Raw genomic sequence first — 72,089 nt, forward strand, 5'->3', positions numbered from 1 at the left:
AACACATCATCCTAAAACATATAACGACATACCTGGAACGGGAACACATCTTATCACCATTACAGCACGGATTTCGAAGGGGGTTGTCCACAACTACGCAGCTAATTGAATTAGTGCATGATTCATCCTCCGGTATCGATAATCAAAGACAAATAGACCTATTACTATTAGATTTTTCGAAAGCATTTGACTGCGTATCCCATCGTAAACTAATAATGAAGCTGGAATCTGCATTAGGAAATAGCCCCATAGTTACTTGGATCACAGACTATTTAACAAACAGATCACAATACGTCTCGCTTAGCCTGGAAAACTCGAACTTAGTGCCTGTAACATCCGGAGTACCACAAGGTTGCGTATTAGCCCCTGTCTTGTTCCTCATTTATATTAATGACTTACCATCAAATATTTGTTCTAACATCAGGCTCTTTGCCAACGATTGCATAATATACCGCGAGATCAGTTCAGCCGCAGACAATGTAGCTCTGAACGACGACCTTGAAACAGTAAATAAATGGTGTAATGATTGGCAAATGAACCTAAACGTAAAAAAATCTGCCGCGTTATCAATAACCAGGAAAATACAAAAATCAGCATCTCAGTATGTCATTAATAATATCCCACTCCCCCAAGTCGTAGAACACAAATACCTCGGTGTAATCATATCCCATGACCTTAGATGGAACTCCCATATAACTCGCATTACATCCAAGGCTCTAAAAAGACTCTTCTTCTTGAGAAGGCGCCTTAAACTAGCCCCATCAGAGACAAAACTATTAGCCCATAATACCCTTGTAAGGCCAATTCTTGAATGCTCTAATATTGTCTGGTTCCCTCTACTAAACAACATGTAAGTAAACTAGAACAAGTACAAAGGAAGGCAATCAGATCCATTTTTAATAAATATAGCCAAACTGACTCACCAACTGACCTACTCCAGAAAGCTGGTATGCTTACATTGCAGAAGAGAGCCAAACTAGCACGTCTTAGATTCATGCACCAGTTGCTCAATAATCAGCTGCATATTGACACTTCTACATATTTATCCTTTACAGATACCAGGCCCACACGCCATAAGCACTCTCATACTTTAAACGAGTACACTTTCCGGACCGACTGCTTTAAACACTCATTCTTCCCGCTAACCATACGCGAATGGAATACCCTTGACCCAACCATCACAAGCTGCTCATCATTAAATAACTTTGTAGCCCTCGTCGAACACCAACTGGGTACGGAATAAATGCTTTACGCACCTTTGCATATGTACCCGCCTTCCAGTCAGGCACAGATCGTGTTCATTGTGTGCGCATTTCTACATGTTCTTCCGTTGCATTACCTTACATTTTTGCCTTTCATTTTTAAAATATTGATTCATTGGCTTCCAGTGTCTGTTCTCTGTTCCTTGATTACTGTTGTCTGTTCCGTCCATTTGAAAGTTTATACATTTTTACTTCTATTCTTGAGTTCTTGTTAAACATCTTACCCTCACAACGCTGAGTGTTTACCTTTGTGTTATGCTTGCTTGCCTTATTGTGCTTATTTATTAGACTGTTCAACTTATGCCCTTCCTGTTATACATATGGGATTGACAGTATGTACCAATAAAATAAAACAATAAAAAAATGCACCTTGGTTTCGGTAACTGTTGGCTTCCTGCACACACACACACACACACACACATATGTGTGTGTATATATGTGTGTGTGTGTGTGTGTGTGTGTGTGTGTATATATATATATATATATATATATATATATATATATATATATATATATATATATATATATAAGCTTGGTTTATGGTTTGGTTTAACGTCCAAGAGTGACTCAGGCTATGAGGGACGCCGTAGTGGAGGGCTCCGGAAATTTCGACCACCTGGGGTTCTTTAACGTGCACTGACATCGCACACTACACGGGCCTCTAGAATTTCGCCTCCATCGAAATTCGACCACCGCGATCGGGATTGAACATGCGTCTTTCGGGCCAGCAGGCGAGCGCCATAACCACTCAGCCACCGTGGCAGCTTATATATATAAATATATATATAGCATAGAGGGGAAGAAACATGAGGGGCTCTCGATTTATATGACAGAAGCCAACAGCCACAGAAACCAGGAGCATAGGGGATTTTGTTTTTATTATTATTCTTATTTATGGTTTGATAAATTGATATTATTAGTGACTATTTTATCACTTGAAGATAACTGATTAGATGAAGATAACTGATTAGAAAAGCAGAAAAAACAACCAGATGCCAACAGTGGGAACCAAAACCACAGATGCTGGTGAACACTCTCAAGGTTAGGTCAAAACGTAAAAAATTTAAATGCCCCCAAAGCAAAACATCAAACATCCGTCCCTGTAGCTCAGTTGGTAGAGCACTGGATGCATAATTCGGAGGTCGTTGGTTAGTTTCCCATCGGCAGCATGTGGTTGTTTGTCGTTCTACTTTTCTAATCAGTTATCTATAAGTGATAAAATAGTCACTACTAATAACCATTAATTAATGCCACAAATAATAATTAAAACAAAATCCCCTATGCTCCTTGCTTTCTGTGGCTGTTGCCTTCTGTCTCTTGACAGCCCTTGGCAGCCTAGTCAGGCATTCCACCCCCAGATAAGGGAAAGAGGGTAGCATGAGCATGCATTTTATAGTCTGATTAAAATCAGACTGGCACATGTGTCCATGCCCAAAGAAATAGCTGCAAAGGTGCAGGCAGCACAAGCATAACTGAGCATGAGCAGCAAAGAATAAGGATGCGAGGCATGTGGAGGACTGCACCATGAACGACATAAAACAGTGGAGACAATGTTTTTTATTTGCAAAGAAACTTATCACTGTTCTTTATTAGAATCGATCTATGCAAGAGTTTTAATGGTTGCTGAAAGAATGAAAGATTTAGTTTCCTCCAAAGCAAGCACTAAAACTAATGCAAGTTGGTCAAATGATTTAGGGAAATCTCCCAAGCTGGAGTAGATTTGTAATGAGAGTGAATTAAGTAATTAGCATCCAGCCAATCGCAGCCTTAACGTTACAAAGAAAAGCTATGCAGCTTCCACAGAAACCTCTTGGTTAAATAAAATTTGTTGGCAGAGCGACCGCTGAAGTAATGCAGTGGTCCCGGGTTTGAATCCCGGACCATGACTAATTATTCTTAGACTATAGGATTTCGTGGAAGCTCCACAGCTTTCCTTTGTAGCCATACGGCTCCGCTTGGGTGGATGTCAAGGAGTAATTACTCCTTTATTACCACAAGTTGGTGTGCGACTGTTAAAGCAATTCCATCAGATAGAATAGCCTTGCTATGAAGAACACCACTGAGTGCGGAAGAGAGCAAAAGAAATTCCGTTGTCGATGCAAGGCACAATGATGTCTGTGGATGCTTGAAGTATAATAATGAAAAAAAAGGATCCATAGCTTTGTGAAGAAGCAGGCTAAGCAAAGAGCTGAACTGCTTTTCAGTTTTAATGCACAATATGTCAAGTGAATTGTACAAATAGCCAGAATGTATTCAACGTTTTATAATGGCAAATGCAGTAAATACTCATGTGCACTAAGCAATTTCATACAATTGACCTAAATTAGGAGCTTGACAATACACTAAAGATTACAATGCTGTTTTTTCTCTGCAGTACAGATTATTTTCTATTTAAATAAGCACAGATCAATTCAGCTTATGTGAATAGATAAGCATTTTTAAGTAACACCAATACAACAAAGATAGCTGGCTCAAAGTGAAATGGTCACAAACAGTTGATTTCCTGACAACCAAAAGAGATTGAAAATGGTGTTGACCTAATAGCCCACACATATAATTTCATTATATCCAGCAAAGACAGTGCTCTAAGGAATCGTGAGGCAAATGCTGGTGAACTTCTTTCGTTAGTGTTTGTTCCAAACATTCCAAACACTGAACTCATGATCCCTGCAAAATATTACAAAACATCTCATTCTGAGGCTGAACACCTATTTGTCCCCACTGGTTCCTGCCACTAACACTGCTTGAATAAACACACAAAAATTGTGACAGGAGCAGATATTCCTGTAGTGTCAATTACAGGGGCAGTGATATAAATAAGCGAATTTAAAATGAGGATCACTTAATATAGCCCACTCAGACCGCAAGATTAAAAAGAAGTGTTGTGCACACTTTGACTCCCCCAAATTTCTTCACTGAGCCAGGCTGACAACTGGAATGAGCCATAAATATTGGGTATCAAGTTTTTCAAGGTCTCCTTTCAACAGGTAGTGATGCCACCCATGTATGCCATGATTTTATATACTCTCAAGCAAGTATACGAGCTCAGCAGGCTCGCAATCCTTGTTCAAGAAATACTTAGTCCGAATTTTAGTGTGTTCTCTAAAGGCACAACAAATGTTATCTGACAAGTCCGTCAAAATGAACACAAACTAAGATATGTAGTTAAATACAGATTAGCCACCAACATCTTCCATAGGGTATTCAGCTAAAACTTCGTTAGCTTGAACACGGGACAGTAGCTAGCAAAACATATTGATAAGGGGTATCATGGAGCACTGCTATTTTTGTGCACTGCATCCTTGTGGTGTTTCAAACCTTCCCTCTGGCAGAATGTCTTTTGGCACAAATCACATTGCAAGGGCTTTTCACCCTTATGGGTTCTAACATGCCTCGCAAGGGCTGAACTATGTGGAAAGACCATGGGGCACAGCTGGCACTGAAACGGCTTTTCACCCATGTGGGTCCGGATGTGTGCCACCAGGTGACTGCTCGATGAAAAGCTGCTACCACAATGGTCACATTGATAAGGACGTTCACCAGTGTGAGTGCGCAGGTGCGCTACCAGGGTAGCCTTTTGTGCAAAGCTGCTACCACACATGTCACAATGATAAGGACGTTCACCAGTGTGAGTGCGCAGGTGTGCTACCAGGGTACCCTTTTGTGTAAAGCTGCTACCGCACTGGTCGCAATGATAAGGGCGTTCACCAGTGTGAGTGTGTAAGTGGCGTTCCAGGTTGAATTTGACAGAAAAGTTCCTTCCGCAGTGCTCACAGTGGTACAGACGTTTGCCGGTATGGACTTGGAGGTGCATCACTAGCTGGGATCTGTGTATGAATCCCTTGCTGCAGTGGGTGCATGCATGCAGGTTCTTTCCTGCGGGTTTGTCCTGGCGGTTCCCTATGCCAGAAGGAGTAGATTCCATGCAATGGCTGAGATGGGAAGAATCTTGGCCAGGAGATGCACCGTGTCCGGTCTGCATGACCACAGAACCTGCGTTTTAAAGGCAGAATACTTTCAGTAAAATACAAGAACAGTCCACAGTTCACTTGGAGCTAAAGATACGAGATGAATGTGCAGGACACTCATCAAAAGCTATGGATGTTTACCAAAAGTTTTAATCAGCAGGTTAGCATTAAGAATTACAGCCTGTAGCAAGACATCCCTACAGTTAATTCTGCATGCAGTTGAAGGGAACAGTTAGGCTGCTGCACACATCATCATTGCCAATAATATATGTCAGCCATTGTAATTCACGAAAATTCACCGCCTTTCACACTTGAAATTGCATTACTGGCATCATGACAGTGTTTCAAGCCCATCCAGATGACCTTAAAAGGGCAAAGATGCCTAACTTCTAGATGGGCACTTTCTTGCTTGTAATGATGCATAAGGCATTGTTATACATGAATTACCACCTGGTGTTCTCTGATGACCACTAAATAATCTATAAAAGTATTTCATTTATTGGCTTAATAGCTGAATCAGCACTCTGGCGTCAAATAGTGGTTATAGATCACGTGAGGTATGAAAAAACTAATATAATTTCGTTTCCATTCGTTTCCATTCTGGCTCTTGAAAAAGGCTGGGTTCAGCCTTATAATTAAAATGATAAAGCAGTGAATATATTGCCATTTTTCCATGCCTCACATGACACAAAACCACACTTTGACATCACAGCCATCGTTCGGCTATTGAAATGAAACATCGTGAGAGAAAAATATAATCATAAATGATTTAGCAGTCTTAGGTGTATACCCCATGGCAATTCATGCGTAGTAGTGCCTTCCACATCATTGTATAGAATAAAAATGCCACCAAAATTAGGTGTCTATACTCCTTTAATAACTAAACGAGTGGCAGTCAGCTATGCTGAGCACGTCGCTATTTTTTACCTTTGTTCGCTCCTTAGACAGTGTCTATGAAGAGGCCAAGGGTAAAGGCTAAAATTTTGATGAGACCATGGCCACTGCACAAGTCTTCACATCAGAGAACAGAATTCACAAGGGTGAAAGTTCGGTCAGTAGTTCAAATATCATACAAAATACCTTCCAGAATATCGAAGCCAAATATCACCATAGTTCGCTGAAATAAATATTCCGTATCCTTCATAGTGATCTTTCAAAGTCAACCTTCAAGAAGAACTTGAGTAGAAAATCTGCAGAACTTAATCTGGAAAGTTTTTGCACATAAAGTACACTATGTGTGCAGTCCCTGATGAATTAATCTGGCAAGTTTTGCACATAAGGTACACTATGTGTGCAGTCCCTGATGAAAGCCTGCATGTGAAAGTCAGATTATATCCACTGACACAAAAGTCAACACACGCCACTGTCATTTTGTGCTACATAAATGAGAATGCAAATATGAAATACAATCTTGTATAGTAGCTGTGCGAGGTTGTGCAAATTCAGTAGGGTGAGCTCATAAAAAAGTGAGACCCAAAGCAAACATTCCTGACTTCCTGTTCTATGTGCACAGAACTATACTTATTCTCATAAAAACTGATGATTGCCTAAATATTCATGCATATTGGATTCAAGTGAATAGCCACTTCACTGACCTGTTTGCTTGCACAATTACTGGCTTCATGGGAAGGACAGTACAAGCCTGCCTTATCAGGCTATGAACTCATAAGTGTCAGTTATGCAATTAATGACACTACACACTGGCACAGCACCATCATGAATTGAAATCCATACATAATGAAAACAGATGTTCAGAACAGCAATCAGTATTTTGAGAAAACTAAAAAGAGTTCCTACATCACAGTAAGCCTCCTACAGCCAAGTATCGCGTTATTAAACACGCCGCAAAACAGAATGAAAGATGTCAGAGTGAGGATAAATGCACACAGCAACAAATACTGTTTTCAATGCAGTGCAGTAATGTTATGTGCATGAGGAAAGAAGGTCAGTCATCTCTGATCAACCACAAGCAATTTTAGTGTACTCTCCAGGTGCGCCAAAAAAATTTTTTTAAACCAGCGAACAGTTACAAATATAACATGTAGAATTCACCACATGATACTGACAGCACAGGTTTTGCATAGCTGCAGTATTTACAAAGCCCCAGCCATCAAACAAAGCAGGAGTGAAAAGTTATGAAGTCAGATAGAATGACATAGGCAAAAATTAGAAGATTTATGGCTGTACAGCACAATAATCAGGACAATAATTGATGTCTCGAACACAGATGTACCAAAAGGGTAATTATTTCAACTCATACAATTCACCTTTGATACTTCTGCTTTGAGTGAAAAAGAGAAAAGGGAACAATATGGCACAAACATAATATGACATAAATGAAAGAATCAAATTGCAGGTTTAAGAGAACAACCATACATTGTCCATTGTAACTGCATTTTGAACTCTGATATATGGTGTGACACATTTTGTTTCCCAATGGCGATCAAGTGATCTTGCTTTGAAACACGCAATAGGGTCTGATTCACCAAATTTAGCCTCTAAAATAAAGCTGCTATATTCTGCTATTTGTATTTTTAATTCAGCATAAATATTTGGAACCAATGAGCTTCCTTTACCAAACAGTGAGCTCCAGCTCCTTAGTTTTTTTCTATCCTCCAAGTCACAAAGTCAATTGACAAAGTGACATGGAACGTCCTACTGACACCGGCACAGACTTTCTTGCATCAATGTGCAACATTTCCCGAAAGTTATGACTGCCCTGAAACACGCCAAATTGACCCATTCTCCTCTGGAATGCCTTCCCCCGACCATTCAGACAACTCACCTCCCCTTCCCTCATTCTCGTGGAGTGCTTGGCTTGCCTTGGATCACTGCAAGACCAACTGGTCCTCGTGTGCCAGGCCTACTCCCTTCTTGGCACTTGATACTGAGTGACCAAATAATGTGATTCTAACACTATTGCTACTACTAAGTGCACATGACAAGAGTACACAGGTCGGAGAGTCTACTTGACCGCTGTGCGCATGAGGTGCTCTGTATGTCCCACAGCTGACATGAGAACCTCACTGAGAGCTCAATGAAAACTGTTCAACCAATGAGCACCATGACTCTAGAGCCAAAAATAAAAAAGAACCTGTTAACCCCAGCACCACAAATAGCTGAAGAGACCCCTATGCAGCCATCTATTATTCCCGTTATTCCCTCTTTTCCAAAACTCATTGTCATTCCTGTGGAAAGAACTATATTGCTTACGAAATAAGTGCAATAAGCAAGATTTCTGCTTTCATGGTGATGCGTATTTTTCTTCTTATTCAGATCCCTGTGCTTCAGACAATTACATCAAAACCATTTCGATTCCATTTTGACCATAGACACAAGGCGCTGAGATCACTGCACATGCAATCTTCTAGGCTATGAGCATGAGCAATGGAGTCATGGAAGCTTGGCAGGCATGGTATGGAACGTTTCTTCTGCTGGAACCTGGTATGCATTGGCTTCTCAATAATGGCCTGCAAAATAATGAAGAACAAAATTGAGTCGCTACAAAAAAAGAAATCCTGCAAGCAGCGGTGCCCGTCTACTTTCATATAAATGACAACGCACAAATCACAAGTGAGAATTCACAAAAACCACATCTGACTCCACATGCTGTCATTTTCTTAATCTGCAAGCACCAAATGCAAAAGGATCTGAACAAGAAAAAAGAAGTGCACCTGGCATCTTGCAGTAAAATATGAGAACAAACTTTCAAACTGATGTTTTCTAACATGTTAAAATGAAATGTCAACTGTGGTATCTTTAGCACAGCTGGTCAGGATAGTTTTCTTGGCACGGCCAGATGGATTCTCACGCACCTAAATTCGCACATACAAATAAATGAAGGTAAGTTCCTGCACAAGTTCGCAGCACTCGGTTACTTTCAAAGGTTCTTTCTCAGGCATGCACTCTTTGTCCTCGTAATACTGGTCCTCAAGCCTGCACTTTGACACACAGCACAGAAGCCCAAGCGGGAGACTCCAAAGTGACAACTTTGTTTATATGCTTTGTGTACTGCGCACGTATATTGCTTGAAAGGCACCACATTCTGTTTATGGCCTGAGTGAGCAATAACCGATACTACTACTGGGTATGTGAATATAGCCTTTCAACAGTAAGACACCCAGAACGTAAGGGCGGGAAGCAGCTTGAAAGGTTCATTCTTGGCAGATTTTAGTCCCTGGCATACGTTGATCTGGAAAGTCAATTAGAGCAAAGACAAAAAAGTAAGAAAAAACTAAACTGCCATTAGCGGAAGTGCCCATGTGTCCTGAACATTTAACAATCATAAATTACCATCTAGGTGTTGATTATAAGAGCAAATTAGTTCACTTCAACAGCCATGGGTAATAATGGTTATCTATAGAGCAGCAGTGCTTATAAGTTAGAGATATGCAGTGGGTACAATGGAATGATTTTTTTACTGGAGAGGGGATACATTTTATCATAGTGTGAAAAAGGCCGCAGGTGACATGGAGGACTTCCATGCTTGAAAGCCTGTTAAAATGCTGCTACCAAGCTCCATAAGCCGCCAGAGTGGACATAAAATTGCGTGGCACATAACGCAGCATTGCCTTTTCGTGCCCGTCAAACTGAACCTGCCCGATTGTATTGAACGCTGCAGCAAACTCACTCCATCATTGGGTGTGTGGTTAAGATCCCAAGAAAAGGCATACATTTGAGAATAAATGAATGTAGAGTTTGTTTAGCCAGCACCTAACAAGATCATTGGGCCGAAATTCTTCACGGACACGTAACTGATTAAGTACTCAGGAGAATATAGAAACAATTTGCTTTTCTTAGCCATGCATTTTAGCAACTCATGTTTACTGCAGGATCACCAGATTATGTCAGCTGAAAAAATTTGTCTGGTATATTTAGATGACGTCGTTGTCTTCGCCTCGAACTTTCAAGAGCATCTCAAAAGACTTCGAACAGTACAAGACGCAATCAAGTCGTCTGGCCTAACCTTGAAAGCAGAGAAATGCCACTTTGCTTACGAAGAGCTGCTGTTTCTAGGCCACATCGTTAGCAAGGAAGGAGTACGCCCAGACCTGCAGAAAACAGCTGCTATTGAACAGTTTCCACCGCCGGCCGATAAGAAAGCAGTGCGCAGATTTCTCGGACTGTGCGCATACTACCGACGATTTGTGAAAAACTTTTCGTGCATCGCCGAGCCCCTGATCCAACTGACGAAGGCAGACGTACCGTTTAAATGGGAAGCGCCGCAAGCAGAAGCCTTCAAGGAACTTCAGCGTCGATTACATTCCCCACCGATCCTTGCGCATTTTGATGAAAACGCCGATACAGAAGTTCATACCAACGCAAGCAGCGTGGGACTAGGCGCCGTCCTCTTTCAAAAAAGCGACAGGCTGGAGAAAGTCATCGCATACGCTAGCCGTTCCCTTTCCAAGGCCGAGGCTAACTATTCGACAACTGAGAAGGAGTGCCTTGCCATCATCTGGGCTACGTCAAAATTCCGCCCCTACCTCTACGGACGGCCGTTCAAGGTGGTCAGCGACCACCACGCGCTTTGCTGGCTTGCCAATTTGAAGGACCCCTCTGGCCGACTCGCTCGATGGAGTCTGCGTCTCCAGGAGTTTGACGTCACTGTCGTTTACAAGTCCGGACGCAAGCACTCTGACGCCGATTGCCTCTCACGAGCCCCTGTAGATGCACCGCCGCCGGACGACGATGAGGATGCCTTCCTGGCACCCATCAGCCCTAGCTCTTTTGCTCAGCAGCAACGCTCGGACCCCCGACCTAAAAGGCCTCATCGAGTACCTGGAAGGCAAGGTTTCTTCACCCCTCGCTTCATTCAAGCGAGGACTGTCTTCCTTCTGTGTGCAGAATGAGGTCCTTGTGAAGAACTTTACAGCGAGCAAAACAGCCTATCTCCTTGTTGTACCTACTTGTCTCCGCGAAGAAGTTCTACAGGCTTCACACGACGAGCCGACAGCTGGACATCTCGGGTTTACTCGCACCCGCCGCCGCATTCAAGACAAGTATTACTGGCCCCGACTGTCTGCCGATGTCGCACACTATGTGAAAACCTGCCGAGGTTGTCAGCGACGAAAGACTCCTCCCACACGACCAGCAGGATTTCTGAGCCCCATTGAACCTCCCTCAAGGCCCTTTCAGCAGATTGGCAAGGACTTGCTTGGCCCTTTTCCAACGTCAACATCTGGAAATAAGTGGATCATCATAGCGACCGACTACCTGACCCGCTATGCCGAGGCGAAAGCCCTACCGAACGAAACAGCAGCAGAAGTCGCCAAATTTTTCGTGGAGTGCATTCTTCTTCGACACGGCGCCCCCGATGTGCTCATCACGGACAGAGGAACAGCATTCACGGCGGAACTAATGCAAGCCATCCTGCGCTACAGCCAAACCAGCCACCGGAGGACAACTGCATACCATCCGCAGACCAACGGACTGACCGAGCGCCTTAACAAAACCATTGCCGATATGCTCGCTATGTATGTCGATGCCGAACAGAAAACCTGGGATGTCATCCTGCCTTACGTCGTCTTCGCCTACAACACCGCAGTGCAGGAGACCACCCAGATGACGCCTTTTAGGCTCGTCCATGGCAGGGAGGCCACGACCACGCTAGTGCCATGCTGCCCAACGTTACAGAAGAAGAGAACGTCGACGTTGCCGCCTACCTTCAACGCGCAGGAGAAGCTCGAAGACTTGCCCGATTATGGATCAAAGATCAGCAGCGCTCCGATGCCAGACGCTAAAACCTACGAAGACGCAATGCGGAATACAAGCGAGGAGACCAAGTCTGGGTGTGGACGCCCATTCGCCGCCGTGGATTGAGTGAAAAGCTTTTGCGCCGCTATTTCGGCCCGTACAAGGTTCTTCGTCGGCTGGGTGAACTAGATTATGAAGTTATCCATGACGCAATGACTGCATCCGCGTACGACCAGAAGTTGTCCATGTAGTCCGCCTGAAGCCGTATTATGCGCGCCAAAGGCCGCTGCGTTTCCATGCTCTATTTTCGCAAGATCCGTTTTTTTTTTCCTCACTAGTCGCATTATTTGTTTTAATGCATCGGGTCAATGCTTCTTTGAGAGGGGAGTAATGCCGCGAATATTTGCAGTGTGTTCGTTTTTCAAATCTGCCGCCACATCACCTTATCGCTTCGTTTGCTACGCAAGACGCGACTAGATTTATCTCGATTGATCGCAGCCAGGCAGAGCTGATTCTACGTTGTTCCAGAATGTTCTAGTAGCTTTGCGCTCTTTATCTTGAAAGTTCGCTATCAGCTTTAAATTGAGCACGGCCGACAGCGGCTGGCATTCTGTTCGACGACTGCCGAGCAAGCTTGTCACTTCGCCGCCGCCGAGTGATTCAGTCCATTTTGGGTGCAAGTCAGCCCAATAAACAGTTCCTTTAGAAGACCCTTTCATCCGTCTTCATCGCTGCTTCGACTGCCGTCACCACTACGTGACAATATGCTTTGTGTACTGAGCACGTATATTGCTTGAAAGGCACCACATTCTGTTTATGGCCTGAGTGAGCAATAACCGATACTACTACTGGGTATGTGAATTTAGCCTTTCAACAGTAAGACACCCAGAACGTAAGGGCGGGAAGCAGCTTGAAAGGTTCATTCTTGGCAGATTTTAGTCCCTGGCATACGTTGATCTGGAAAGTCAATTAGAGCAAAGACAAAAAAGTAAGAAAAAACCAAACTGCCATTAGCGGAAGTGCCCATGTGTCCTGAACATTTAACAATCATAAATTACCATCTAGGTGTTGATTATAAGAGCAAATTAGTTCACTTCAACAGCAATGGGTAATAATGGTTATCTGTGGAGCAGCAGTGCTTATAAGTTAGAGATAGGCATTGGGTACAATGGAATGATTTTCTTACTGGAGAGGGGATACATTTTATCATAGTGTGAAAAAGGCCACAGGTGACAGGGAGGACTTCCATGCTTGAAAGCCTGTTAAAATGCCGCTACCAAGCTCCATAAGCCGCCAGAGTGGACATAAAATTGTGTGGCACATAACGCAGCATTGCCTTTTCGTGCCCGTCAAACTAAACCTGCCCGATTGTATTGAATGCTGCAGCAACCTCACTCCATCATTGGGTGTGTGGTTAAGATCCCAAGAAAAGGCATACATTTGAGAATAAATGAATGTAGAGTCTGTTTTGCTAGCACCTAAGAAGATAATTGGGCCGAAATTCTTCGAGGACACGTAACTGATTAAGTACTCAGGAGAATATAGGAACAATTTGCTTTTCTTAGCCATGTTTTTAGCAACTCCTGTTTACTGGAGGATCAGTAGATTATGTCAGCTGGAAAAAAAACGCAATCAATTCATGTTAACAGAGCCAATCGTAAAAGCAATGAACAGAACTCAAATCCTACCAAAGACAGTAACCGTAACTACGAAGTGGTCCGCAGCAGTATATAGGCACTGCCAAATCTAGACCTCTTGTTTTCTTGTCACAAATTACCCAGAAAGATTCTCATGTGCTTAACTGATAACATAGTCATCATAAATTCAGAGCATAAGACACACAGCTTGAAAGGATATAAGCCTGAGGATATTATCTGCGTAGTTTGGCAGAAGTTGTCCATGCAGGTTGTTCCTCTAACATGAAGCAGGCCGTCTCCGGCTAATATGTTTGATTTGCCTGCAAGATAACAAACAGAAAAGCAGAATGTGCAGAAGGAAAAGCGTCAGTTACACAAAGCAGGGTTTAAACAGCAGCCACTTGTGCATGGGTAAGGCTGAGAATATTTAGTGTGATCAAGAGGCACCATGGCTTCTTAATGTCTCAGCAGCAGCCATCAAAATCCAAGAATACATTTAATCATGCGATAAACCCACGACAGCAGAGAGACGACTCCCTTACATATGAGACCCGTGGAGCGATGCATCTAGAGAACGCTGATGTGAGTTTAGGCGCAGACACCTGGCAAAGGTAAAACTAGGATCCAGCACATCAAGGAAGTACCACAAGCCAGCAGAGTGCAACCTAAATTGCATATCATACATGCTGCAGCTGTTGCCTATTTTATCAGCACAACATGCATTATGCATTTCAAAGCAAAGCTATCATTGTGGATGTCATCTCTGTGACAAATTCAGGACAGTCGATAATATGCAGTCATAGCATAATATGCAGCTCATACCCCAGCAGCAAAGTACCATTAACTGCACATGTTATATACAAAAGTGCTCTCATGACTAAAAGCCTACAAGCTGGAAAAAAAATTTCACTGTATTGCTACTGGACAAAAAACTGGAGCAGACACTTTAGGCCCGCCTTAAGGGTAGGATGCAAGAGGGTTAATGAGTTAAAAAGCATATATGTTGACTTGGTCATTCTTTAGCTTACACTCAGCGTAGTAAGGCTAAATGCGGATGAAGTGCTCTACCACTTTAATTTTAACTTTTCCGGTGTTCTTTGCAGGTAGCTATTTGGATAGCTATAACAAGTTATTATATGAGGAATTGGGCATTCTCAAATTTACATTCATAGATCCCTAGAAGTCCTCGCACTACTCCTGGTGCAATGGCAGAGCTATTAAGCAAGGTGTCACTGCCCTGCTATGGCAAGTGCTGCCATCGGCGCGACTTGGTTTGCATGGGTATCTTAACGCGCGTCCTCTTGCAAACCTGTCATTGTCGGCAGGTTGCTAGCTGCATGTGCGTGCATGTACATACACACGCACACACACAAACTGGGCAGCTTCCCCACAACCCAATGGGTGGTTGGTGGGAAACCAGTGAGCAGTCTGGCACAAAGCAGGTTTCACAACAAAACAGACAGACAAGCACACAACGGCTAAATGCGGGGAATGCCCATTATAAGTGCTAACTTATAACAGACACAAGCATTGTTCAATATGACAGGTAGCACCGCATTTTAAAGTAGATCATTTAGTACAATCAAAGGATATCATGCATGTTTCAATTATGGCTCGCGGATATTAGGACCGGAAAAGAAATTTTAGAGTTGGATGTCATGCGAGCATGCAGAGGAGGATGACCTCCATATACAAAAAAATGCCTAGTGATATGCAGTAACTAGCAGCTGTTTCACCAGCTTTCGATGCAAGCTGCTGGCTACAGCCATCGGGATATGCCTCACCAGCTTCCACAAGTCACCATAGTACAGCGTGAACTGTTTTCAGACATACCGCTACAGATTTCATAAAAGATCACACTTTTCACAGCAACTCGAAAGAACTAACTGTTGCATTTCCGTTGCAATTAAGGACACAGAAGAATGCGTACATGCAAGAACTGCGAATGGTGCGATCCCCACGCACCTGCCGTCTTTTGCTAAAGCACGCCACACGAAAAGAAAGTGTGGAAAGCTTAGTGGCGACCGAGTCAGTGAGATGGTCACAGCTGAAAACACACATACTTAATGAATTTAAATAGGTTGATGTCAGTTCCACGCTTCGAGCCTGTATTGTGTTTGTTTCACAGATGCACGTGCTGAAATAGCTGGCTTAAAAAAATAAGTCCGGCAAGTTTCACTGAAGCAAATTAGTCTGCAATGCGGCTATGCATTTTTCCAGCTTTAGAGGTTAAGGCATGAACAAGGCCGAATCTGTCCTGACTGTGCGGTGGTTAACAAAGACGAACCACATTTTTACTCGCGTACAATGCAAAAGTGACATTCCTCAAGTCACTCGCAATTACACATTCCTGTGAACACATAGATTTCTTTCTGCGAAGCTTTGCTTTCTCATAGATCCATAACACACGAAAATAAATACATAAAGAACCACACTGTGGAACTGGAACAACCGGCGACACATGAATTTTGTGCTAATGTCGATGCAGCTTGTGTCATCATGCAGCTTATGAGCATGGTTGGCATGGGCATGTTTCAATAAAATAAACATTATGAAGACCACATGGAGAACCTTAATTACCTATATCTTATGAAGCAGAATTTCATCTGTGCATAAGGTATGTTGATTGGAAACTGCCTGTCAGTTGTGACCCTGCAACCCAACCGTGAATTGAGTGAAAAATTGAAATTCATCAACTGATACATACTGGGCCATTAATTAATACCATGATTGGCAGCAAAACTTTCATAATTCGGATTTTGAGAAACCAGGAGGAAATGCCCGAACTGCCCAAAGTTCGATGATAAGAAGAGCAAAAGGCACCCGTGTGCTGTACATTTTCATTGCACTTTAAAGATCCCCCAGGTAATCAAAATTATTCCGGAGTCCTCCACTATGGGTTTACCTGCTGTGGTGGCTAAGTGGTTGGTGTGCTGAGCAACTGAGCTGAAGCCCCAGGGTTGGAACCAGAGTGCAGCGGCCACGTTTCGATTGAGGCGCCTGTACAAAAGACAAGCATTGTGTACTGCAACATTGCAGTGTATTTTAGCATGCAACTACAGTGGTGGTTCAAGGTTGATTGGGGAGCGATCCAGTCATTCTGTGATGTAAGTGGATCAAAATTTTATGATCTGGCAAGCGTGACCTCGTAAGTATGCTAGTAAGTGTGTGAGCACTCATTTAACATAATATGTGATGATGAAACAGTTGAAGATTGTGGGGTGTACGCTGGAAACCCTCCATCTTGCATTGCACAGAGTCAGAAGTGATTTTTCTTTTGTCTATTGAGTCTTAAAACAGCGAGCGAGAACTATGACCTTCAGGCCGCTGCTTTGCTTACTAGCACCTTCTTTTATAACGAAATCATGTTCACAGAAATGAAAAACACGTAAACTGCCTTTTATAAAGTCACACAGAGGGCGTCGTGTGTACAGGGTTGGTTTTGTAACTGTGACATGCTTTGGAATCGTTCTTCGAGTACGCAAGGCAGTCTATATTGCAGGACACCAATTTCACTTACTCAAACCTAACTGCAGTTACGGATAAAAATGTACATCATTTACTTGAACCTGAATGAACAACCATTGACATCCCAGTCAATTAGTCCACCTCAGAAGTATGGAAAAGATGATAGCATGAGTGTGCGTTTTATAGTGTCTGATTGAAATCGATCAGACTGACACATGTGCTTGCCCCATGGTGCTGCCCACAAAAAATTACCTGCAAAGGTGCAGACAACACATGCTGCACAACTGTGCGTGAGCTTCGAATAACAGTGCAAAATATTGGAGGGACTACACAATGTGCAACAAATAGAAAAACGATGGTTATCTTTTTTTTTCCAGTTTATCGAGAAGCTTATGATAGTTGGTTAATAGAAGAGATGTACACAAGGGAATGTTTATGTAAAGGCGGTTTTTCGGAGAACAAAAAATTTAAGAATTTTCTCTAAAGCAACAAACAAAACTGCAGTACGGCCAAATGATTTAGGGGAATCCCCCAAGGTAAAGTAGATTCTAATAACGAAGTAATAAGTCATTGCGATCGACACAAGCATAGATTATAGCTAGCAGATCTGCAGAAAAACTGCAGATTCTAGCCTGCCGAGTTCTTCCCATGAAGTTCACCATGTTTTCGGTCCCTGGCGCTCAAGCCTGCATGTGAAAGTCAGATTATACCCACTGAGATGCGTCTACACAAGCCACAGCTCATTTCGTGTTACGTGCATGAAACGGTGAATATAGAACACAATCTCGTACAACAGCTGTAACAGGTCATGTAAATTCAGAAGGGCGAGACTAAAAAAAATGAATTTCAAAGCAAACATTCCTGACTGTTAATTCTATGTGCAGAGGAGAACTACACTTATGCTCAGAAAAAACTGATGATTGGCTAGAAATTCCGACATTCGATTCAAGTAAACGTCCGGTTCACTGCCCTTTTCACTTGCACAATTACTGGCATCATAGGAAGGACAGTAAAAGTCTACCTGTGCAGGATCATCAACTCATGAGAGTAAGTTATGCTTAATAACGCAACACATTGGCACAGCACGCTGAACCTTTTACACTCTTTGCACCGTACATAGAAAAAAAACTTTCAGGCAATGGCTACTGGTAGAAAAGCCCAGATTACAGCTCCCCAGGAATGTTGCCAATTTGCCCTAATGATATAAACCCAGTCAGTAGCAGCACATCTGAAAATGCACACTAATGCGTCTCGAGTGCAGTTACAGCATGCCATATTTACTCACATAAGGCCACCTATAATTTTGGGATGAGAAATCAGGGGAACAGAAAAGAAGACTCCCATGACCAAGTTTCTCAATGCGCTACTTGATGGCAATCAGTATATCAGTGCACTGCTTGGAAGGGTTTAAGGTGACAGGATTTTTCAAAACCATTGACGGCACAGAAGAAGCCAATCTCTGGGAACATGCTGATGAGGGGAGCTCATCAGACAGCAATGAGAGTGGAAGTTGATGATGACAATGAATATTAATAGTGCAAGGGCAGCTTTGGCCAAAGGCCATGGCACAAGGCACTTTCATCTACAAAAGGTAGATTGAAAGATACATTTCCAAGCATTACATCCAGTATAAGGCAGGGGGAAAGTTTGTACAGTGCATCACTGGTGGGTGCTAAGTGGGACTGGGATTCTAACCCGCACCTCCTACATACAGGGCAGATGCTCATATGAGTAGGCCTGCACTGCAGAGAGTGAATGCGGCAAGATATAGTGAATAAAAGTGGAACTGTTCACTATCTGCTGCATTATTATAAGCAGAATTGCAGCAGCAATACATTGCTTTTACGAGCATTTTATAATATGAAGACCTGCCTTGTGCGAGGGCCCCACTCAGGCAAAACTAAAAGAGGACATTGACGTAAGTGAATGCGGTAAAACTCGAGCTGCCATGTGCAATAGTCTGCAGCATCAATAGACCATAGAGTTCTACAGAAACATTGGGCAAGCAATTTTTTTTCAAACAGCTTCACATAGTAAGGAAAAAATTCCAGCATGAAGTTGATTGAAAGTCCATCCCAATGAGCAATGAAACAGCCTTGGACGTCCTGTGGACATTCAGAACATACAGGGAATGTCCATGGCACAGGCAAGAGAGTCTAAATGCCCAGTGGGATACCACCATCATGAATTGAAATTCATACATAATGAAATACACAGATGCTGAAGACCACTCACTATCGCGAGAAAACTAAAACAAAACTTTGTCACAGTACATCCCATACAGATAAACAGTGCCACCTAATAAAAACGGCTCAAAACAAAATGGAAGATGTCAGACTGCGGGCTGCATGCACAAAAGAACGAATCCTGTTCTGACAGAGTCAGTATTGCTATGCGCATGAAGAGAATTCCCATGAATTAGTGACATACTATGTAGAATTCACCACAGAATACCTAGAGCACAATATTTCCAGACCTACCCTCTTCACGAAGCCCCAACCAGCAGATAAAAGAAGAGTGCAAAGTAATGGAGTCACACTGAAAAACATAAGGAAGAATTTGCCCATTCAAGGCTGTACAGCACAAGAATCAAGATTAAAATTGATACGTCAAACACTGACGCACCAAAAAGGTAATTATTTCACGCATGCAACTTTCATCCTCTATATATCACCTTCCAATGAACAACAAAAAAATATAGAATAAGTGAAAGAATGAATCCGGACACTAATGAAGCCCAAGGATGATCACCAGCTGCCTATTTTTTATTTATTCTACAAGTCGCAAAGTCAATTGAAAAATGACTGACACTGGCACAGACTTTCTTCCAACACTATGCAACATCTCCTGACTGTTATAACTGCCCAGAAACACATGCCAATTTCACACATTGCCATCTGTAATGCCCTATGGCTATTAAACCTCTTCACCTCCCCTCTCCACCTCTTTTTTTCATGGAGTGCCTGGCTTGCCTTGGATAGCTAGCAGACCAACTGACCCTTGTGCGCCAAGCCTACTTTGTTCTTGGTGCTTGATTTTTAGTGACCAAATAATGCGATTCCAATACTACTACTACTAAGTGCACAACACAAGAATACACAGGTCGGAAGCTCCACTTGATGGCTGTGCATGTCAGGTGTTCTGTATGTACCACAACTGAAATGGGAACCTCACTGAGAGCTCAATGAAAACTGTTCACCCAACGTACAACAATGATTGCTGCTCCAAGATACTTGAGCCAAAAAGAAAGAAAGAACCTCGTGCCTCCTTAGCATCAGCAATTCCTGAAGGCACAGCTATGCAGTCATCCATTATTCCCTCTCTTTTCCAAAACCTGTTGTCAATTTTATGGAAAGATTTATATTGCTTATGAAACAAGTTCTATACACAAAATTTCTGCTTTCAGGGCAGTGCCCATTTTCTTTATCATTTAGATCAAGCAACTACATCAAAACCATTTCGATCCCACTTTGTACAGACACTGCACTGAGATCACTGCACATGCAATCTTCTAGGCTATGAGCATGAAGCAATAGGGTCATGGAAGGTTGACAGGTGTGGTATTTGAGGTTTCTTCCTCTGGAATCTTGTATGCCTAGGGTTTTTAATAATGGCCTGAAAAATAAAAAATTACAAAGGAGAGTCACTGCAAAAAAAAAAAAAAATCCCACAAGCAGCGGTGGCTGTCTGCTTTTGTATAAATGACAATGCATAGAGAAGTGAGAACTCATAAAAACCACATCCGACTGCAGATTCTGTCATTTTACTTCTGCAGGAACAAAACGTGAAAGGATCTGGACAGGAGAGAAAGAAGTGCAAATCGCATTCTCTAGTGAAATATGAGAATGAATCTTTGAAACTGACGTTTTCTACCAGCTAAAATGCAATGTCAATTGTGATATTTTTAGCACAGATGGCCTGGATAGTTCTCCTGACACAGCCAGATGGATTTTTATGCGCCTAACTTTGTACATGCAAATAAACGAAGGTAATGTCCCACATAATTTCGCAGCAGTGGGTTGCTTACAAAGGTTCTTCCTCAGGCATGTAGGTATTCTTTGTTCTCATAATACTGGTCTCCATGCCTGCAAACTGAAAACACAGCACCATAGCATGACCAGATATCTCTAAACACACAACAGCATTGTATACTTGCTTTGTGCATTGAGCATGCATAATGCAGCATGCACTTGATTGTTTGAAAGGCATCTTTTTATGTTTATAGCTTAATGTGTATGCATTACCAGATACTACAAGAGGGTATGTGGATTTACAGTGTTCAACACTAAAACCCCTAGAAAGTAAGTGCTGGAAGCAGTTTGAAAGGTCCATTCTTGAGAGCTTGTATTTCCTGGAAAACACTGATCTGCAAAGTCAAGTAGAGCAAATACAAAAAAAGTAAGGAAAAAACCCAACTACCACTAGCGAAAGTGCATATGCACTCTGTAGCTTCAATAAAAATAAACTGGCATCCCAGTGTTGATTTCAAGAGATGATTAACTTCAACAGCCATGCGTAACAGTGGTTATATGTGCAGCAGCAGTGCTTATAATACCCCTGTCACACGGGCATTTCAAAGGCCCTCAAACCAATAGCTTATCGATTCAAAGGCGATCGAGCACTGCTACACGGGCAGTTTCAATGGCCATCGAGTCAATAGTCTATCGAGTCAACAGAGCAGCGCGGAACTCCATCGAGACTTCGAGGACCTTCGAGCACTACCCAAGGTTGCTAGCTTTGCTTCGAGTGGCACCAAGCGCATAAACTTTAATGCAAGCAGTCTGCACAATAATTTTAAAATTGTATCAGACTTGTTTTAAGTGCATTGAACGCATTAATTGTTTTGCGGTCTGAGCGTCGCTTGCGTACTTAGCATTGACAATATGGCGGCACCCTGCCCACCCGCTTCACAGTGATAACAGCTTTGTCGCTAATACCTCGAAGCAATATCCTTCTTCACTCCTGTTCTTCTGCTCTTCTCTCTGCCCCGCAAGCTCTTTTATCCCCTCGCTCTGCTGCCTCGCGAGCGTCTTCGCGTGCTTGCGCCCTTTCCTCTCTCTGCCTTTTTGGCCTCTTTTTTTCTCCTTGTCACAGTGACACATCACCTCTTCCTTGCTTAACCCTAGCTTGAGCGCCAGTTCTAACGTTCTTGCCAAATCCATACTTTCTGCTGTCAAGAGATCGGAAAAATCCGAGACAAAGCAAAAAGAAAAAAGGAAATGAACTCTGGGCAGCCTCGCCACTTAACTTTGTCATGGATCTCCCCAAAGAACACTTGGACCGAAAGAATGGACTAGGCGACAGGTGCACCCACATAGACGCACATTTAATACACCTTATGTCAGACTAACACTAGCACACAAAACTAACAAACCTAACACAAAACATGAAGACTTTCAATACAAACAACCCGGTAACACTGCTACTAGCATCTACTACCAGCGTTCTACTGGCAGCTATCGGTGTTCATGCTCACGGTTGGTTCGGTGCGGACGTGGCGTTGTATGGGTCCAGTAGCCGACGTCGAGATGGCGTTCGATGTGCTGAGGCTGGTGTCGCTGGCTGCATCGTACAAGCTCCCAGGTGCAAGCGTCCGTGGAGGTGATGCGGTGTTGTTGGCGTTCGGGGCACCACCCGGATGGGTGGCCACAGTGCTGGAGACACCCTGGGCCGTAGCAGGTGGTACCATCCTCTGTTGACTCCCCGGAACGGGCTCAGGAATGGCAGGAAGTCCATGATCTGAAGCCGCAGAACGCGAGCTCACCAAAGCAGCAGGTCTGCAGGTCACAGGGAAGATTTCTATGCTTGAAAGCTTGTTATAGTAGCTATAAGTTCCATAAGGCAGCAGTGTGGACCCAAAATGGCGCAGCAGATAACGCAGCCTTTGCCTTTTCATCAACGGTATGCTCCTGCCTGCATTGAATGCTGCAGCAAACTTATTCCCTTATTGGGTGCATGATTAGGGTCCCAAGAAAATGTATATATGTGAGTATAAATAGCAGAGTCTGCTTTGTCAGCACCCAATAAAATCACTGGACTGAAATTCTCCAAGGACACTCAACTGATTGAGTACTTAGGGGAAGAATTTAGGAACAAATAGGAAAAATTTGCTTATCTCAGCCCTGTATGTTTTAAACCCCTGTTTATTGTGCCAAAGCACATGATCGTGGCTGCAAAAAACTCTCAATCCATGCAGCTCGACAAAGCCAAAACCGAAATCAATGAACTGGACTGAAATGCAACACACAGTCGTAAACATAACTGCCAAAATGGTCCGCAGCGCGTTTATAGGTACTGCCAAATCAGGACACCTTGTTTTCTTATCAGAAATTACCCACGAGGATCATGACCTGCCCAACTTAGGATACAGTGATTAGAAATTAAGAGCACCAGATACACAGTTCAAAAGGATATGACCATGAGGATACCATCTGCAGAGTTTCGCAGCAGTTATCCATACAGGTTGCTCCTCTAGCAACAAGCAAACCTCATCTTGATTTGCCTGCAAAATAACACACAGAAAACCAGAATATGCACAATGGAAAGGCTCAGTTACACAATGCATATTTTAGTACAGCAACTGACAAAGTGTAGACAACCAAAAACTATATCTCAGTAAAATATCGCATCTTTTTTTATTGTACAGCGTTCTTTCTTTCCAGCATGTTCATGCTTTATTAAGGTTAACATACTCTCCAGTGTGCCCGTTAACAAAAAGCAATGCTCTCTTCGCATCTTCAACCATCTGCCTTTAGGTTTAGATGGCAATACAGTGTTTTCAATTACGTGAATGAAGCGGTAATCATGGTCAACTACAACTTTTGTCGACAAGGGGTGCATCACTGCCATAACCGCTTTGAGTGTGGAAAGTAAATGAACACTATTAAAAATATCTTATTACTTCCTGGTGGGTGAGATTTGTGTTAGTTTTTGTCGCAGCACTATTGCAGACCTGCAATCGCCACTGTGCTTCGCTAACCATAGATTCCAGCATCGGGATAGATAAAAACCAGTCCAGGCTCCAATTTAACAATTCTCGACAAAACCTTTGCAGGTTCCAGCACTTTAGATAGCAAACTTTCCATTGTGCTGAAAAAAAAATTGGGTCCTTAAAATTCAGTGTTCGTCTCTTTAACGCATGCTATAGCGCTCGTTGGTGACTGGTCTGACGTAGCTAGTGTCTATCCTTCTTCCCGCCCTTTGTTTTTCAAGAATGGTAGAAAAAATGCACTTTGAAACAGTTGACAAATATTCCAAGAATGGTTAAATATCCCCTAAGGCAGCCAAATTAACCCCCTTTGTACCTACCATTGACACCTTGGCCTTAAAACAAGTAACTACAAAGTGCATTAACCAATTTTAGTTCATCTGGACCTCTTCAATGTTAATCAAGCCAGAGAGATTATAGTGAAGATCCGGATCTTCAGAGGAGCCTACCTTTTTTTTTTAAAGGCGAAGGTCTTTATTTCTGCAGAAAAATATGGTATAGGGTTTCTTAAAGTTCGACAGTGCGTACATGTGTACATGGGAGATTTGCCATCACGTAGCAACAGGCAGCAAGACCAACATAGATGACATGCATGCAGGCTGGCATAAAAATCAAATTTTTTGGTGAGGAAGAACTGTCCACGAAAAAGTTTAAACCGCTATCTTCTAAAGCAACTGTCAGGACTGAAATTACTGAGTCTGTCAGTCATAGATTATTTAAGAGTATATTTAAGCACAAGTGGGAATATTTCTGGTGACAGGCACGCATCTTCACGAGAAAGCCGAAATGGCGAAGAATTGGCCACACACGATCGCAAATCTTCACCTACCATCCGGTATTGTTCCACAGCCATACGCCACGAGACACCGCGCCCGGTGTGGAGAAAAGAGTGAGATAGGGCTATCTGCTGGTGGCGATAAACAATACTGCTAAGACAATAAACGTGACACAACTCATAGCAATACCATAATCAAGCTAAAATAGAATACATTAACTGAAAATAGACACCACATAACCATTGTTTGCAAGCTAAATCCTATGCACCTTGGATACAAGCTCTTTACACCATGTAATAGTAACAATACTGTCACAGCCCAATAATTAGATTGCACCTGACCTAAAACTAAAGATCAAGTATAGTGCTGGTGAAAGTTTATCAAAACAGCAACTTGGTGTGCCACTATAATTTATCTACTCACCCTCAGGGCCTAAAGACACTACAGAAGGTAGCACGACAACATACAATGGAGAAAAAAAATATATCTATTACCACAAAAAAAGGCGACAAAAGAAACAAAACGAAAATAGCAAGACAAATATGCCAAGAACCGAAACTGTCGTGGGAAATCAGACGAAATTTTCAGTTCTGGATTTGTTTTCACTGTCTGGAGTCAAATGAATAAAAAAGATGTCTAGCATAAGATGAACACCTACTTTGTGGAGATGATCGATGTGGCCTGAAATGTGTAGGGGTAGTTAGCAATGCAGGGGTAAGTCATTCTTGTGAAACAGAATGAAACAGAGTCGTATTATTAAGTTCGTATGTGGCTGTTATAATGCCATGTTGAGAAACACGCATGTGTTCACTCTTATTAATGTGCAAACACTAAAACAATCATCAGAGTCGAGCAAAAATTTTGCTTGTTCATCTTGCTTGTGCATCGTTCGTTGCCAAAGCAACTGTGATGTCAGGCAGGAAGAATTTCAGTCGAGCGACTTCCAAAATTTTATCTTGATCAATTTGGACTAAAACTGATGTCCAATCATAACTGAGTGTGCCGAGCACAATGGTGACCTGCAAATTTCGGCAATTTCCGAAATCTGGCTTGCCACACCAGAAATTTGACCTTGGCCAACCTGAGCAACCATATTTGGGTACGCCCGACACAATGACGCCATCCAAATTCTGCCCTGGCCATTGCCAAAATTTCACCTGGGGCACTACCAAAATTTGACCACTTGGACCAGAATAGATATGCAACCAAAAATGGGTGTGCCCGACATGATGGCAACCTCCAAATCTGTCGGACTATTGCAAAAATTTGACGCAGGTGACCCTCGAAATTTGACCTACCTTGGACGATTCAGACGAAAATGGAGGTCCAATCAACATTGAGCGTACCCAACATCATGACAACCTCCAAAGTTGGCCAAGGTCATTTGCAAAATTCGGTCTGGGCCATCCTCGAAGGTAGACCACGGCAGATTTGACCAACCAAATTGGGCATGCCCGACACGATGGCAGCTTCCAAATTCGGCCCAGGCCATTGCCAAATTTGGTCCTGACAACGCTAGCCACACCCACCCCCAAAATTTGACCTTGGCCGATTTGGACCAAAAGCGATGTCCAACCATAATTGAGCATGCCCGACACAATGGCAGCCTTTAAATTTGACCCCGGTCATTACCAAAAATTTGGTGCAGGCCACCCCTGGAAAAGCTGTTCATAGCAACGAGATTTGAGGTATCTTGTTGTTATGGTATTGATTGCGGCGTCACAATTTATGTCAACGTGCTTTCGCACGTTACACATCGCTTTAAGTGGAGTTAAACTCTGGCTAATATTTTAATATTAAATTCCAAGTGGCATGTGTTACAGCATTCAAAAGCATGGTTAATATCTGAAAACGAGAAGCGTGAGAGTCAATGTTAATTTCGCGGTAAATAACACAGTCAACCGGAAGAAGACACACAGAAAAAGCAACGTTCGTAGGCAAATCATTTACATAACCGGAAAAAGTAAGGGCCCAAGAACAGAACCTTGGGAAATGCCTGAGCCTACTGCAGAGGAACAGGAGGTAGTTTGATTTGCAGTCAAAAATTGAGAACGGTCATTGAGGAAAGATTATAGTCAGAAAGGAACATTACGGTCGAGGTGCAGATTACTGGATTTTAAAACAAGTAATTGTTGCGAAACTCTGTCAAAGAATTTTGAGAAGTCGAAGACTGTGCAGTATGCCAAGTACCCTGGTCAAGAATGAAATGCAGATCGTATGTAATACAAAACCGTGCCTTGCATGAAAATGTTGTACGAAACAATTAATGCGAATGATTGAAAAAGAAGTTTGACTCTAAGGAACTTGCACGGTGAGAGCAGATCTCATGTTCCATGATTTTACAGGGGATGCTAATAAATTAACTGGTTTGGTAGTTAGTAGACGAAGGTTTGTCTCCATACATGTTTAATAGAACCACCTTGCCCACTTTCCAATCAGTGGGGACACAACCAAAGAGATTGCTCAAATAGCTTAGAAAGAATGTTAGCACTATAAACTTTCATATTTTTTGCCTAACAGCAACTAATATGTTCTGGACAATAAAAATCAACATGCAAATGCGGAAAGTTTATTTTGTACCCACAAAAGCAATGATACTAACACTGACTGCAGGCACGTGCTGCAGCAAGGGTTGACTGCTGTGGGTAAATGCTGAAGCTCCCTGAAGGTTTTTCGATGCTAATCATTTGAACAATGCAAAAATGCATAAGTGAATTCCACAAAAGATGCCAGAACAGAAATAAAACTGCCCTTTCTGCGAAACATGAAAGAGAATTACTTGCATTGAAGCGCACAAAGCTGGACTGTATCAAAGCAACACGATGCTGCTACCATCTATAAGATGAGTCATACACGACATCACAGAGCCCATCATGTTGGACCATGCATAGATTCCTCAGGGCAGGCAGCTATCAGCAGATTAGATGGACCAACAGGCTTTTTCCATGTTTTAGTCCAACAACATGGTGATCCTAACAGGCAGAAGGATCATCACTGGAAAGCCAAATGGCTACTCACAACATTCTGAAGCAAGTGAATTATACATAAATCCAGTTGAATATCAAATGAAATCTACTGCCTTTAGATTTGAGCAAGAACATAGAACGACCCTATGAAGTCTCCTTCAGCAAGCTTATCTCAGTGCTTTCCCTAAAAACTTGGAAAATAGAGGGCACCACATTTTTATGCGGCTCTGCTCAGTTCATCAGTGAAAAAAAATACACAAAGAAAAACCAACAGCTAATACACCTACATCAGTGCACAGCAGTTACAACGATCAGGCTAACAAGTATGCGATGCCTTCAGCTAACGAATCATTATGCCTTCCTTTCATTCTACAGTGCACCATTTAAGCAAAGCTTCCCATTTGTGCAAAACAACAAAGCTTCCTTTCTAGTGAATTAGCATTGTGTTCCACAATGAAAAGAAGCAGCCGGCACGTTTAAAACATGCATTTTCATTTAGTTGGCAAGCTGCTAGCATACGCTGATCAAGCATCAAAGATTAAGATGGCGAGATGCGCATTTCAAATAGCAGCTCAAAATGTTGCGTCCTGTGTCGGTTGCGAGTGTAAAGCCGACGTTGGTTTCGATGATGCGAGAACTCTTAGTCAAAGCCGTGTGCATCATGGTCATGCTAAACTCAAGTAAATAAATTGCTGAGGGTTTAGCTCTGGTTAACACTGGTCGAAAGCAAAAAACTGCATTTCCCTCGCCACGTTTGTGGTCGAACTACTAGCGGTCTCCATGGCAGGCGTCGCATCGAACACCCTTAAGATTAGGCTGAACACATCAATGTGCACTGGCATTTTATGCAGAACCGACTCTGATGCCCTGCGCATGCGATTACAGCAGATGCGCTCCCGCTCTGCTCAGTCAAGGTGTGTGACGTCACGAAGGCAGCACACCTCAAATACCTCCTTTCTTTCTCTCTAGTCACAGTGACAGAGTGCACATCTGCCGCTCTCCATGGCAGGCGTCACATCAATCATACCTATAATCCGTTTCATACATCAGGTGCAACGCTGTCAAAGCTAGCACTCTGGCTTGCGCTGCCTGCATCCACGACCAAAAAGTAGTGCGTTGCTTGTGGTGAACGAAACACACTAAATGCTTAGCCTGCAGGCTTACTACATGACACATTTGTCATAAGCTTGATTAAATGCACTTTTATTACTGATGACACACTGTTGCTGTCTCAAGCCTTAGAGCCCTCGGCCTCAGAACAAGCGTGGAGTAAAACGGCTCTCTTTATTTTTCCTTGTAGACTACTTCCGTACTTTTCAAAGCATTACATCTGATGTATGCAATGGGGAACAGTGTTCTGCTGACCGCATCAAAGTGCACCGGCGTTTTATTATGCAGAACCCACCTTCATGACCTGCCCATGCGATGCAGGCAGACGCTTTCCCGCTTGACCGAAAGTCAAGGTCAAAGACCAAAGTCAAGATAGTTGGCTTAACAGCCGCTGGTGTCGTTGCTCTAGCTGACGACATATGCGTATAGATAAAGGTAACAGAGTGCTTATAAAATGGGGAAAAAATATACAGAGGAGGCTTAGGCAAGGATGTCCTCTGTCTCCTTTGTTGTTCATGTTGTACCTGCAAGGGTTAGAAACCAAACTAGAGAGAAGCGAACTAAGCTTCAATCTTTTTTTTTTTCAAGCAAGGAGAATGGATTAAACAGTCATTACCACGGCTAATGTACGCAGGTGATACAGTGCTAATGGCTGACAACAAGGAAGATTTGCAGAAATTGACAGACATATGTGGTACAGAGGGAGATAGATTTGGTTTCAAATTAAGTAAGGAAATATCTGCAGTCATGGTATTTAATGATGAGGTTGGCGAGCATAGAATACAGGGGTTCACGCTAGAAATAGTGGATGAGTGCAAGTATCTTGGGGTGTGGATAAATAATGGTGCTGAGTATCTGACAGAGCATGAAAAATATGTAATGAATAAAACTAGTAGAGATGCAGCTGTCATAAAAAATAGGGCTCTGTGGAATTACAATAGGTATGAATATGCATCTTGAGGCACAAAACCTGCATCTACAAGAGGCATTAAAGACACAGGAAGAGTACGTCCGCTTAGCAGGCCTGGAAGCCGCCACAAAAGCCAAGCTACATTCATGCCGCTAACAAAAATGAAAGAAAGCAATTGGCAACTAAAAGATTTCGAAATGAAGCATTATAAGAGGCAGACATGCTGCGAGTCCTTGGGCTAGACATTCATAAGTATGGCAAAAGAACACAATGGCACCATAAAATGTAAACAGCGACTTCTGTACACTTGTTCAAACACATGTTGCCTGGGGGAGCAAAAGCCTGAACAGAGATTGCCAGATGTTTTGTACGATCGGTGCTTGAACAGTGTATCAGGCTCAGATATAATGACTAAGGGGACAGTGGGTGGCGTTGGAAACAATAGACAGGAACGCAATGCAAGCCATCATGGCCTTTGCAAAAACTAACCCATCTCAATTCTCCAGAAATATGCACAGCTAAACATATTCGCCGAACTAACTGAACAGCTAGAGACAGCAAGAAATCTAAAGCGAAAGGTTTGTTTTATGGGCATTTAATGTCCCAAAGTAATTCAGGCTATGAGAGACGCCATAGTGAAGGGCTGCAGGAATTTCGACCACCTGGGGTTCTTTAGCGTGCACCAACATCTCACAGTACACGGGCCTCTAGAATTTCGCCTCCATCAAAATTCGAACGCAATGGCCGGGATCGAACCCGCGTCATTCGGGCCCAGCCGAGCGCCATAACCACTCAGCCACCGCAGCGGCTACAAAAGCGAAAGGGCATTATACCGATAGTGTTCGCACACAGTCAAGTGACAGTTCAAACAGTGATGACGGCAGACCCCCTCTCCATGGGAATACAGGACCACAACGACAGACAAGACAAGGTAATGTTGTCACAAAGAGAAGCCAACAACTCGACCTCTGGTTGGTGTATGTCCAGGAACACGCATAGCATATAAGGACATGCTGGTCATAGAAGGAGGAGCTAGATCAGTTTGTTGCAATAGAAATGTCGCCACAGTATAGGCACTACAATTTCTGGTCACTCCTTGATGTTATTCACCAATTCGACGACTTCCAGTGGATGTTTGGTTTACATGGCTTTAACGTCCCAAAGCTACTCAGGCTATGAGGGACGCCATAGTGAAGGGCTCCGGAAATCTCAACTGCCTGTGGTTCATTAGTATGCACTAACATCGCACAGTACATGGGCCTCTGGAATTTCGCTTCCATCAAAATTGAACTGCCGCGGTAGGGATCGAACCCGCGTCTTTCGGTTCTGCAGCCGAGCGCCATAACCACTCAGTCACCGTGGTGGCTGAAGGAGGTAGAACAGCAGCTGCTAGCCCAACGCACACAGAGCCGGACATACATCGCAAATACATATCGGGCCACTCGGAACCACTTGTCATGGAGGTTCACACAGCGTGCAATGCTATGGAGGCCATGAATAACATGGTGTCTATAACAGAAGCCCACATTTACACAGACTCCTTAACGGCCTTAAAACAACTGAAAAAGAGTGACAAGGGCACTAAGGGCACAAGGGTAACTCACAAGATACATGCTCTCAATAAGCAAGCAAAGGAATACATCCAGATACAGTGGAAAAAAGGTACTGAGACTGTTCACCAGAGGATAGCAGACACAGTCACACACCAAGTCCGGAACACTAACAGATCCCCTGCCAGCTTCCCTTTTAATGCGAGAGCCTACACGACATTTTATAGTACATACACTACCAAAATTAGGCATTATGGCAAGCGTTCGAATTAAACTCCAACAGTGGTATGATGTTCTTCAGTTCCCATCAATGATGTGCTTCCACCACTGTCAATGTTTTCACTTTTGATTGCTCGTTTTGTGCCAAGTGGCGGAGGTATCGTAAGCAGTTATGATTACAGTGGTTGAGCGTGAATGAGTTAAAGCTTGTCGTTATTTCCATCATGATTTCATACACCTCATAATCATTATTCAGCATCCTATGCACGCCTAGTAACCCTGGTGGGCCAGGAATCAATCGATTTGATCTTGGCCTGCAGCAGTGCCAATAGCTTTCTTTTATTATTATTATAATACCGCCAGGGTCAAAGTACACAGCAGATTGAGGGGGCTGCTAATTATTAGTGCCCATCACGAATAACATCGAACGAAGGGACTGCCTTAAATCAGGTTAATATTTATATATCGCTGTGGGCATGGCCATAGTATGCTATTAATATTATTTCTACCATGGCAGGTCCCGGAGAGGCAGATGTCTTTTCAATACAAACAGTTCGTTTATGTTTGTCGCTTTCCGCCAATCGCACCGCCACACAATACTACGGTGCTTACGAGAAAGATGTTCATTCGCTCGCTGTGAACTAAAATCTCCGCAGGTACAGAAAATGCTTCGCATACGAAGCGTCTTATTTTCTAGCAGCTGTACGCTAGACTCACCTTGGCAGTGCGTTGCATTCCATTTTCCGCTTGCACACATCGCAATAGGCGTCATTGCACAACCTTCACGATTCCATCCATAATATACGTCGACTGACCGCACTTACGTTGACTCCGGTCAGTTCTGCCCCGATAACATTTACAAACCGCAAGAGAATAAGCTTCAACATTCTCATTCGTCAGCCACAGAGAGTGTACTTTCAGAACGGCTGCAGTGCAAGTCTCCGCTTCCTTCCGGCACGTCGGAAACAAGCTCGCTTCTGCACAGCTTGGCTCCGTTATCTTCGCACTTAGAAGAAAAGCCAGCACTGTCAACGCGTCGAAACAAGCCCACAGCGCCCATCGTAACACCAGCACACACAATCGAAACAGACACGCGCATTTGACGCTACAGTGCATGGAGGAAGGATTAGTCCTTCCTCCATGCTTCAGTGTTTGTAAACAAACATGGGATTGGATTGGGTTGGATCGGTTTGGATAGGGTATATGAGTGCCGATGATGATCGCAACCCCAAAGCGATTGCGGTTTCATTGCCGCGGCGTTTGAAACGGTTTACGCCGGTGCAGACGACGCCAACGACGCGTGTCGCATTGGTTTTGATAAGACAGCGTCCTATGCAAATTACATTTCATCAACTGGGTTTGCCTGTGTCCTCCGCGGTTGTTCTTTCCATTGGCGCTTCTTTGCTTGAACGAAGCGACAGGAGTGTGCGCTCTGCTGTGCAAAATTTCCTTCAAGAAACACAGCGACTCCCATTCTAATTTCTTTTTCCCGCTCTCAGTCAGTACGACATTGAAACATTACAGAAATTGTATACTATTATGCACATTAAGCCATTGTCCCGTCTTCGATCTCCAAGTTAACAGGACTCCTGTCCTTGCGTCTTACAATCTGTCAGCCTGCGTACAAACTGTTACCACTCTTTTTCCCACCAAAATTTTCCTGCATCCAGCAATTAACCGCCGGTGTCTCAGCCAGTACTCCCCCGCAGTGGGTATGTGCCAGCAATGTCTGAGGCCTACCTACCTACCTACAGCGCGGGAAGCAAAGCATTCCACGCAGTGTTTGATAAGGCGCCGGTGCAGGTGACTCGAAAGCATGGCTCGCCACCTTTCGTTCAAACAGGAAGTGTCCTGGGCAAATGCAAAGAGCGGTGACAGAGAATTTGGTGGCTGGGCCTCTTGGCGTGCGTACTCGGCGAACAAGAAAGGTATTTCCATGTGAACGTTCCTGACAACAGCTGTAGCAAGTTGTGTCAAACTGTTCGTTTGTGAACTGAGCCCCTCAATCCACTGCTGCTGTACAGCGCGACTCAGGGAACTGCGCGGCTAATCTGCTTGCGTGACGTCGCAACCTGTCCGACGTGGCGGCAGTAGCTAGAGGAGTGCATGTGTGGAATCACAGCATTGACACGAACACAGCGTGGGCGGTGGACAACGACATCATGCTGTATGCCTGTTTGTCACTGCAACAAATCATGCAGCACACCATTTACAAACAACAAGATCAAGAACAACTTAATTGCTCCGCTGAACCTTCCTTGCATTGAATCCTTCCAAGATGACATCACCTCGTTCAAGATTTTCACCGAAGAGTGCAGTGCAAGACATACAAGGACTGACAGGTCATTACTATGCACAGCCCTGGCTCTACAATTTACTCATCTTCAACACAAAGAGGAAAGCCAGACTGCAATGCTTGTAGTATCATAAAGCAACTCAGAAGAGCCAAAGTCTCAGCTTTTAACAGGGAATCCATTTCAGACACTTAAGGCATGGTGGTAGTGGCATGAGGGGTTAAACATCCTAAAGCGACACATCGGCTACGATGGATATACTGTAATGCAGAGCTCCAGGTTACCTCAAGACTGCGCATAGTTCAGGGGTGTCAGTGCGCATCACCTTCAACTCCACCTTGGCAGCTCGTGCATTCGCTAATTTATTCACATGTGCTATTCGATATTGTTCTTGCTTTCTCTCTCCAGTGGCAACAAGATGTGCATTCGATTGTCTCATCTCTATCTTCGCACCTCAATGCCATCCATATAATCACAAGTGAACGATGGAAAAATTATCGTTCCTCAATGATCAGATCAGACTCCACGAAGCCCTTGGCCCTTGTGATGAGCTGCATAATGTACCAACAACATTTAATTTCCACATCAGTATGACAGTTTGAAGGTCTACAAATTTTTCACCAAAACAGACTAAGGAGAGCCGACCCCTTGGAGTTTCACAGGTGGCCACGAACAATCAAGATCGTTATGAGTCACTATCGCAACCTCTTAGCCTTGTGGCGTCACAAAGCTTATTAATGCCACATGGTCGCCTCGGAGAGAGGATAGCCGGGTGAGCTCTTCTATAGCGTCTCTGAAACAGGTCCGAGTGCTGGGCTCGCTTGGCACTTAACGCTCTTAGAACCCTAGTTCGTAACTTTCAGAGACAAAGCCAGCGGTTAAACTTATCGAGTCTCAATTGTACATTGACTGCAAATTCAGCCCACTGTGCGCTACGCGGTGCGGGTAGGGGAACTTTATTCTTCTTTCTTTTTTTCTTGTCCAGCCTAAAGTATATGTATGTTAACTATCCCTCACGTTCACGCTAAAACGGAATACTCCTTTGGTGGAAACTCATTCGCTCGTACTTGAGCATTTTGAAACAGAATATGCTCACCATCTCCAAGTTTTCACTGATGGTTCGGTGGACAAGGTCAGCTCATGAATACTGCCTGGTCTGTCCTTACTCGAGCCATATCATCCACGTGCTGAAAATGTTGCCACCGACATGACCTTATAGAAGCTAATGTCTTTACCACCTGAACATGTTGTCATCCTGACAGATTCAAAATATGTTTATTAAAAAAAATGTGTTGCTGTGCGAGTTGGTTGAGGTACATTCTGAGAAAAACAGTGCACGCAGACAACGGACAAGAACAAGGACAACACACAACTGCACTGACAAACAACTTGTTAATCAGCACAGTAGTGTGTCCTGCCTCCTCCTCCACTGCTTTGCCTCTTTTTTGTTGCATCTTTGTTTTTCCTTCAGGGACCTTCATTTGCACTGCTTTACTTACGTCAAAATCTACCCTTCAAAGGTTAGAGCATGGGTTCCCGTCTGAAGAATTGTCTCTTGGATCTCTGCACTTGATGCACAATCTGCACAACAGAGGTTCCAATAGGTGCCCTCACACATAGATGTCTTTGGCAACGAGGTGGCAGACATTCTTTCCTATGAAGCGCTGTCAGGGAATGCATCAAGTCCCTCAAGATGTGAACAGATTCTTCAAGGAAACGGTGCTTAGCCATTTTAGTTCCCTGTGGTGTTCGCCCAACCAACCATGTGTGACCAATTAAAGGGCTGAAAAGAACACAAGTTACTCTACTGCATCGAATTCACACAAAGTTTGCTCGTACTTCAGCATGGATGCATAAGACTGGACAGCATCGTCTCAACTATGCTCTTCCTGTGTTGTGTATGTGGATGTAGACCATTACGCTATATGCTGCCCAGATTACAGCACGGAGAGATATGTCCTACTCACTTGCCTCAGTAGGGCAGGAACGTCACACAGTTCACTTCAAGACAATATTTACACGCATGGACACCACTCATATAAAAAGGAGGCTTCCCACCTTCTTTTAAACCTCTTTTGAGGCTGTCACCTGGGCTCCAGATGGTGACAGCAGCAGTTGACTGTTGTGGAGGACTGTGTACAGAGTGACGGAAATCTGCCAGGTCACAGATCTGAGCCTCAAATTCCTGATTTTAATTACCATATATGTCAAGCAGAAGAACTGGAAAGGTCCAAGCTATCAACAAGATTGTCTTAAACAGACTCCAATGCGGGTTTCTAGTTTTGGCCTCCGCTGAAGATTCAGTGATGCCAGGAAACTATATTTTGCTAACTGCTCCCTGTCTCGCACCAAAACTATTTTCCATGCTCTGTGCATTTGCACTCAGTGAGCACCTGAGGGCACATGCAGGGGTTAAAGGAATGCAGTTCACACAATTGTTGAACAAATGCATTTTCACCACCTATCCAAGAAGACTCTCTTTGGTTCTCGGAAAGAAATGACACAATGTTAGCATATAGCAAAGGCAGAGCTGCGTTTTTTTTTTGTGATACAGGCCTGAACAACTGTATCTGAAAGAATTCTTGCCTTTAAAGCTGATAATATGTTTGAAGGTTGTGTGTATTTAGCCTTCAGCATCGTGAGTAATGCATTTTTATGCAACATAGGCCTAGAAACCTGTCTCTGAAGGTATGCCTACCTGAGAAGTTGGCCTATATGCATGAATGCGTTTGCGAAGGAAGATGACCTTAGTGTAACTGGTGATGAACTGCAACTTTATGATTGTAATCATGCGGTGTGCAATAAAAGTGGACGATACTTTCTTGGCATTACACACCAACAAGCCCCAATAATGCACTTCACAGAAATCCAGGACCTATATTCTTTAGTAGCGTAGAACTTAAAAACATCACTTGGTAACAACGGTCAAGGTTGATGGCATCCTGTATTACTTTTCTGACTGTGATGGCCTTCAGGGTTCACTTGTTGTTGTGTGGACACTTCAAAGGAGTGGAGTTGAGATGATCGTGGCCAAAAGGAACAGAAGCTTCTTTTTTATTATGAATATGAAGTGCAGCTGCGCTGGAGGCGCAGCTTCACTCGAACTTGCAAATGATGATGATATCTTCATTTGTCGAAGAAGTTCCAACATGCTGCCCTGCTTAAAATGATACTAGTAACCTCCAAGGAGTACAGGCGCTGGACAGGATGATTGACTATAGTCCTCTATGACAACCATGGGGAGCAAGAGCGCACTTTGCCATCACGCCGACGATGAAGGTCATCACTTCTTGCGAGGGACCAGAGATGTCTCGGATGTTGTCATTCACCAAAAAGCACTATTGTTCCAGGCTTCAACAAGTTCGGTTGCTTCACCTGGTTTGTTGCAGAGTTTCTGAGCTCACTCAGCTACTCCTTTACCCAGTGTGACCAAAAAGTTGCAGCTGGTCTTCCGCTCCTGCCAAAGCCTTATCAGTTTGCCTGAAGAAGGAACTCGGTGGATATGACGCGGGAAAGGGTGGAAGCACCGTCAGCCTTCGACCCACTAGAAAACAGGCCGGCAACAGCGGATAAGGCTCGTCAACGTCATTAAAGACGTATGTCTGGAGCCGAGACTTGATTATCGCCTCAATTTCAGTGAGAAGTGTGCTCAGTTCATTATGCTTGCCCAACATTTTTTTTAGAGACGTTTTCACTGACTGTATGAGTCTTTCATAGAATCCGCCCCTCCAGGGAGCATTTGAGCAGTTAAAGTTCCATTGAACTTTACGAGCTGCGAAGTATACGTGAACATCAAGATGTTGAATTATCCCCCACAGTTTCTTTTAGCTCTTTAGCTGATCTCACAAACATTCATGTGTTATCACTGGACATTGTCTGACAGAGCCCACATTGAGAAACAAATCTTCACACGGTGTAGAGGAAGTTCTCTGTTGTCTTATCTCCAACAAGTTTTAAATGTACACCTCTTTTTAATGCACATGTAAATAGCGTAATGTACACGCTCTCATGGCCATCATGCTTGATGTACAGAGGTCCAACAAAGTCGACTCCTGTCACAAGAGAATGGGAAGACTGGTTGACGCTGTCGACGGGCAGTGGAGGCTTCACCTGTTGAAACGGCTTGGCTTGCAGTCGTTGACAGACGAAACACCATCGGAGCCAATTCTTAACAAGCTGCCATGCACGAGGAATCCAGTACTTTTCATACACTTGTGTTAAAGTATGTCGAATGCCAGCATGATAAGCCTGCTCGTGTACCTGCTGGACGATCAATCGGGAAAATTAAGAGTTCTTCGGCAAAAGGATGAGATGGCGTGCTTCATACGTGTCACCTGTATTTTTTTAAACTTGCCCCAGGACTCGCAGCAGCCAATTATTGCAAAATACAACCAAAGCTGCCTCACTGAACTTCCTGGGGAAAATGGGGATTTCTTTTTTGTGCACTCTGCTGTGGCTTCAAAATGTCTCTGCTGCTTGTTGTGAACGATATAACATTCCACTTTTTGAATTTCTGCTGCCGGAAGTGGTCCAATCGTCTTTTCCTTGTTCTTGAAGTTGTTAACGTAATGAAAAATTCACGAAATTGTCCTTAAAAGCCTATTAAGAGAGCTGAATTTCTCAATATCAACAGGTGTCTTCGGCCGAAAGGTCATATTCACAACATGTGAACTGATCAGCAGCTTCTGCTCAGGAATGTGAAGTTGAATGTCCTCTAACGAATTGAGGGGCTGCCAGCATGAGTGGTCTGTCATCGATCTCAGTCCTTGCCACCATAAGCGTGACTGAAGTAGATGGTTAGCAGTGATCCCTCGGGTGAGCAAGTCAGCCAGGTTCACTTTACCCGGACAAAAACGCCAACATGAGTACTCTAAGAGAACACGAATCTCCGGCACTCGGTTCTGTACAAATGTCTTCCAGTTGTTCGGGTTTTTCCTGATGCAGCAAAGAGTGATCTGCAAGTCTGACCAAAATATTACTTTGAAAAAGCGGTCATTAAAGTTTTTTGTGACATAGCTATACATTCTTGCCACTATTAATGCCAGAAATATTTCAAACATTGGCAGAGTGATCATTTTTAGAGGCGCAACTCTCGTCTTCATAAGCAGCAGGTTTGTCTTAGTCTTCCTGCTAGCTTCATGTATGCACACTTATGCTACAGCATCATATGCTCTCAGATTTTTGTTTGCAAAAATACATAGCTCCATGCTACCTTCTATTTCTGCACCCAGAAACCAAGGAACCCTAAAGTTGTGAAAAGTGGCCACTTCTCCACTCCATTCACACCAGATCTTCTCCGAAGGTAGTGGCAGCATATCCTCCCAAACAAGGTTGGCCTTCCAGAGGTCTTGTAAAAAAAAAATCTTTGCTCATGCCAAAAACAATGAAAGAAACCCTAAGGGGTCTTATAGTTTGGTAACAGACTGAACCGCTTGGCGATTTGTTGGTGCTGAATATAATCAAGGCTACTGAGAGGGTTCAGTTAAAATGTGTCTGTTACTGTGTTCTTCCAAACAAGTCCCAATACCTTGGAAGTTCCCGGCGAGGAACACGGCACTCATCTCGTAACGCTATCTAAAGAAAGGCCTTCTCAACAGTGGCTGTCAGGAATTACCCTGTATCGTTGGGACTGAAGCAGCAGCATTACAACGTCAGGATTTCAGTTAGGACCAACCTCCAGATTCTCGTTCAACGATTTTGCACTCTTCTCATGCGAATATGCATCGACCACAACGCGCACCTTGGCTGTGTCTCGATCTTCATGAATGATTGCACGATGAGGAGTATATATCTGTTAGGAGAATGACCCAATCGTCATGCTCACCAGCACGTCTTTTACTACAAAGAATTGCAGGTTTTGTAAGGCACTCACAAGCCTCAACTGATCACCTGGAACAGATGCACCGGGAAACTCTGTGACCTCTCTGGAAAGGCCATCGGTTAGCAGCTTGCTGCCAAGAGTGACCATGGAACCTTGAACCTCCACCAACAATGTTATGTGAAGAATGGTGTTTTTACAAATATTTACAAGCAACAAAACTAGCACACTCCCAACTGAGCCCCTAGCAGTGAGTGGTGCAGAGCATGAGGACAGTCTTCATTGTCTTTGTCTACCTTGTACTTGAGGTGCTATGTTTTCATAGGTGACAAGGTAATAACTATACTTTGTGTTACTTTTCTTTTCTGGGTTGCAGCCACATTAACATGATGCACTGTGTCATGAGCAGTGTGACTTGTAGCATGTAATTCATCAGCCTGACTGCACCCACTGCAGTGCAAAGGCCTCTCCCGTGTTTCTCCAATTAACCCTGTCCTTTACCAGCTGCGGCCACCCTATCCTTGCAAACTTCTTTATCACATCCGCCCACCTAACCTTCTGCCGCACCCTGCTACGCTTGCCTTCTCTTGAAATCCACTCCGTTACCCTTAAGGACCAGCAGTTATCTTACCTTCGCATTAAATGCTCTGCCCCAGCCCATTTCTTCATCTTGATTTCGACTAGGATGTCATTAACACGCATTTGTTCCCTCACCCACTCTGCCCGCTTCCGGTCTCTTAACATTACATCTATCATTTTTCTTTCCATGGCTCGCTGCATTGTCCTTAACATAAGCTGAACCCTTTTCGTTAGCCTCCATGTTCCGTTCCTGTTTTTCAATTGCTACAAGATTTGTCATGTCTAACAGAGATGAGTGGCATATATTATAGCATGTCATGCTGGATTATTGCTGTTGAGCTTTATTTGTGATGACCACTTCCTGTATCACTTTTTACTTGCAAGTGATATACTTTCAATGCCACACCCCCATTAGACACTAGCGTTCTGTCTACATAACTACAACTCATAAGAAAAGAGTAATGGAGAGATTGCACGCATTGTTCACTTCATTCCGTCCCTGTTTTTCAAGTGCTTCAAGATTCACATTGTCTAACAGGGATAAGTGGTGTATATTATAGTCTTTTCTGCCGTGAACTGTCATGCCAGGTTTTGTTAAATTCCTTGTGCCGAATAGTCTGCAATACATCAAGGAAGGAAGGTATAAAAAGGACATTATGACTTTCCATAATTCCATTACTAAATAAAACTGGTGTTGCTATATATAATCAGTACATTTCAAGTATTTCTTTTATGCCCCGTTTTTTTATCTTCACTGCTGCATTGTATCACACTATATTGAGAACTTTCTTACCCTTCAAGATACTGCATTATGTTGCTGCTTATAGTGTACTACTACTGCTATCATGTGCTATGGCAATTTGTAAAGCATGCAAAGAGTGACTGACATCAGTATTAACGAACTTGCAACAAGTGCTGCAGTGTGCCAACCTTTCCCCTCGCTCTTTTCACATTTAGCATGCACTGCTGACACCATGAATGTACCTTGCTTCACGCTCGGCAAGCATTTGCTGGTAAATGTCTTCAATATGCCCCATCTAAGCAGCAGTGCTGTTCACCTATTGTATCTACAGCAAAATGATTTCGGAATGTAAAGTGTGGCCTGAAATTCTAGAGTACTTTGTGACCATACTTGCTGCTGTGGCATTTCTGTTCCCTTTTGCACCCTCTTTTTTGGGGGGCATTTTAAGAAATGAACCTGCCGGTATTTACTTTCACTTTTAATTTTGCAGTCGCACAATGCTCCATGCGGTCTGCGATATGCTTTGCGTGCTCAGAAATAAATGTCAGAAATGGGGTGCTTATTTTTATTTGCATTTATGCAGTCTTTTGTGGCGTACAATGAAAGAGACAAGGAAACAGTAGCCAGAGCATTACTGGTGGTTGCATTTCATTCCTCTCATATTTGGACACACAAGTGGAATACAACACACAGTTACCATATGCTGAATAGCTCGCTATAGCCTGGCATTGCACTGGAGCTGCGTGTGCAGAAAGCAGCCATGCTAATTTTTCACAAAGTGACTTGACTTGTCATTGTAAGCTCGTGTAACTGACAATAATTATAACTTTCTGCATGGCAACTACAGCAAAAAAGTGATGCTGCCAACATTTCACATTCCCCTTGAGCCTGTCCCGAAGTAACGCATTTTCTTGTGGCAATGTTATCTGAATGGTGTGAAATGTTACCCACTAACTTTACCTGACAATTGCTAGATTCCTCTTTTGTGCTTGTGAAATGTTTCTAGAAACATTAGGTTCACAAACTGTAGCATAACAAGAAATGTTCATGTAACATTAAGTGCACGTTTTAGCAACACTTTATATGTGTGTACCGTTACTTAAAGACACTGTTTGTGCAACAGCATTAGGTAGTTGCCTTAACGTATTATTAACATTGCAGCATATAACTATATACAGGGTGTTTCACCTAAATTTTTAGCAATTTTTAAAAATGGGCTTTTTGAATTAGAAGAGCACTTTGTCAGCATAGATTTGTCAGTGGTGTAGTACATCAGAATACTGTTAAGACACACTGACTAGCAGCTGCACAACTAATATTGAATAGTGAACTTTTTAACTATTACTGTTAGGCTCCTTAATCATTGTGAGGTGTATAGCCCACTGTGAGCAATATCCATATCTGTTTTTAAGTTTTAGAAAACGTGGTTACCCTAGGAGCTATGGCCCAAGAAATTTTGACTATTTCCGAGTTATGTGCACTGGAGAGATTGCTTTCCTGCAAGCGTCTCGACAGCACATGGATTTCGGCGGGACGTACCCAAAATTTGTTGAGCCACAGCGCCGAGGGCAGCCGATTTTCTAAAACTCTAAAAACTGATATCGATATTGCTTACAGTGGGCTATATGCTTCTAAATAATTAGAGACCTAACGGTAATAGCTAAAGAGTTGACTATTGAATATTAGTTAACCAGCCTGCTAATTAGCACATTTTGCAGTACTCTGATGCATTACACTGCTTACAACATGCTGAAAAAAGTGCTCTTTTTAATCAAAAACCTTATTTTTAAGAATTGCATAAATTCGTAAGTGAAACACCGTGAAACGCATGAACATTGTGCCGGCAGTCATGCCGGGGATAATCTCCAGCCTTTGCACATAGCACCTAGTAGTCTTCAGTTATGACAGTGTGAAGATGACCACTGCCATCAGCTAACACAGCTGCTATCCCCGACCAGACTGTTTTTTGAATACAATGCGTTGGAACATATGCAGTGAAACATGCACAAGTAGATCAGCCCCTCAATGGCAGCAAGTATGCATGGCTGTGTGGTGCACTTGCACCTGACTTCAGCAGTGAGGTGCACAATGCCACAAGTCAAATAATACATGCAGAAAGATACACACTATACCTAGCATGAATGTCAAAGCTTTATAAGAACCAAGTGATCCAATACAATGCAATGGAAGCAAAACTAACCTTGAGACTTTTTGTCAGAGATAAATATAGATTCCTGCATATGTAATTGCATGCGTTGAAGAAAATGAGCACATCATTAAATTGGCAATGTTAGAAAATGACACAGAAATTCAGCACGTTTGTGTAAGTCCCCAGGGAAACATTGCAAATTAATTTAGAATGAGTAACGGAAAAATGAAGAAAAACGTGTCATTTAGTTAGGTCTCTGCTGTAGAATTACAAAATAAAAAACATCAAAATAAAGCTCTAACATTATAAATAAAACTTGAAAATTTCGCAGTGACTTCTGTGTCAGGTCTCAAAATAATGCGTCCCTGCTGTCCTCAGCACTGGCCACTGGGGAGAGTATTGCAGCTTGATGGCTCCTGAAAAGGAAACAATGGCAATACAGTGCACAATAGAAACAAAACAATTTACAGAAATTTGACAATTACTGTGGGAAAAAAATAAACTAAGAATAAAAAATTGCCATTTTTGATGCAGCATTACGTATTAAAAAAAAAGGTGTCGGTCTGCCTTGTCACCTGGAGTATACAAGATGTGACACGCATTTCATTCATGTCTTTTACTTATGTATGTCTAGGTGAAGCAAGTTGCAAGAGAGTGTGAAGAAACAATTTTATACAGTGTACAACTAAGCACTCCATATTGCTAGAATATGCTACTTTCGGCTGCTTCTCTCAGGGATTGTTGTCAGTGGATTCCAAACATGCTTATTAATTGCAGTAATTCCTGAAAGCTTCAACCTCTCCTTTACATTCTCCACCTGCGGCCCATAAAACTGATATCACAGTAAATCACAAGACTCGTGCAGTTGACCTTCCTGCCAAATACTACAATCTTTGTATTGCTTTCTCTACATCACACCGACAACATGGTACCGATAAGGTTCTGTTGACATATATATCACAATTTCTTGATGCCCTCGGGGCATCCATATCCCAAATGCTGCATTCCATGAATGTCCAAGAAAAAATCAATTCGAATATTACAGAAAAAAGACATCACAGGTGTGATTCTGCAAGAATAAATTGCTTCTCAAAGAAAAAGATCTTACTTTGAAGTTAAGACAATAACAGCGCACTAAAGACATTAAAGCAAATGAGAAAGGCAAGTACTCAGAAGGGTTTAAATGCAGGCCAGTTGGTACATTGTAACTTGAAAAAACCAGTCACAAAAGTCAAGGAAGAAGAGAAGGTGCTGAAGTTGAACGAAGCAGGCTGATCAACTGGATGCAAGAAACTCGAGGTCATGCTGCACGTGCATAAATTGAGCCACAGCATCAAAAAGTGTGAAATTCTCTGTCAAACTAGTGTATTTTTTATTATGGACAAAAAGGTAACCATTCTGCGCCAAATACGCATGAGTGTTTTCTACACAGCATCTAATGGGCCACGTAGAAAAACAAGCGATTGAGTAGTGCACAATGTCTAAGCTCTGCACGATGTCCAAGGCCATTTCAGGAGCCATTGGAACCGTGTGCTTTGCTTCAGCATTACGTAAAACAGCCTACTATATGAATTATCTGAGAATTAGTGTGCCAATTTTTCAAGACAGCTATATAGTACTCCTCATGCAACCTTAGTTGGAGGGCCCTCTTTAATTTAATGCACCATTATCTTGCTCTGACTCTGCCACATTGTTATGTGCGTCTTCTATTAGGCTGAAAATGAACTTGGCGAGCTGAGCTAGCTACACAGCTAAATCTCATTTGTTTGTCTTACAGGAGCCTTCATCAAGGCAATATTTTATTGCTTACCGTCAGTACTGTTACAAATTTTCCTTGCTAAGAATGACATATCCTTTGTGTGCAACCTATTTGTAGCCCCAGCCCTGAAATAAAGTGAGAACAACATCAGAGCTATAGCTACGAGTCATGCATAAACTTTTCTATGACTATATTTGGAAAAAGTAAGCTGAGATTTCTTTGCAAAAGGCCGGACTGCACTGAAAACAGTAGGAGACAAGATTGCAATTTCAACTTTGTATACTGTGTTTAATAATAATAATAATAATAATAACTTGTTTATTTCGGTTCACGAAATACAAAAACCGAGGACATACAGGCTAAAGGTGTTGCAAACACCTGACAAGGGTCTGTAGTCCTGGACACTGACAATCACCGGCAAACAGCAACAGTTTTAGAAATTTTGCGCAGAAGCCATCCACAATCAAAACAAAGTCAAAGCCTAGGAGACAGCTTAAAAGTAGAATGTACTTGCATGAAGGAAAGAAGTATTAGGCATAAGAATGAAAATGTATTAGAAAACACAAGGGTGGAATTTGTGTCATTCACCTAGGAAGCTAGCATTGCATGAACTTTGTTTTTAAAAGTGTTTCGTGCGTGGTTTTCAAGTGCTAAATCTAGAATTCCGCAGTAGGTGTTTAATAAATTAGGTATCTGACAGTTTAGCTTCTGAAAAACCATAATTTGTACGGGGCTTATACGTATGGTAATTGTGTCGCCGGAAATTATAAGCTGAGCTTAATATAGATATTGTTGCTCGAAATCATGTTTATTTACTGTAACAAGACTCTTAATATACATTGCTAGTTTCTTCTTGTAACTTTGTTGCATGGTTAACAAATTATACCAGGAAAAAGGATCGGATGTGCACTTAGAGAAGGGTAAGTTTGCTATGGCATGAACGGCTCGCCTCTGCAAAGTGAAAATTTTGTTACGGTTTGTGGTGGTCGTAGTACCCCATGCAAGTAAACCACAGTACATGTACGAATGAAAAATGGAATAATAAATTTAAATTTTACCTTCTCTGGTAACAGGTTTTTAAATTTGTTTAGTACGCCTACAGATCGGGCTATCTTTGGGCGAATATATTCCATGCGAGTTGTCCAAAGAAGGTGCTGTTCAAACATGACGCCTAAGAATTTTATTGATGTTTTTTGAGTAAGACGATTGTTTTCAAATGTGACAAAGAAGTTGCTATCTACTTTCATGTTTCTTTCAAGTACACATCTACTTTCAAGTACACAAACAAAATACAGCTCTTTGCAGACAATGTCATATATTAATTTTGCACAAACATATGCCTGCTGCATGTGCTATGCTGCACTCAATATGAGCTGCAACTCAAAATTAGTGGTAAGATCTCAATTCACAAAGCAGTACGAACCCACCATGCTGAAAATTTCTGCATTTAATGGACAATAAAAGTAAGAAAATTTAATAAATGTGTGAAAAGTTGGGTGCTTTGTTTTAAGATACATAGATTTGGTATAAAGTGGGAACCATGGTTCGTTCACTGTGGACACATTGCAGGTCATATCAAGTGCAATAGTACATAAAAACAAAGGCATGCAAACATATTACAAGCATTAAAAGCAAGCAGAGATGCACAACACACACAGCAATTGTGTGAAAATGTGCCATGATTTATGGACTACAGTCGACAGGCAGTGTATTTTTACTAGATTGTCTGTGCCTGGTATACATTCCACTGGACGCAGTTGTAGAAATATGTTCATTGCATTCATCCCCAGAAGTGCACATATTGTGGCAAACATGCCTCTTTTCAGAGGAATCACAACTGTTACTCACGTATGCTTCACTATCTTCCTTACTGTGGCACGAGGCTCCCAGCAGTACATACAATGTGGAAGTCAGTTGCCTATGATTGGCCACATGTGTTATTTTCACTCGAAAGACAAGTCAGGGGAATGCTATTCCACAAAATCAAGATTCCAACTAGTGCCACTAAGCAAGCATAAAAACCAGTCAGTTGTGCAATGGTGACAGAATTGTACAGTGCAAGTTCAACCATAGAAAAAACTATAATAATGAGAATCATGTTGCACAGTAGGACATGCTATGGGCACTTTGGAAACAAGAATAATGCATAGTCTACACCTGTTGATCATCCAAGAAGCACAAAATATTAACTCTTAACACAAATAGATTGTAGATTCTATAGAAGAAATAATACTAACTCAGACAACTTTTAATTCCAGTAAAGATAACTTTACTTCTAATGGACAATAAAACCAAAACCAAGAATTCAGCACCAAAAAGTTTTTTTTCAAAAATGGTACTTAATTTTCAAGTTTTACAGTGCTGTATTATTTCTCTGCTGAGGGCAGAGGGACTGCAAATGTATCACCCTAAGCCATCATCATCATCATCAGCCTGACTACACCCACTGCAAGGCAAAGGCCTCACCCATTTCTCTCCAATTAACCCTGTCCTTTGCAAGCTGTTCCCTCCCCATGCTTGCAAACTTCCTAATCTCATCCACCCACCTAACCTTCTGCCGCACCCTTCTACGCTTGCCTTCTCTTGGAATCCACTCCTTTACCCTTAAGTACCAGCAGTTATCTTGCCTTCGCATTGCACGCCTTGGCCAAGCCCATTTCTCCCCCTTGATTTCGACTGGGATGTCATCAACACACGTTTGTTCTCTCACCCACTCTGCCTGCTTCCGGTCTCTTAACGTTACACCTATCATTCTTCCTTCCATGGCTTGTTCTGTTGTCCTGAACTTAAACTGAACTCTTTTCGTTAGCCTCCACATTTCTGTCCCACAGGTGAGTGCCGGTGAAATGCAGCTGTTGTATACTTTTGATGAATGTCGGTAACCTGCTATTCATGATCTGAGAGAACCTGCCATATGCACTTCACCCCATTCTTATCCTTCTAGTTACTTCCCTCTCATTACCCGGATCAGCTGACACTACCTGCCCTAAGGAGATTCCTTTACCACTTCCAGCACCTCACTGCCAATTGTGAACTGCTGTTCACTTGCTAGACTGTTGAACATTATTTTGATTTTATGCATGTCAATTTTTAGACCCACCATTCTTTTCTGTCTGTCTAACTCATTGATCATGCTTTGCAGTTCATCTCCTGAGTGACTCAGCAAGGCAATGTCATCAGTGAATCGCAGATTATTTAGGTATTCTCCATTTACTCTTATTCCCAACTGTTCTCAATTTAGGCCTCGAAATAACTCCTGTAAACAGGCGGTGAAAAGCATTGGCGAGATCATGTCTCCTTGCCTGACACCTTTCCTTATCAAAATTTTATTGCTGACTTTATGGAGGGCTATAGTAGCTGTGCAGTTGCTGTATATATCTTCCAGTATTTTGACATAAGGCTCTTCTACACCCTGGTTACGCAATGCCTGTATGACTGCTGAGGTTCCCACTGAGTCGAATGCTTTCTCATAATCAATGAAGGCTATATATAGAGGTTGGTTATATTCTGTGCATTTCTCTATCAGCTGATTGATAGTGTGAATATGATCTATTGTGGAATATCCTTTACGGAACCCAGCCTGATCATTTGGTTGATTAAAGTCTAAGGTTGCCCTGACTCTATTAGTCATTACCTTAATACTAAATACCTTGTAGGCAACAGACAGTAAGCTCATCGGTCTGTAACTTTTCAAGTCCTTGGCGTCTTCCTTTTTACGAATTAAGAATATCTTTGCATTCTTCCAAGCTTCTGGTACGGTTGAGGTCATTAGGCATTGCATATACAGGGTGGCTAGTTTTTCTAGCACGATGTCCCCTCCATCCTTCAACAGATCTGCTGTTACCTGATCCTCCCCAGCTGCTTTTCCCTTTCCATTGCTCCTAAGGCTGTCTTTACTTCCTCTTTCATTACTGGCAGGATGACACATTGCTGTGCGCTACTGTTTCTATCATTAACGCTCTGATTACATTCGCTACTGTACTGGTTTGTGTAAAGCTCTTCGGCTACGTTAACTATCTTATCCATATTGCTAATGGCATTGCCCTCCTTGTCTCTTAACGCATACATCTGGTTTTTACCTATGCCTAGTTTTCTCTTTATCGCTTTCAGGCTACCTCCATTCTTTAGAGCATTCTGATTCTCTCCATAATAAACTTCCTTATGTCAGCTAGCTTGCCTAATCCAATAGCCAAAATGTCAATCATGCTGCAGGCGCCTTCGTTTTGGAAGGGGTTTCAAGGAAGAGCACCCCTTTGTTGGTGAACTTCGAACATGGATACCAGAACATTCTGGCACACTGCTTGCTAACCTAGCAAAAGCATTGTCTACCAATTCACTCACTTCAGACAGCACTTCGTTATCGTGGCACTGAAAAAGAATAGAATTACACTTCTCCCAATGTTCAAGAACTTTTCGGTGCAGTGCCGAGGGCGTTCTGCTTATACCAAGTTCAGACACCGTAGTCCCCGAGGTCAGCTCCGTAACACTGGTTTGTTCTGTACTAGCATCACCAAAGTCTGTTTCTCTTTGTTGTGTGCACTGGCTCAATGTTACGTGTGGCCCATTGAGATATTCATGAGGCAGTGACAGGAAAGTCCTGCCGTCAACAAATTTAAAAACTGTGCAGAAATGTTTGCCGGGTCACTTGTGCTTACAAAAATCGAGGCATGTGCGTGAGGGCTTGTTGAAGTCAACAATGTGCGATGCATCAGTCCTCTCGGAGTGAACGGAAAATGTCCCATTGATGGGAAGCTCAGCTACATCAGCACGGGTGTATTCTTCAGCATTTACAAGCCTCCTCAACATGTGCTTAATAATGTTTGAGGGCGTCCATGCAAATATGTACGGATATTTTCATTGTACTCTCTATATAGCACTGACTGCCTCATCTCTGACTCCATCAATTTTTTCTTACCCTCTGGCAAGTAAGAGTAAACAAGGATTGTAATAAGAGAAGTAAGGGAACGCTTCCCGCTCGCGCTCTTTACATAATGAGCCTTGAGCACTCTGTTCTGAGCTTCAATCCCATTGTTCGTGGTAAGCACGACATCAAATTCAAGCCGGTAGTATAAAACCCACAGCTCTTTCACAGACAGCCACACTGAAAATAAGTTTGGAACTTTTCATTTCTCCAGTACTCTGAAGTCATGAGAGCTTCCAGTGAATTCTCAAATTCATCTTGATTAGAAGCCTTGGCAATGTACTTCATAAAATTAAGGCCATCATCAGGATTTGACACACCATTTTCTTTTCTGTGGAGCCATCTCTGCCACGCCTGGCCCTTGTGGAAATCACAGATGGATATGTTACTTTGAAAAACTTGGTGGATGGCACCCATCTCTGCCTGACAGTAATCCACCGTCCAGTATTGTGGAGGCAGATTTTCACACCATTGTTTGAACACATTTAAAGCCTCAGCTATGCAACAAGCGGTTTCAAACTGCACAATGAACACACCAGCAGTTGCGGAGCCTACTGGTGTTTTGACTACAAGAAAAAGTGGCAATGCGTAGTCACTGGTGTTATGGGTAGAGTCCAAACAAACGACTGCAGTTCCATACTTTAGGAGCATGTTTTTCATAAACTTTGATTGGAAACAAAAAGCAATGTCTCCTCACACTCACTGGCAGCATTCTCTTCCATGTCACCAGACATGCTACAACCTGCATTCTTGCTAGCTGAATATGGCCGATACACTACTGAACTTTCAGGTAGCTCAGACTGGATTTTTTTATCAGACTACCTGCATTTGTTTGGTCGACAGTGCTAAACCAGTTTCTTCTAAGAGCAGCTTGGATGTGGTTGCTGATGTCCTTAGCAGTAGAGAAAAATGCCCTGCAGCTGCTGTCAGGTATTTCATCAGTCGAGAAATACATGCCTATGCAAACACTTTTTGACATCCGACACAGATGTGATCCCTTCTCTGACTAACAGGGTTATACGTTCAGCTAAGCTCTTATCCATGGTTTCGCTGAACCCTTCAATGTTGCCAAATCCATGGTTCGTGTGGCTAGTCCTGGCAGCAATGGCAACGTCAATTCTCTTCTCAGAGACTGCTGCTTCACTTCCTTGCAGCCGGCTAATCTTGGCAGATTTTAATTTCTGCTCTTTTATCCGCCCACATGGCTGAAGTTTGATCGGGAATTCTGTTGTCTTCAGCCTTGGCTGTAGTGTTGAGGAGCATAGCACGGCATCATAAAAGCACCACTCGCTTATGTCCCTGCGGTGGAAAGCTCCGGAGCTAGCTGAGCGGGGTTAAGAATTTATCGAAATACGAGAGAATATTTGAATTGCTCTTGAGAGAAGTGAAAGTCACTATAAAATTTTACACTTACCTCCATCGAAACGCGGCCGTGAGACAGATATTGCGCCATTTCATTTCCCCCAAAACCAATTTTCAAAGACGCCGCCATCTTGTCATGCACGGCGGGTGAAATGCCGCAGCCAAAGCTGTTGCGCACAAACACAATAAATGTTAAAATTCCTAAGGACATATAGCATAAATAAATATTTTCTATTTTTCGCTTCGCATTACGCTACCAATTCATAAGCCGTATGTCAGTCTGTCATCGAGGCGGCGCGCGCCGAAAATGCGTGACGGCCACCGCTGCTGCATCCATTTGTTTTTTGTTCCTACGAGGTGGTGGTTGTGTAGTGTGGCGCGCGGTTTGATTACGACGTTAGGCAAGCCCACGCCTGACTGCAGCCATTTGTTTTCCTCTGAGTTGGGTACTAGGATTTCGTCCTGAAGCCGGCAACAGCACATATTTCAAAGGTAAGCGCTAATCTTACTGTTTTGACCTCGACGCATTTGCTGCCATGCCCAAAGTGAAATGCAAATCCTGGTCAGTTCGTGCTGGCAGGAGAATAACTGAAAAATCGTTTTCGCTACTTCAAGAATGCGAGAACGCGACGGAGCAGCGAGGGCCGGCATCGAGAGCACTTGAAAGCACACGTGCGGTCACAACGCATCGCCCACTTGGGAATCTCTTGTCGACCAGCATTGAGAGCAAGCTTCTAATGTACCCATTGTTGGCTCGGTACAGATCGGCACCCCGTCCTCGGGAAATCTGAGAATATTAATTCAGGGTGAGACCGTTTGCGATCTCTTATGTTCCAGCCAGTGTTGGAGAGGCATACACGAAGCACAACCGTCTTCTGCACCTAGCAGCGAGGAACAGGCTGAAGCAGCTTTGTGTTGCAAAATGACTGTGATTCAAGCTAGGATTCCTGCACGCATTCTGCACCTAGCAGTGACTCTAAAAGCGGCAGTGAGCATCGAAATACTTGCACTTATAATTTTGCCTTATGGGTAGTTTTTAGTTCAGGTAACAAGAAATTTTTTTAACAATGGACTATTTCCTTTTCGCATAAGAACAGGAAATGGGCTTCCACTGCCAGCTGCTGCTTTTATAGGTTTTACCCTACAATACTACTTCTATGCATTTCAGATGGCGTTCGCCATAGTCGAGTTCACAGAAACTGTAGAGGTGGAAGTGTTCCCCTCAACGTGGATTGAAGGTGATATCTGCTGCTGGCCAGGTGGCAAAGCTGATAGCGTCAACAAGCTTGTGAGAACATCAGCAAAGCCACAAGACAACTGGGCACAGCATCCAGTTGAAGTAAAAGGTGTATTCTGTAAGTTGTGGGATGATTCATTAGTGTTGATCTCAAGTTACCTAAGGCTCTTATACCAGCCAATGAAAATGCATGTAATAACCTGTATGCATGTACCTTAGCTATTTGTGAATATCTCTGAACAATAGTGGTCATTGGGAACAATTGTGTAGCCGATAAACATCTAGCTGTGCACAAACTGGCATGCATAATATATAATGTACTATTTTTCTACAACTATGCTCACCCTTACTTTCTTTATACAAATGTGTGTAGGCAATAAATAATAACAGCTAGGCAGGAAAGTTGGTGATACATGTTCCAGCACTTGTCCTGTTTTTCTCCCCTTTCGTCTGTGTTTTTCGCATGTTAATTGTTCTTGAACAATAAATAAGTTCGCCATTGTGGCTCAGTGATTAAAGTGCTCGGCTACTGACCCGAAAGACGCAGGTTCTATCTCTGCTGTGGAGGTCACATTTCGATGGAGGTGAAATGCTAGAGGTTCATGTGGGATGTCAGGTGGTGGAAATTTCCAGAGCCCTCCACTAAGGCCTAAGTCACTTTGGAATGTTGAACCCCATAAACCAGACCAGACTAGCAATAAACAATCTGTATTTAGCTACTGTGTTATGGAAAAATTTACTGAAAATGATCCTGCTTTCTTTTAAGGCTCATATGAGAATGCAAGGATGCGGCTCGAAAGGTCCCAATTCACATCAGACCTTGCCACAAGTGATGATGAACAGCCAAGACGACCAGTCCACAAGCCAAAGCGCCTCATTGATTCTGACTCTGATCAGTCCCCGTCGCCCCCCCAAAAAAGGCCCAAGAAGCCGGCACCAGCTGTGCTCCAGCCTTACCCTCAGCCACCTGCAAATTTTCCGTCTTCCAGTATCTCACGTGAGTCTTGTCCACATATGTCAGCTTAGCTGCCAAATGTTTGGTTGTGTTCTCTTCTTTCAAATGCATTAGTATATATGCATCACTCATTGGGAATTGCCTGTGACTGCTAAATAATTTATAATAGAATTTATTGATGCTGTTTCAGTTTCACCAACCGAGCATTGTCTCTGACGTGTTTAGGTCGTATGAGGCATGAAAAAAATGAAGTATAATTGTTGATACATCGTTCTAATTCACTATAATGCTTAAGCCAGCCTGCTTTAAGATTTGGAAACGACAGCATATCAGTGGTTTCATTGCAGCACTTTTCATGCCTCACATAACCAAAACACTTCTTACATGTCAAAGCCATTGTTCGATGAATGAAACCGAATCAGCATATGAGAAATTCACTTCAAAATTATTTAGCAGCCATAGGCAGCTTTGTGGTTTCTGTGTACGGACTTGTAATGAATGATTGGTGTTATATTGGGGTTCTATGTGATTTATGCTAATCTGTCATCCGTCTAAGTTAAAGGACAACCACACTTTTTTAGAATTTTGTTGAAATTTAAGGATTCAAATCTATATAGACTGTAGGCAAAGCATGCTAAGTTATTTTGCGCTAGCATTGAAAATGGCAACATAATTGATGATTAAAGCTCAAGCTTTTTCCTCACAGCACTGGACAAGTGCTGCGAAGCTCGGAATGACGTCGTGGATTTTAAGATTTGTTATTTCTGCTGCATTCACTCAGAGCTTGCCGTGCATCGTCAGATGCTGCCAAGCAACGCTTTAAAGGCTTTGCTATTGGACGTGCTCTGTTTTCCTTCAAAGCAAGCGCTTCTACTTCGAAAATGCACCAGCAACTTAGATGTCATCGTGTGCCCCCACCCGGTGCTGTCTGTTTTAATCGGTGGTTATGTCACTATGTCAAATGCTAGCCCAAAAAGACTGTGTGCTTTGCCTACAAGTTTCGCACATTTGTCCTATTTAAGCTCGTCGAAATCTAAAACTGCAATTGCCCTTTAGTATACTTACTAGTACAAATGATTCAAAATTAAGCCACTTTCTTGATCATCTTTAGTTATAGTGAGCTTTCCTGTAATAAGCATTTCCTCAGAAACTACTCCATAATTTTTCTAGTCATCATTTCGTGCTCTTATTTTCACAGCTCTCTGGAAATCAGGAGTGAAGACTTCAAGACCGGGAGTCTTGAGTGAAGAAAATAAACAGTATTCAATAAAAAAATTTCAAAAATGTATTTTTCCTTGCCATTTCAAGTTTATTGTGTATGCACTAAGCAATAGTGTGATGCTGTATACCTCTCTCAGGTTTACAACCATGGTGCAGTTGTGAAAGAATGTGTTGCAATTTCTTCTGAAAAACTGAGAACTGCTTATAATGTTGGTTTTTTTTAATGGATCTGACAGTGTAAATGATATCTTTCACAACACAGTGCCATTGTCCTGCAAGAAACCTTATCTTGATGATCGATAAGGTTTTGGTGGATGTCAGCAGATGTCAGTAGGACATTGAAAGGAAGCTTGAACTGTGTCCTGACGTAGTTGATAGGATATCCTCTCGTCATCTCTGAGGGTGCCCCTCGGACATTTTGTGGATGTCCATCCTTATCAAACCGAGTGTCCAGAGGATGTCCATATGACATCATATGGGCATTCATGGACATCATGCGGACATCTGATATCTTCAGGTCAATATCATGTGGATGTCCAAAAGATATCACTTGGTTCGCTGGGCGGGCACCTGAACCACGCCCTAAGAGAATGGATAAAGGAGGGACTGACAGAAGAAAGAGGTACCGTAGTGGAGGGCTCCAGAATAATTTCCACCACTCCTGGGGGTCTTTGACGTACATTGACATCGCACAGCACACGAGCGCCTTTGCGTTTCACCTCCATCGAAACGCGGCCGCCACGGTCGGGTTCGAACCCGGGTACTCCGGATCAGTAGCCGAGCGCCCGGCCTAACCACTGGGCCACCGTGGCCCCCAAAGCAATTGTTAATGGTTTGGCTTCTTCTAGCGGCTCGAAAGCCTAGTGGCGAAGGTTGCCTTAACAACCTTCTAACAGCTAACATTTACAGATAGCTAACAAAGATAGCACGAAATGCATTTTGAAGTATTTTTTTAATATTTCCTACAGAATACTGTATATTCTTTATTCTCAGTTCGCGGAATTGAAATATTTCGCCGCAGAAAGTAATCGCATGATGGGACCAGTCCGCCCTCTCTTACGTCCTTATACGTGTGAAACAAGTAGCACGTATATATGTTTCACAAGGCAGCAGTGGGAACCAGTTGGTTGTACATGTTTGATATCAAAAATATATATGACTAACTGGCCCTCATAACGCGCGAAGCGAAGCTAGAGCGCAGAGATGTGACAACGGCTGATGAGTTTGCTTGAATACACTGAACTGAACATGCATGGAAAGCACGTACCCCTTTCTCAATAAACGCAGTTGTCAGTGCTGTGTATATACACTGTTTTGTCTCGACAACTACTAGTGTAGCGCGTTAATTTGATAAAAAGAATATCCCACTGAGTGTAAATATAGGAGTATATATATTCGGTCTGACGTACGAATACAAGACTGCTGTTTTGCGATGGAGCCACATTAACAAGTTCTTGGAGCACGTTGGCCTCCTCAAATTTTTCAGCGCCGTTTTTTTTTTCTTTTTTTGCCCTGTGAAGCTTTCCTTGTAGCAATACTATATAGCATGTCTTAGATAGAATAATGTAGTATATTGCATATTTTCATGCGCCACAGCATATCCTGGTACTCCGGTTATGTGGCTTTGCCGCAAAGCAGAACTGGCATGCGGCGAATGAGCACATCAGGACGAAGACGCACCATTAGTGAACCACTTCAACTGCTTCACTGCGAGTTTATTTCTAACATGCTAGTACAATAATATAATACAGGCAATACCCAAATAAAAAGTTAGTACGTACTGGGTTGTCACTTTTCCAGAATTCTTCTCCAAACATGCAGACCTTTACCGTTTCTTTGGTCACATTGTAAACGGTACGCCAAGACCAATTTTGTGTCCAGTAGCCACTTTGAATGTGCAAATTTCTGAGGTAGCGTCGCAGAATGAGCTCCTGCCGTTCAGGGTCGTCGCTCATCGCTACGCGAAAAGTTGCAGGCGAGGCTCGTTGCTTGGCAGAACGGCGCGAAATGGCAAAACGGCACGAAAAGTTGCAGACAAGGCGCCTCGCTTTCTGTTTCTTTTTTTTAGAAAAACCATGATGCCATAATCACGGTTGCTGACGTTTAGTCACGTGAAAAATTCGAGGCCCCGCCCTAGCCGGATTTGTTGCAAAAACAGCCCATGGAGGAATTGCCCCGGTTCGAACCCGACCGCGGCGGCTGCGTTTTTATGGAGGAAAAACGCTAACGCGCCCGCGTGCTGTGCGATGTCAGTGCACGTTAAAGATCCCCAGGTGGTCGAAATTATTCCGGAGCCCTCCACTACGGCACCTATTCCTTTCTTCTTTCAGCCCCTCCTTTATTCCTTTCCTTACGGTGCGGTTGAGGTGTCCAACGATATATGAGACAGATACTGCGCCATTTCCTTTCCCCAAAAAACTATTATTATTATTATTAATTGCCCCGCCACGGTGGCTCAGTGGTTAGGGCGCTTGACTACTGATTCGGAGTTCCCGAGTTCGAACCCGACCGCGGCGGCTGCGTTTTTATGGAGGAAAAACGCTAAGGCGCCCGTGTGCTGTGCTGTCAGTGCACAATAAAGATCCCCAGGTGGGCGAAATTATTCCGGAGCCCTCCACTACGGCACCTTTCTTCTTTCACTCCCTTCTTTATCCCTTCCCTTACGGCGCGGTTCAGGTGTCCAACGATATACGTGACAGATACTGCGCCATTTCCTTTCCCCCAAAACTAATTATTATTATTATTCATGGAGGAAGAAAAAAATTTTTCCTCTATGAAACAGCCTCACACTTTCCGCGTTGCGTGTTGGCAACCTGTTGAACACATTCTGTGCAAATAACATTGTGTGCCCCCCTAGCGGAGGGTATATAAGCCGCTTACCTCAAATAATCGGCCTTTTGGGTTTTGTTTGCCGTTACCGTAGTTCGGCTACCTGCCCTGTGTCTTCTCTTACTTTCGCGCCCTTTTCCTTCGGGGCGCGATGCAACAATACGCAAGCTCTGTGTGAAGTTTCACCGCAAATGAGACAGCGGTTGAGGCGGGGAAATTGTTGAAAGTCTTCACGATAAATACGCACAATACTGTATATAGTTACGGATTCATAGCAGCTTTCCCGCGCACCTCGACGTGCCCAAATAATTCCTTTGGAACTGATGCAGCGGCGCACCGCAAGTCTTTTGCGCAGCTTCACTGCCCTACACCATAATGGCGCTCTTACACGCGTCGTTCGCGGCAGCGGATTTCAAGGCAATGGGCGACTCCAAGCGCGCACTCTGCACCCCTCAGCACCTCCGACGACTGTGGCGTGTTGTTGGTGGCAGCGTGGCCGTCCACTGCGGTCATAGGTGGGAGAGATCTTCGGAGGCCCACCAGGCTCTTGCTGCGAGTGCCCATGGATTAACCTGCTCTACCTACATTGCCGTCCTGTCGCAGCGGTATAGTTTCTGTTGTGTTCGCGTCGCGTCGCTGACTCCCAACCCACCCCCAACGGATTACTTGTGCCTTGATCACCTTGATCTCGCCTCCCACTCCGTATTGTGCCGCACGCGCGGTCTGCTGTACCATATGGGTGCGGCGCAAGCTCCTACCTCAAGACGTCCCCCCTTTCCACCCGGCTCCAAGCAGTGTTATCTCCACACTTAGTCACAAGAAAACAAAACGGGGGGGGGGGGGGGTAATGAGGATGTAACGCATATGTTTGAGCGTTCGCTGTGCCGTGAAAATGCGCAGGACAGAAGGCTGCGTTGAATTCATATTATAGTTGCAGCATTTTATTTCATCCCTGGGTTTCCGTTGGCAACGTTATCAAGGTATGTTGGTTTATGCTCGTTTTTTTATTTTCACCTAGTAGAATTAATTTTTTTTTCCTGTTTTGATAACACGCTCAAGCTTACTCCGAGGCTCGTGCGAGAGGGAGCTTTCACCCTGCAGAACATTCGTGACCTTAAACCGCGTATCTGTATCGTACGCCCATACTGTCCTTTCTTTTGGCATCTAGGTTGCTCTTTACATGCGTTTGCTTTTGCTTGGGCATATATGCTTTAAGACGCCAGGCACACAGGCCCTTGGCAAGCGCCTTCCTCCTCACTCTCACATAAACACTGACCAGACGACGGCTCCCATTGCAAGCGTCCCTTCTCCATCCGCTACGCAGCAGACTTATCGCTGTTTTCCTAGTAACCGCACCTTAATGCGCGTACCACCAGGCTTTTTTTTCATATAGAAGTCATCCCTCTCTCCATGCTGGCATATCATACAAGCATAAAATTTTTATTCCGCGTCCCAATGGCCGCTACACAGGAATAAAAATGATTGCTACTCTTCGACTGCATTAAACGGTCTACTTCAAAATGCAGGACTGCCTGCCATATTTACAATTCTGGGTTCGTATTATTACCCGCCGCGGGGGCTCAGTTGTTAGGGAACTCATCTACTAAGCCGGATTACCCGGGTTCGAGCCCGACCACGGCGGCCGCGTTTCGATGGAGGCGAGACGCTAAGGCGCCCGTGTGCAGTGCGATGTCAGTGCACAATGAAGTTCCCCAGGTGGTCGAAATTATTTCTTTACGGCGCCGCGCTTCAGGTGTCCGCCGAGATGTAACACAGATACTGCACCATTTCCTTTCCCCAAAAACCGATTTTTATTTTTTTTTGGCTGGACCTTTTTGTTGTGTCCTCTTTTTGCAGGCATTGGAGGACTACCAGTAGCCAGGAGGAAGAACATTCCAGGGGAACTGCAGCCAGCTATGCCGGCCCATAACTGGATGCTCCTATCCAGGAAAACAATGTATTGAGTGATGTGTGTTTGTACCACCCACCAAAAAATCTCCTCTAGATAGATAACTATTGGCATGCTCTTTATATCAGTCTGGTGGAGAGTGCCAGTTCCTTTTTTTTAGACTTTAAATTCTGTTCTGTTTATTTTTTTGCTATTCGTGGCTGTTTCCCATCTTCTATGCTGTATTTTTTCGATTTCTGTGACTTTTCATGCATTTTCTCTGTTCTGCTTTCACATCGCCTGTTAATTTTGCTCTATCCTTGAAACCCAAGGCTGCAGGAAGGTTTGCTCTCTCTTGATATCTGGTTGTGTCGCTTTACAGTCCACCAGAACTTGTTCAATGTTTTCTGCACTGCTGCTGTATGCTGCACAAATATCTCCCTGTTTGTACTTGCTTCTATGTATTGCCTGGTTCTAAGACAACCTGATCTAGCCTCAGGTACATGGGTACTGACTCTTGAATTATCATATAGCGCTTCCTTCCAGATTTTGTTCTTAGCAGCTCAATATGCACGCCTTCATTCTCTTGTTCTCATTTTTTTCCTGCACTTATACTCAGTGTCATAAATAGCAGGCAACGCTGCAGATTGCAGAAGTAGTGTGTTTGTGAAACCATACTCCACCAGATATTCATTTTTTTTAAAAGTCAGGTGAGTGAAAAAAACAAAAAGTTATGTAAAAAATAGTATTAGCATTGAAAATCATGGTCGAAACTATGAGGCGCCCAGTGTTCAGGCCTTCTGGCTATAATTTTCACTGCACGGATTAATTTGGAGTGATTCGCCCTGCCAACCTCGTGTCGCATCACCTCATGTAACTTTTGCTTCCCAAAGACGTATTGAGTCGCAAGGCGAAATTGTGGCAAGAGGCAAAACAAAGTCCAGGAGGTGCCATTGACGGCACATAAAGTTTGTCACAACGAAATGTGCTTGTGTTCACTTTAGTTGTATGGTGAACAACTTTTTGGGTGCGGACTTAGGCTGCGTGAACAGCCATGAACAGGCAGCATTGATGGCTATTAATGAAATGGGGTCTATTTTTTATTTATGCAACTACCTGCAGCACCACAAGGGCATTATTGCAGGGGGGACAATTGGAGGAAGATGAACATGTGACAAAAACTTAAACAGCCAAGCACAGTTGGTAAAAGCAAGTAACAAAATATGTAACATCGATAACTCACCTCGACGGCAAACAGTCCTCAGTGTACTGCGGTGCAAATGCAAAGGAGTCTCTGTTTTAGAAACATTTTTTTTGTGTTCCACAGGCGTATTGTTTTACTCGAAGAGCGATGTTCTATCGGATTAAACTCCACAATGCTTTTCTCTTTTCTGACAGACAGAAAATGTACTTTCCGAAGTAACTCACTGGTCCCAAGATCCTTTGCACATCGTGCTTGGATGATGGACTTGCAAAGTTGACAACACACTGAATGAGATTTTCATTCGTCTTAATTCCTTCCCTTGTGATTGCATATCCCAGGAATTTTGATACTTGAGCACCAAAGATACACTTCTCGTTATTCAGGGTGAAACCAACTTCGTGAATTGCTTTAAGCACTGCCCTCAAATGACTGCCGTACTTGGACTCTGTTGCGTCCCAGATCAATATGTCGTCTATGTACGTTCTCACTTTAGGCATGCTATTCAGTGCTTTACTGACTCCATTTTGAAATATTTCTTATGCGGAGCTTAAGCCAAAGCCCGTACGTGTACTGAAGATGCAGATTTGGGACGGTTGTTCGTCTAATGGCATCGGATAAAATCCATAGTTGACATCAAGTGTGCTAAAGTAAGTGGCACCGGCCAACTCTGCTGCAGTATCCTCTCTTCTATGAAGCTTGTACCTCTCACACTTGATGTTTTCTTTGGTATCCAATTTCTGACACAATGCTTCGAGTTCCAAGACACTGACACTCTATGACTGGTGTAGGAAGAACCACCTGTATTGCACTGAGCTTCTTTTTATGCCCCATAGATTTGGCCAATGCGGCAGATGACACAGCGTAATCCACCACATATCGATACAGAGATGTGTCTTCGGAAGCCAAAATTTTTTTAAAGAGCACAGGGTCATAGTAGGCTGCCAGTCTGGCAGTGGCATGGTAAACAACCATAATGTTGGGGTGCCCCATCATCCCCTGATATCTCTACAGCTGTGTATTTGGCCAGAAAGCATTAGCACCCTGTAATCGTTCCTGATAAGTAAAGCTGTGAGATAGTATTTATTATTTCTGGTAAGTCAGCAGTGATAATGTAGCAATGTTCAAATTTTACTTTGCAGCTTCCTGTCTCCTCCATGGTTGGTAATATCAAAAGATTTTAGTTACATATAAATATATGTGGCCGCAAATATTCAAATTAATGGTCAGAAATGAATATTCCTACTCTGATGCTTTTTGGATTGGGTATGTATCTTGAGGTTTTAATTAGAGGTTTCAAGTTCCATTGACCACATTTTTAAGTTTAATGCAGATTAGTGCTATCTGTGCCTTTCTTTATGCCAAAATTAGACAGCTTGTATATGTTTCAGAAATGGTATACTGACTGCAATTTGTCATGGTAATACAACTCTCACCAATATTAAGTTACCTAGTTGGCCGCCGCAGTGGCTCAGTGGTTATGGCGCTCGGCTGCTGACCCAAAGGACGTGGGTTTGATCCCGACCACGGTGGTCGAATTAGATGGAGGTGAGATTCCAGAGGCCCATACTGTGCGATGCTGGTGCACATGAAAGAACCCCAGGTGGTCGAAATTTATGGAGATCTAACTATGGAATCCCTCATAGCCTCAGTCACTTTGGTTTCAACTTCGATATTACAGGTTTCAAGTTGGATAGGTCACATTTTGAAGTTTAACACAGATTAGTGCTATGTGAGCATTTTTTATGCCAAAATTAGACAGCTTATATATGTGTCACAAATGATACACTGGTTGTAATGTGTCATGATAGTACAAACTCTTAGCAATATCAAGTTAGGCAATCTTGTAGGTTTTAACATCAAAATTTTTTGAAGAACTAGCTTCATAATGGTTTCTCCGAGGCTTTCATAAAGCTACTTGCTTCTATGTTAGAATCATTTATGCCTCTAGACAACTTTTAAGACTATGTACAGTACTCGCGGATTGAAATAGGACATTCGGAGCGCGTGGCCGTCGCTTCATGGAGCGCCGCCCGTAGATACTCATGGAACCAAGGTGGTGCATTGTGGTATGGCGCGAGGGGGAGAACATCTACAAAGCAGAATTGTTCCTTCCAGTAGCCAACGAGCTGGCCTGTTGTTTACCACATGCCTGCGTGGCACTGCAAGGCTGGCGCTCCGAATGTCCTATTTCAATCCGTGAGTACTGTACATAATCGTACCTAATGCTGTACGCATGGGCAGATGCTCTGCTGATGACTTGATTATCAGTCTTATTAACACTACAGGACTGACTAGGGTGGACATCTGCACTACCATTGTTTAGAATTGTGCTGGTGTGCCGAAGGAGTACTGTGTCTGCCGCTTTTGCAGCAGTATATCTGTAAGCATTTTATTTCTGCATGCAGGGTTATTCATGCAAGCACTGCTGAATGCAACAAATGCAGGAAATGGCTGTGCACTTCATTAAATGTCTAACTTATTATGACTCGTGTTTTTTAGAAAAATTTTAGCTATCTGAGGATGTCATTATGATGGCAGTGATTGTACGCTCATTGATTCTAGGGTCCATAAATTTCCGCTTAGCTTCGTTGCTCATCGATTTCCTTCACTTTTCAATTCCTTGAAAACTAAGATGTTGGGATGTACTACCACCACTAAAGTAGAAAAAAGCATTGTTTCTAAACAGACATTACTGTTGTGTAGTGTCATTTCTCTAGTCGGACACTAATTGTACGTTCACTATGACAGCCAGGCGGCATGTGGTCGCAGTAGAAGGGGAGTATATCGGCAACAACATGGGAATTCTCTGGGTGCTCACATAGGCAAGGACCAAAAGACCACTTAGACAGCAGTGCTGTTAACACATGCACCTAGTGAAAACTATGGCTAGAGGGGGTAAACTGAAGAAGCGTGTGCATCATGCACACTTTGAGCAGGACTGCAAACTCAAGCTACATGCTGCGACGCGAAAAAGATAAAAATGCTACCCTGCCTGCCTTATACTGTTAGCGTCCAGAGTACGAGATTGCCGAGTGGCCGGTAAAGTTTCCGCGAGGCCTCGTGGAATGTCACGCTGACATGTTCGCATGCAATGAGTTTCTGAGACAAGAGAGAGAGCGCTGTCTCTCCAATGCCTGTAACAGTCAACTTCGTCCGTCGGCGCTAGGGTCGCTGCAGCGCACGTGCCCTCCCTTGTTGGTTAAAACAACTATGGAGGAGGACATTGTGGGGAAGTAAATCCAAGTGCACAGAGCGGGCAGAGTGCCCACAGCAGAGAGAATGCGCTCTCTAGTTTAGTTTTTGATGTCAGCACTTCCTTGTACCCCTGAATGCATATTATCAAAACGGTTACTTTGAATTTATCTCTGAGATCACATACACAAGGATAGCTTTGCTTTGAGATGCATAAGGCTGTGTGTGCTGATAAAATAGGTAGCTGCCTCAATATGTCTGATCTGCAATTTAGGGTGCACTCTGCTGGTTCCTGGCACCTCCTTAAGGTGGGGGATCCGAGTGTAACCTTAGCCAGGAGTGTGCATCTAAAATTGCACCTGCTTTGCCTATATGCATCACTCCATCGGCATCCTATGCATCAGTGTCGTCTCCGCTGCCATGGTTTCTTGGCAATATAAAATGTATTCCTGCTTATTAAAGGCTGCCTCTCCAACATTATGGGGTCATGATGCCCGTCGATCACACTTAATGTTCTCTGCCTGTTCCATCTACAAGTGGCTACAGTATTAAACTCTCGTTTCGTGTAATTGTGGCTTTCCCTTGTGTGTTTTATACTTTTCTATGTGCCTTTTTGCAGAGAAATCAAGCGTACTTTTAGAAGGAGTGCTAGGTTCTGGAGGAACAACCTGCGTGGACAACTGCTGCCAAATTATGCAGATGATATCCTCAGCCTCTATCTTTTCAAACTGCGTATCTGTTGCTCTGAATTTCTGATGACTACGTGCCGAGTTAGGCAAATTACCCAAACCTGGGTAATTTGTGACGAGTATGGTGGGTCATGATCTGACAGCACCTATATACGGCCTGCAGGCCATTTTGGTGCTCAGGTCTATGACTTTTTGTGGCATTTCTGTTGTGTTCATTGATCTCGCTTTTGGGTGTGTTGAGCTGTATGCATTGACAGTTCTTTTGCAGCCAAGATCATCTGCTGCTCCCGCAATAAACGGGTTGCGAAAATATAGGTCTGAGACAAGCAAATTGTTCTCACATTCCCCTAACTACTCACTCGTTTGCGTGTCCAATATGAATTTGGGCGTGGTGATCTTGAGTGCTGGCAAAAAAGACACTGCATTTACTTTATTCTTATGTATCTGTATGTTCTTGTTATCCTAATCCCGCACCTAATGAAGGAGTTAGTTTGCTACGGTGTTATGAACAACCATGTGCAGTGTTAATTTGACAGGCATGAAAAAAGTCGAGTATGTCCATTCTGGGTCCACTCTGGTGGCTTATGGAACTTGGTACAGGCACTAAAACAAAGTTTCAAGCATGGCAATCTTCCCTGTCACCTGCAGCTCTTTTTATATTGTTATAAAATTATGCCTGCTCCAGTAACATAACAATTACTGTCTGGTACCCAGTGCATTTTTCTATCTTCTAACCGCTGCTCCTCTCCAAATAACTGTTATTACCTATGGCTGTTGAAGTTAGGTAATTTGCAATTGCAATCACCATTGGGATGCCAGTCTATAGCTTTTGAAGCAGCGCAAGGACGGGTCGCAGTAAGGTACGTGACACCACAAACGCTGGCTGTCAACTGGTTTTATTCCAGAACGCTCAGCAACATATATAGGTTTGCCATATATATGGGAAACACTCACGATTAAGAAGGAAGAACAACTTTGTGTGAGCACACCATCTGTCATCGTGTTTCCCAAGGAGGCCGCATTTCCATATCATCGGATTTATGACATGCGTCCTGCCGCTAGATATTAGGTGCCTTGTACATTGTTATAAATTTTTGTATTTCTTGTTTAAATTTGTTTTGCTCCTTTTGTGGCTTCCTCTCACATCATCATTATGTGTCTGATGCATGCCTTGTCGTTATATTCTAGCTGTCTTATAGACCTGTTATAAATTTTTGTTGCTCTTTGTGGCTTCCCCTTTGAGATCTTGTTAGCAACTGAGCTGGGCATGTGCCGTTTTCTCCGTCAGGCCACGTTTAAATTATTTTTTGTTGTCCTTAGCTTGTCAAACCTATTATAATATTATAACATGTGTTCTTCACCTTGGAGTAAAACTAGTTGATGCTCAGCACTCATGAAGTCTCCTTGCTGTGTCTTGTCTTCGCTCTGTTTCAATAAAAGTCGGTAACCAGCAAGCACAATTCACAACAGTTGTGCCAGTCTGATTATTGAATATATAGAGCATGTAGGCACCTCTGCTATTAGCATTTGGGATTTTTTGTACTTATTCTGTCTTGCTTTGGTTGATTTCACAGACATATGTAGTCCTGCTACTCCCCGCTGCCAAGCATTAATCTTTCAAAATGCTTCCAACCCTTCACTTGTGTCTTACTATTGAAAACATGTAATTTCGCATCCCCAGTAGTAGTATAGTATCTGGCTTCGTACTTGCATTAAGCCACAAACACAACCAGATGCATTTCAAACACACAAGTACCTACTGCATTATAAGTGCTGTATGCATTATAAGCGCTGTACAACTATTCAGACCAGCTGTGCTAAATATACCACAATTGACATTGCATTGCATATACCACAATTGGCATTGCTGGTAGAAAACATCAATTTCATGTATTTGTTCTCTTATTTTGCCGCACAATGCCAGTTGCACTTTATTTCTGACCATATCCTTTCACATTTTGTGCCTAGAGAGAAAGAAAATGACAAAATGTGTTGTCGGATCTCGTTTTTTTGAATGATTGCTACTGATCTGGGCATTACCGTTTACACAAAAGTATACAAGTGCTGGTACTTGTGGCATTTGTGTTCATTTAAAAGTAACACTTCATTTCTCTCCATTATTTTGCAGGGCATTATTGATAAGCGAATGTGTACAGCATTCCAGAGGAAGAAACCTTCAGCACCATGCCTGCCAGCTTCATGTTCATAACCTGATAAATTACATGTGCAGTGGTCTCAGTGCATTGTGTTGTACCGTTGGTGTAAATTGGCTAAACAGTTTAAATTGGGCTCTGAATGAGATTCCCATTTCAATCATGGCACATACAGAGCATGTGACTATGTTCAGCAATCAAATGCAACCTCCGACCTGTGTACTCTCGCGGTGGGCACTTAGCAGTATAGTATTAGAATCAATGTATTTGGTCACTCAAAATCAAGCACCATAAAGGGACTGGGACCTAACAAACAAGTGCCAGCTGGTTTTGCGGCTATCTTAGACAAGCCAGGCACTCCATGAAGAAGCGGTGGACAGGCATGGAGGTTTAATGGCCGTGCGGCATTCCAGAAGACAGTGGGTCAAAGTAGTGTTTCAGGTCAGTTCCAATGTTCAGGAGATGTCGTATTCTTTTGGAAAAAACTCTGCGCCAGTGTCACTGAGACGTTGCATGCCCTAACGTAAAGCAACTTTGTGACTTGGAGAATTGAATAAAATAAGCAGCTGGAGCTCACTTTTGATAAAGGAAAGTCATTGGTTCCGAAACATTACGCTCAAATAAAAATTCAAATTGTAGAAAATGACGCCTTTTTTTTGGTGCAAAGTAAGGTATTCATTAGAACCCATCCTGTTAAACAGAGGTCAAAGCAATATCTTTGGAATCGAAGCGATGGTCACTGTGAAAAACTTAAACAAACTTAAACTTGTATGAAGAAGGACAAAATGCAATTATGCTGGACATTGTGTGATCATTTTGTTAAGTGTGCAAATTGATTCTTTCATTGATTCAATGTTTTTCTTGCTTTTCAAAGCAGAAAATCAAGGATGAAGATCTGCATGCACTAGAATAATCAGTCTTTTCAGGCATCTGTGTTTACACTTCAGTCTCGATCTTCATTGTTGTGTTGTATGGTCTCAAATGTTTGAAAATTTATGTTAATGTAATTGAATGTGACTCCGACTACTTTGCACTGTTGCTTTGTCTGCTGGCTCTGGCCTTGTGATGACTACAGCTGTGCAAAACCTGTCCTGTCAGTATCATGCTGTGTATTCACTATGTTATTGTATGTGCAGCTGTTCACTGCTTTATGGGCATTTTTTTCTGCTTTGTTGAACATTATAATAAGATTCCATGTGATTAATCACCAATGAATTAGCTCATTTTGTGATATGCATAGCATTACTTACTCTTTCAAAACAGTATTTGTTGCTGTGTGGATTTAGCCTGCATTCTGGCATCTTCCATTTCAATTTGAGGCTTTTTTGAGAGCAGGTAGCATTTATGTGTATAGCTAGTACTGTGAGAAAGTTTGTAGTTTTTTCACTAAACTGATTGTTCTGCACATCTGTTCTACAAGGTAGCACCAGTTTTACCACTTTTGCTGAACCACTGTTTTTTTTTTTGGTTGCCCAACTGGGGCCCATTCACGAGTCAAGCCTTCATGCACCACAAAGTTTCTGTAAAACCAATGTAGTGCAGTGATTATGTCCAGAATAATGCAGGAGCTGATAACAAGGTGACAATGCACTTTTTCACAACTTATCGTCATGTTCACTCCCTCTACAGTGGTGGTCTAGCCACTGGAGCATGCACCTTACATGTAGGATGTGCGGTGTCGGATTCCCAGTGCCATTAGATACCCACCAGTGCTACTATACGCAAGCTTTGTCCCTGGCTTGTGCTGGGTGGAATGCCTGAAAATGGGTGATTGACCCTGCCTTATGTAGACGAAAGTGCCTTGTGCCATGCTGCTATTTGGCCAGAGCTGCCCTTGTGCCATGAAAATTCACCATTGTCTTCGTCAGCTCCCACTCTCACTGTTCTGATGACCTCACCTCATCATGGTGTTCCCATAGATTCGGCTTCATTTGTACCATCCATGGTGTTAGGAAAGCTGGTATCCTTAAAATTTTTTCAGAACAGCGCATTGGTGAACTCGGTCATGGCAGGTTCTTCCTTTCTTCACTTGTCCTAAAATTCGAGGTGCTGGTATTAAAGGAGTAAATATAATATGCTCTAACTGCACTCAAGAGACAGTAGTGTGTAGTTTAGATGTTGTTCTACTGACTTTATTAGGTACACTCTTGGAGATGATGGAGGCAGAACATCATAATGGGCATATTGGCAACATTCGTGGGCAGCTGTAAGCTCGGCATTTTTAACAGTAGCCATGCTCTGAAAGGTTTTTCCTTTGCGCAGTAGAACGCCTTTAAATGGTTTAATGAAATGACGAGTGTATCAATGTTTTGTACCATTTTTGCATGTTTTGTGTGTGTAGGGAGACTTGTATTGTCCTTCCCATGAAGCCAGAAATTGTGCAAGTTCATTCATCAATGCAATGGCTGTTGACTCATTTCGAATTGGTGTATAAATATGAAGAAAGTTGTCAGTTTTTCGTGAATGTAAGTATAGTACTTATCTCCGTGCAGAATTAAAAGTCAGGAATGTTTGCTTTGGAACTCTTCTTTTAAGGCTCTCTATACTGTATTGACACCACCTTGAAAACCTGTTTCACGAAATTGTACTCTATATTCCAAATGCATAACACCACATGAGCGGTTGCACATGTAATATTTTGTCTCAGTGGATGTAATCTGCTTTTCACATGCAGGCTTGAGCTCCAGGGCCCGCAAACATGGTGAACCTTCTGGACAGAACTCAACAGGTTAGAATCTACTCTTTTGCCCCATATATGCTTTCCTGAAAAGTGTCTTTGAAAGGCTAGTTTGAAAGGTACAGGAGCTTCAATTTACTGAACTGTGGTGACTGACAGTGATATGTGCCTTCGATATTCTGGAAAGCTGTTTTCTGTGATACGTGAAGTATTCATTGAACTGTCATTGCTTTGAGTTCTGTTTATTGATGCAAGAAATTATACAAGGGGCAGAGGCCTTGTCAGGTTTTTAGACTTTAGCCTTAATTGGCCTCCTTGGACACTATGTGAGGAGCTAATAAAACAAAAAATGCATTGTGCATTGGCCTAAGCATAGCTCACTGCCACTTGTTCAGTTATATGGCCCACTTGGTTGGACTTTGGACATTGTTGGTCATGATGCCAGTAATGTAAGTGCAGTGATCAAATGCATCAACTTTGGATGGATTGAAAGGCTGCCCTATTTTTTTGGCGGCAATAACATTTCTTGCAGCCTGAATGTGTTTTTTGAGTGCGTGCAGAATTGACTGTAGAGACTTCCTGTTTCAGGCCTGAACTGTCCGTAGAGCTGATTTGTTGAATAAAACTTTTGGTAAACATCTACAGCTGTTGATGACTGTGCCCTCTGCATTCAACTTTTTCCTAACTCCAAGTGATCTGTGGATTGTTGGTTCTGGCATTTTATTTAAATTACTCTGCCTGTGCAACACAGGTTCAGTTGTTACCCAGAGCACCCACAGCACACCTCCCGTGCAAGATTCAACCAGCGAAAGGGACCGTGTGTGCCACTGCATGGAGTCTACTGCTTCCGGCATGGGTAACCACCGGGGAAAATCCACAGGAAAGAAGCTGCACGAATGCACCTACTGCAGAAAGGGATTCAAACACAGATCCCAGCTAGTGGCGCATCTCAGAGTCCATACCGGCGACCGCCCATACCAATGTAATGACTGTGGAAGCAGCTTTGCACAAAAGGGCAATCTGAAGGCACACGAGCGCACTCACACTGGTGAACGACCTTACCATTGTCTGCAATGCGATAACAGCTTTACACATCAAGCCAGCCTCTGGAGACATCAGCGCACACACACAGGCGAGCATCCTTATCGTTGTGACAAATGTGGTAGCAGCTTTGCACAAAAGTACAATATGAAGAGACACAAGCGCACTCACACTGGTGAATGACCTTACCATTGTCTGCAATGCGATAACAGCTTTACACATCAAGCCAGCCTCTTGAGACATCAGCCCACACACACAGGCGAGCGTCCTTACTGTTGTGGACATTAAGGTAGCATCTTTGCAGTGAAGCAAAACCTGATGGCACACATCCATACTCACACAGGTGAAAAGCCATCTCAGTGCCAGCTGTGCCCCATGGCTTTTGCGTCGCGTTTTGGCCTTGTGAGGCATGAGAGGTCCCGTAAGGGCAAAATGCCCTTCCAGTGTCACTAGTGCCAAAAGACATTCAGTCAGAAGGAATATTTAAAAAACCACAAGGAAACGAGACACAAGGATTAGCACTGGTCTCTAATGGCCCTAGTCAACGTCGTTCAAAGTCTTTCCTGTACAAGTAATAAGAGTCTCCTAAGCTCACAAACTTGCATGAATGGCAGCAAAATCACAGCATTCATGAATGACATCACTTACTCTTGACAAGAGACTTTCAAAAACTTTATATCCAATATTTATCGCTGCTGCCGTTTGTCAGCTTGCCAATATAAATTTTGGGGGAGTAAAAGTGCGCGAAACAATTCCACTTATTCTTGAAGTCTGAGTGGGCTACTTTTTGTGACAATCAAGATAAATTCACTCATGTATATCACTGAACTTATAAATGTTTGTATGACAACCAAGGAAACTTGCTGTTGTGTAATCTTTTTGTGTTTGTTCCAGTTGTGTTAGTGGCAGGAATAAGTGAGAAAAGGCAGTTGTCCAACCTCAGATTGATGTGTTTTGTGTTAGTTTGCATGCTTTAAGAGTTGACAGTTGTTTGAAATGAGAACTAACGAAAGAGTCACTACCTTGGATTGATGTGTCTTATGTTAGTTTGTTGGCTTTTAAGAGATTACATTTGTTTGAAATGAGAACTAACAAAAGACTTCACAACAATTTCTCAGAGCGCTGTCTCTGCTGGATATAAATGGCATAATATTTGTGGAGCATTGCTTTCATACCATTCTTAATCTGTCTCATCTGTCAGAATACCAGCTGTTTGTGACCATTTCACATTGTGCTTGTTTCTTTGTTGTGTTGGTGCTACTTGATAAAACCTTCTCTATTTGCATAAGGTGTTCATGACAACAAGCTGCAAGGGTCGTGGCTGCTGAAACGAAAAAATACTGTGATTAATGCCTTTGAAAAACATTGTAATCTGGTAGTGTATTGTAAAGCTTGCAACTTGGCTCATATGTGTGAAATTGCTTAGTGCCAATGGTTCAAATTTGCCATGCTACGATGGAAGTGCCATGGTACAAGGCAATTGGAAAAAATGGTACAGCTATCTTGGTGTGTGTGTCCATCTTCACTGCAGAGTGTTACGTTTTCTCTGTGGCTATAGAAAAATAATAAATGATAACACCGAGAACAGCATCATTTCCACAGATTCTCTGCACATACTCCCCTCACTTCACCATAGAAATACAGTTTCACCACTAATCGGTGGCATATACACAACATAACAAGAGCCACAACAGATCGACATCACGAAAGTTTTCCTGGGTTCCGAGCGACATTGGAATCAGTGGCAGTGAGAAGGCAGATCCACGTGCTGCACAAGCTCAGCACAAGGAAATCAAGAGTGAACTTTCGCTACAAATGGTACTCTTTGA

The 72,089-nt window shown here is 43.0% G+C and overlaps 2 protein-coding genes and 1 pseudogene across 4 annotated transcripts; 1 reads left to right on the top strand and 2 right to left on the bottom strand.

The window, feature by feature from the left end:
- Positions 1-2,801: 2,801 nt before the first annotated feature.
- Positions 2,802-32,716, bottom strand: LOC144103894 (uncharacterized). 3 transcript variants are annotated; one of them, XM_077636600.1, is made up of 5 exons: positions 32,268-32,716; positions 22,508-22,808; positions 16,469-16,563; positions 8,016-13,883; positions 2,802-5,255 (listed from the first exon to the last, which is right to left on the bottom strand). In XM_077636600.1, the coding sequence occupies exons 1-4, from the start codon at positions 32,288-32,290 to the stop codon at positions 13,841-13,843; spliced, it is 462 nt and encodes a 153-aa protein (XP_077492726.1). In that variant the 5' UTR covers positions 32,291-32,716; the 3' UTR covers positions 2,802-5,255; positions 8,016-13,840. The 3 variants fall into 3 exon arrangements, with proteins under 3 accessions (XP_077492726.1, XP_077492727.1, XP_077492725.1); XM_077636601.1 differs by having other exon boundaries at positions 22,508-22,770; positions 32,268-32,670; XM_077636599.1 differs by lacking the exons at positions 8,016-13,883; positions 16,469-16,563; positions 22,508-22,808 and having other exon boundaries at positions 32,268-32,670.
- Positions 32,717-34,338: 1,622 nt separating this feature from the next.
- LOC144103541 (uncharacterized) lies at positions 34,339-51,232 on the bottom strand (annotated as a pseudogene).
- Positions 51,233-51,536: 304 nt separating this feature from the next.
- LOC144103542 (uncharacterized) lies at positions 51,537-54,749 on the top strand. Its single transcript, XM_077636236.1, has 4 exons — positions 51,537-51,666; positions 52,343-52,529; positions 53,178-53,408; positions 54,565-54,749. The coding sequence occupies exons 2-4, from the start codon at positions 52,343-52,345 to the stop codon at positions 54,747-54,749; spliced, it is 603 nt and encodes a 200-aa protein (XP_077492362.1). The 5' UTR covers positions 51,537-51,666.
- The last annotated feature ends 17,340 nt before the right edge of the window (positions 54,750-72,089 follow it).

The sequence above is a fragment of the Amblyomma americanum genome, chromosome 9 (assembly GCF_052857255.1).
Source record: "Amblyomma americanum isolate KBUSLIRL-KWMA chromosome 9, ASM5285725v1, whole genome shotgun sequence".
Taxonomy (NCBI): domain Eukaryota; kingdom Metazoa; phylum Arthropoda; class Arachnida; order Ixodida; family Ixodidae; genus Amblyomma; species Amblyomma americanum.

Excerpts from the sequence above, each read along its gene's own strand:
- LOC144103894 (XM_077636599.1), bottom strand. The coding sequence starts at position 32,322 with ATGACGCCTATTGCGATGTGTGCAAGCGGAAAATGGAATGCAACGCAC. Across the intron at positions 5,256-32,267 it reads GAATGCAACGCACTGCCAAG|GTTCTGTGGTCATGCAGACC; the intron begins GTGAGTCTAGCG and ends TTTAAAACGCAG.
- LOC144103542 (XM_077636236.1), top strand. The coding sequence starts at position 52,343 with ATGGCGTTCGCCATAGTCGAGTTCACAGAAACTGTAGAGGTGGAAGTG. Across the intron at positions 52,530-53,177 it reads TGAAGTAAAAGGTGTATTCT|GCTCATATGAGAATGCAAGG; the intron begins GTAAGTTGTGGG and ends CTTTCTTTTAAG. Across the intron at positions 53,409-54,564 it reads TCCGTCTTCCAGTATCTCAC|CTCTCTGGAAATCAGGAGTG; the intron begins GTGAGTCTTGTC and ends TTATTTTCACAG.